This window comes from Oncorhynchus kisutch, linkage group LG22 (genome assembly GCF_002021735.2).
Source record: "Oncorhynchus kisutch isolate 150728-3 linkage group LG22, Okis_V2, whole genome shotgun sequence".
In the NCBI taxonomy this organism is placed as follows: domain Eukaryota; kingdom Metazoa; phylum Chordata; class Actinopteri; order Salmoniformes; family Salmonidae; genus Oncorhynchus; species Oncorhynchus kisutch.
The window spans coordinates 10,687,684-10,759,114 of NC_034195.2; the positions used below are offsets into that span (position 1 = coordinate 10,687,684).

General features: G+C 44.8%; 2 protein-coding genes and 1 pseudogene across 2 annotated transcripts; 2 read left to right on the forward strand and 1 right to left on the reverse strand.

The window, feature by feature from the left end:
• Positions 1 to 2,994: 2,994 nt before the first annotated feature.
• On the reverse strand, positions 2,995 to 29,349 carry LOC109867297 (nuclear cap-binding protein subunit 3-like; annotated as a pseudogene).
• A 1,631-nt stretch (positions 29,350 to 30,980) lies between these two features.
• On the forward strand, positions 30,981 to 45,852 carry LOC109867666 (histone H4 transcription factor-like). The gene is given in 10 exon segments (XM_031802182.1): positions 30,981 to 30,984; positions 43,171 to 43,397; positions 43,655 to 43,766; positions 44,002 to 44,074; positions 44,076 to 44,149; positions 44,276 to 44,353; positions 44,460 to 44,580; positions 44,799 to 44,937; positions 45,165 to 45,289; positions 45,516 to 45,852. Coding segments are annotated over 10 exon segments (1,290 nt in total).
• Positions 45,853 to 52,919: 7,067 nt separating this feature from the next.
• Positions 52,920 to 59,607, forward strand: LOC109867492 (ATP synthase subunit g, mitochondrial). The gene is made up of 3 exons (XM_020456678.2): positions 52,920 to 53,423; positions 57,328 to 57,488; positions 59,432 to 59,607. The coding sequence occupies exons 1-3, from the start codon at positions 53,372 to 53,374 to the stop codon at positions 59,528 to 59,530; spliced, it is 312 nt and encodes a 103-aa protein (XP_020312267.1). The 5' UTR covers positions 52,920 to 53,371; the 3' UTR covers positions 59,531 to 59,607.
• Positions 59,608 to 71,431: the final 11,824 nt, after the last annotated feature.

A 71,431-nucleotide genomic window follows, 5' to 3' on the forward strand; every position in this document is an offset into this window, starting at 1 on the left:
ATCGGTCGACCTCTAGTGAGGGCTAGGGCCATTCCCCCCCAGAAATGTCCGGGAACTTGCAGGTGCTTTGGTGGAAGAGTGGTGTAACATCTCACAGCAAGAACTGGCAAATCTGGTGCAGTCCTTGAGGAGGAGATGCACTGCAGTACTTAATGAAGCTGGTGGCCACACCAGATACTGACTGTTACTTTTGATTTTGACCCCCTCCTTTGTTCAGGGACACATTATTCCATTTCTGTTAGTCACATGTCTGTGGAACTTGTTCATTTTATGTCTCAGTTGTTAAATCTTATGTTCATACAAATATTTACACGTTAAGTTTGCTGAAAATAAACGCAGTTGACAGTGAGAGGACGTTTCTATTTTTAATTAGTTTATTTATACACTTTTTGAACTATAACCATTTTACATTTGCATAAATTAACATGGTTTGAATGAGAACCACAGGAATACAAAGGTAGCTGTTCAAAATTGTCCTGCTCCTTGGCCAATTAAGCTACAAGACCAACTTTAAAACATTCAGGCTATCTATAAACTATAACTACATTGAACAAAAATAAACAACATGCAACAATTTCAAAGATTTGACTGAGTTACAGTTCATATAAGGAAATCAATCTATTGAAAAATTAATGAGGCTCTGATCTATGCATTTCACATGAATGGGAATGCAATTTGAATCTGTTGGTCACAGATATCGTTAAAAAAAAGGTAGGGGCGTGGATTTGAAAACCAGTCAGTATCTGGTGTGACCACCATTTGCCTCATTTAGCATGACAGAGTTGATCAGGCTGTTGATTGTGGGATGTGGAATGTTGTCCGACTCCTCTTCAATGGCTGTGAAAAGTTGCTGGATATTGGCGGGTCCTGGAACACTCTGGCAAACACGTTGATCCAGAGCATCTCACACGTGCTCAATGAGTGTCATGTCTGGTGAGTATGCAGGCCATGGAAGAACTGGGACACTTTAAGCTTCCAGGAATTGTGTACATATCCTTGCGACATGGGGCCATGCATTATAATGCCGAAACATGAGGTGATGGCAGCAGATGAATGGGCCTCAGGATCTCATCACGGTATCACTGCATTCAAATTGCCATTGATATAATGCAATTGTGTTTGTTGTCTGTAGCTTATGCCTGCCTATACCATAACCCCACCGCCACCATGGAGCACTCTGTTCACATCAGTAAACAGCTGGTCTCCACAACGCCATACGTCTGTCATCTGCCCGGTACAGTTGAATCTGGGATTCATCTGTGAAGAGTACACTTCTCCAGCGTGCCAGTGGCCATCGTTGGTGAGCATTTGCCCACTGAAGTCAGTTACGACACCGAACAGCAGTCAGGTTAAGACCCTGCTGAGGACGACGAGCACGCAGATGAGCTTCCCTGAGACTGAAGAATTTCTGCATAAACTGTCAGAAACAGTTGTGCAAACCCAGTTTCATCAGATGTCCTGGTGGCTGGTCTCAGACAATCTTGCAGGTGAAGAAGCCAGATGTGGTTGTCCTGGGCTGGCATGGTTACTGGCATGGTTACACAGTCTGCGGTTTTGAGGCCAGTTGGACGTACTGCTAAATGCTTGAAAACAACCTTGGAGGTGGCTTATCGTAGAGAAATGAACATTCAATTATCTGCAATCAGTATGCCTCGTGCATGCTCCCTCAAAACTTGAGACATCTGTGGCATTGTGCTGTGACAAAACTGCACATTTTAGAGTTGCATTTTATTGTCCCCAGCATGAGGTGCACCTGCGTAATGACCATTCTGTTTAATCAGCTTCTTGATATGCCAAACCTGTCAGGTGGATGGATTATCTTGGCAAAGGATAAACTGCTCACTAACTGGGATGTAAAGAACATTTCTGGGATCTTTTATTTCATCTCATGAATCATGGGACCAACACGTTGCATTTATATTTCTGTTCAGCGTATATATATATATATATATATATATAGTCCAACAGAACTGTTGCCAGGTAATTGAATGTTAATTTCTCTACGACAAGTCTCACAAAGACAAAGTGGTTGGAAACAAAAATCTCAAACTTGGACTCAGCAGACCAAAGGACAGATTTCTACTGGTCTAAAGTCCATTGCTTGTGTTTCTTGGCCCAAACAAGTCTCCTCTTTTTATTGGTGTCCTTTAGTAGTGGTTTCTTTGTAGCAATTCGACCATGGAAGCCCGATTCACGTGGTCTCCGTTTGAACAGTTGATGTTGAGATGTGTCTGTTACTTGAACTATGTGAAGCATTTATTTGGGATGCAATTTCTGAGGCTGGTAACTCTCAGCAGAGGTAACTCTGGGTCTTCCTTTACTGTGGCGGTCCTCATGAGAGCCAGTTTTATCATAGCGCTTGATGGTTTGTGTGACAGCACTTGAAGAAACTTTCAAAGTTCTTGACATTTCCCAGATGACTGATCTTCATGTCTTAAAGTAACGGACTGTCGTTTCGCTTTGCTTATTTGAGCTGTTCTTGCCATTATATGGACTTGGTCTTTTACCAAATGGGGCCATCTTCTGTATACCACCCTTACCTTGTCACAACACAACTGATTGGCTCCAACACATTAAGAAGTAAAGAAATTCCACAAATTATCTTTTAACAAGGCAAACCTGTTAATTGCAATGCATTCTAGGTGACTACCTCATGAAGCTGGTTGAGAGATTGCCAAATGTGCAAAGTTGTCAAGGGGAAGGGTGGCTACTATGAAGAATCTCAAACCTATTTTGATTTGTTTAACACTTTTGGCTACTATATGATTCCATGTGTTATTTCATCATTTTGATGTCTTCACTATTATTCTATAATGTAGAAAATGTACAAATAAAACCAAACTTGACTGTGTGCACACACACAATAACTTCCCAACCTTAACTCTTGAACTGTTAAAGACACCAAACCAACATGTTTAAGGCTATCCCATCAATGTTTCTTCTTGGAAAATGACCTAGTTGATTGTATTCGCAGTCAAATTACCAGGTCAAATAAAGAGTTGTCACCATTGCCAAGACAAGCAGACAGTTGTTGACATGTTTTATTTCTGCTTAGGCCTTAATGAAATCAATTCCTTTTCTGTCTGGGAATGTAAGGTTGTCCTCAAACCGGCACACTATTCCCTACATAGGGCTCTGGTCAAAAGTAGTGTACTATGGGGCTTTGAAGGATGGCACAGCCATTGAAGAATCTTCCGCCTTGAAAAACATAACATTAGACAATCGATTCATCTGGCTTAGTTGTCTCTATGGGCCAAGCCTGTGGAAGGAAATAAAATGCCACAAACTCAATATTTGTGGTTCAAAGTCACTCACACATAGATGCCATAGACTGTATGATCCAGTGTCTGGGTCCACACACAGAGAGACAGGGAGAGCGCTCAGTATCTGGATCTTATCCTTGTCCCAGTTCTTCTGTAGTTGACATCACAGGGGCCAACAGAGACATTTATATTGCCCTTTAAATATTTGACATGACTTGAAGTGTAGGTAGGCCATCAGTAAAATGTCACAGGAACCCATTTGATCAGAACACCAGTCCTGACAAACATAACTTCTCTCCACATCAGACAATTCTGTCCAGTTCTTTTGTGTTGGTCCGATGGACCAGGTCACAGCGACGGGGGCCCATAAGGATCTAAACAGAGACGAGTAACTCAAGAGGAGAGCAGGGGTGGGGGTGGTCACCTTTCTGCTCTAGATGAAGGCATGACCCTATCCACACAGATCTAAACCTTCCCCCACCATTTGTATTTATTCTGCATTTCACTCACACCTCTCTTCCCGACTCAGTTTCTATCAACACGTCTCGCTCCCCTACTCATTCTCTGCCCACTCCCTACCCCTCCTCTTCCTCAGTCTCTCAGGAGTCTGAGTCGGACCCGTTGCTGCTCTCCCGGCTGATCTCTATCTGTAGCGAGGGCAGGTTGTCAAGCCGACTCCTCTTCATCTTGTGGGTCTGCTGTTCCTTCTGTTTGATCAAGGCCCCCCACACCTTCTGCAATGCAGAGTCGTTCTCCTTCTCAACGTCTTCTCCCCGCCCCCCCAACCTGGAGCTGGTTGATCCCGAACCCGCTCTGTGACTGGGAGGCTTCCGCTCGGGAACTTCACCCTTATAGGAGGAGGGGCCGAGCCTATTCCACAGACGACCTGGAGAGGGAGGGGGTTCAATATTAATTTCTTGGTGACTGGGGGGCAGTATTGGGTAGCATATAATATGCATATAATTAGTATATTTGGATTGAAAACACACTGAAGTTTCTAAAACTGTTTGAATGTCTGAGTGTAACAGAACTCATATGGCAGGCGAAAACCTGAGAAAAAAAACAGGAAGTGAGAAATCTGAGGTTGGTCGTTTTTCAACTCATTCCCAATTGAAGACAGTAGGATATTGGTCATGTTGCACTTCCTAAGGCTTCCACTAGATGTCAACAGTCTCTAGAACCTTGTTTTATGCTTCTACTGTGAAGGAGGACCAAATGAGAGGGGAATGAGTAAGGTGTCTGGCAGAGAGCCCCGGGCTCATGATGCACGTTAATGTGAAAGTTGCCTCGCGTTCCATTGCTTTTTTACAGACAAAAGGAATTCTCTGGTTGGAATATTATTGAAAATATGTTAAAAACATCCTAAAGATTGATTCTATACTTAGTTTGACATATTTCTATGACCTGTAATATAACTTTTTGGACTTTTCTTCCAACCTTTCGGCTGGACTTGCACGCGCGTTTGGATTCGTTCAAACATTTATTGTGGAACTGGGATTCCTGGGAGTGCATTCTGATGAAGATCATCAAAGGTAAGTGAATATTTATGCTAATTCTGACTGTTGACTGCACAACATGGCGGATATCTCTTTGGCTGTTTTGGTCTCGGAGCGCTGTACTCAGATTATTGCATGGTGTGCTTTTTCCGTAAAGCTTTTTTGAAATCTGACACAGCGGTTGCATTAAGGAGAAGTGGATATATAATACCATGCATAACAGTTTAATCTTTTAGCAATGGTTATTATGAGTATATCTGTGAATTGATGTGGCTCTCTGCAAAATCACCAGATGTTTTGGAAATACTGAACATAACACGCCAATGTAAACTGAGATTTTTGGATATAAATAGGCACTTTATCGAACAAAACATACATGTATTGTGTAACAATAAGTCCTATAAGTGTCATCTGATCAAGATCATCACTGGTTAGTGATTAATTTGATGTCTATTTCTGCATTTTGTGACTTTGGCTGGATAAATGGCTGTTTTTTTCTGTGGCTTGGTGGTGACTTAATCGTTTGTGGTGCTTTCGCTGTAAAGTCTTTTTGAAATCAGACACTCTGGCTGGATTAACAAGAATTATATCTTTAAAATGGTGTAAAATACTTGTATGCTTGAGGAATTTTAATTGTGAGATTTTTGTTGTTTTGAATTTGGCACCCTGCACTTTCACTGGCTGTTGACGGGGTGGGACGCTACCATCCCAAATATCCCAGAGAGGTTAAAGCACTTTCTATCAGTGTCTTTTCAACAAACCTACTGCATTATTGACTAATAGCAGTATATGGACATGTGCGTTTTTTTCCCTTATTTACTTGATTTCCTGTCTTTGGACGAATCAGGGTGGAGGCCGCGGGTGTCTTGTATTACCACGCCCAGTCGCCTGTGCACATCTGTGATCGGCTCTCGGGGAGGGGATGAGTCTCGGGAGGCGACGGGAGAGGTGGAGTGTCGTCTCTCAGAAGAGTACGGCCTCTTCCCTAACCGCTGCCTCACATCTACACACACACACAACCCAGAACATGGTTAAATACAGCACTCAACATACACAGTGTCCGGGAACAATATTCCATTGATAATGTTATTTATATTTATGTATTACTTCAGTTTATTTTTGTAAATAATTGAACACTTTTCTTATTAAAACTGCATTGTTGGTTAAGGGCTTGTAATTCAGCATTTCACTGTAAGGTCTACACCTGTTGTATTCGCCACGTGACAACAAAAAAAAAAAGAGTTGATTGACTTTGGAGAATGGTGGACAACTGACCCGTACTTCCAATGCTGGCCACAGGGTGGCAATGTTTATGCTGGGATAGGCCACGTCTCTTCTCCTCCAATAGCTGCCTCACGTCAATCACTTTCTCCACCGCACTGCTTTTGGTCTCGCCCACCGATCCTCCACCAATCCTGTTCCGGATGCCACTACCCCCCGAGCCGCTGTCACGCCGAACAGCAGAGTGTCTGTAAAACACAGACAGCAAATGTTTTCACTATGTTTACCTATATTAAAAGGGTCCACATTCTACACACTCACAGAAAAAGACTGAAAGCTCCTGAGGTTGGTCATGGCCTTGTCGGGATACATGGTCACCCACCACCCACTGACCGTATAGCCCTGAGGTTGGTCATGGCCTTGTCAGGATACATGGTCACCCACCACCCACTGACCGTATAGTCCTGAGGTTGGTCTCGACCTCGTCTGCGTACATGGTCATCTTCATGCTCTTCTTGGGAGAGGGGGTGGAGATCATCTTGAGCTCCAAGTCATAGTCCATCTCGTCTGAGTCCGACAAGACCGAGGGGGAAGAGGGTCTTCCCAAACGACTCCACAGGGCCACCACTGGGCCCCTCACCCTCCCTCTTTCCCCCTTCTCCTTGTACTCCACCACCCTGTCGTCTGAGTCCATGTCCTCTTCCCCCTCTTCGTCATCCTCTTCTTCCTCTATTGGTTCTTCTGGCAGGTTGATCAGGTCAGCTGGAGAGGGGGGGGGGGGGGGTGAAGGAGAGAGAAGGGGAGGAAGTCAGATTAACACAGGGGATCTGTAAATTAACATTTGCACATGACAGTTGGGCCTCGTCTGTAAATGTTTGTGTGCGCGTGTTGTCACCCAAGTATATTTAGGGTGGCGTGTGTGTGTGGGGCAGTGTGTGTGTGTGTGTGTGTGTGTGTAGGGCAGTGTGTGTGTGTGTGTGTGTGTGTAGGGCAGTGTGTGTGTGTGTGTGTGTGTGTGTAGGGCAGTGTGTGTGTGTGTGTGTGTGTGTGTAGGGCAGTGTGTGTGTGTGTGTGTGTGTGTGTGTAGGGCAGTGTGTGTGTGTGTGTGTGTGTGTGTGTAGGGCAGTGTGTGTGTGTGTGTGTGTGTGTGTGTGTGTGTGTGTGTGTGTAGGGCAGTGTGTGTGTGTGTGTGTAGGGCAGTGTGTGGTGTGTGTGTGTGTAGGGCAGTGTGTGTGTGTGTGTGTGTAGGGCAGTGTGTGTGTGTGTGTGTGTAGGGCAGTGTGTGTGTGTGTGTGTGTAGGGCAGTGTGTTGTGTGTGTGTGTGTAGGGCAGTGTGTGTGTGTGTGTGTAGGGCAGTGTGTGTGTGTGTAGGGCAGTGTGTGTGTGTGTGTAGGGCAGTGTGTGTGTGTGTGTGTAGGGCAGTGTGTGTGTGTGTGTGTAGGGCAGTGTGTGTGTGTGTGTGTAGGGCAGTGTGTGTGTGTGTGTGTAGGGCAGTGTGTGTGTGTGTGTGTGTGTGTGTGTAGGGCAGTGTGTGTGTGTGTGTGTGTGTAGGGCAGTGTGTGTGTGTGTGTGTGTAGGGCAAGTGTGTGTGTGTGTGTGTGTGTGTGTGTGTGTGTAGGGCAGTGTGTGTGTGTGTGTGTGTGTAGGGCAGTGTGTGTGTGTGTGTAGTGCAGTGGTGTGTGTGTTGTGTGTGTGTAGGGCAGTAGGGCAGTGTGTGTGTGTGTGTGGGCAGTGTTGGTGTGTGTGTAGGGCAGTGTGTGTGTGTGTGTGTGTAGGGCAAAGTGTGGTGGTGTGTGTGTGTGTGTGTAGGGCAGTGTGTGTGTGTGTGTGTGTGTAGGGCAGTGTGTGTGGTGTGTAGGGCAGTGTGTGTGTGTCAGGGCAGTGGTGTGTGTGTGTAGGGCAGTGTGTGGTGTGTTGTGTGTGTGTAGGGGCAGTGTGTGTGTGTGTGGTGTAGGGCAGTTGTGTGTGTGTGTGTGTGTGTGTGTAGGCAGTGTTGTGTGTGGTGTGTGTGTGTGTAGGGCAGTGTGTGTGGGTGTGTGTTGTAGGCAGTGTGTTGTGTGTTGTGTAAGGGCAGGTGGTGTGTGTGTGTGTGGGTTGTAGGCAGTGTGTGTGTGTGTGTGTGTGTAGGGCAGTGTGTGTGTGTGTGTGTGTGTAGGGCAGTGTGTTGTGTGTAGTGTGTGTGGGTGTGTGTGTTGGGCAGTGTGGTGTGTGTGTGTAGGGCAGTGTGTGGTGTGTTAGGGCCAGTGTGTGTGTGTGTGTGTGTAGGAGGAGTAGTGTGTGGTGTGTGTAGGGCAGTGTGTGTGTGTGTAGGGCAGTGTGTGTGTGTGTGTGTTGTAGGGCAGTGTGTGTGTGTGTGGTGTGGTAGGGCAGTGGTGTGTGTGTTGGTGTGTAGGGCAGTGTGTGTGTGTGTGTGTGTAGGGCATTGTGTGTGTGTGTGTGTGTAGGGCAGTGTGTGTGTGTGTGTGTAGGGCAGTGTGTGTGTGTGTGGTGTGTGTGTGTGGTAGGGCAGTGTGTGTGTGTGTGTAGGGCAGTGTGTGTTGTGTGTAGGGCAGTGTGTGTGTGTGTGTAGTGTGTGTGTGTGTGTAGGGCAGTGTGTGTGTGTGTGTGTGTAGGGCAGTGTGTGTGTGTGTGTGTGTGTGTGTGTGTGTGTGTGTGTGTGTGTGGTGGGGCAGTGGGTGTGTGTGTGTGTGTGTGTGTAGGGCAGTGTTGTGTGTGTGTTGTGTGTAGGGCAGTGTGTGTGTGTGGTTGTGTGTGTTGTGTGTAGGGCAGTGTGTGTTGTGTGTAGGGCAGTGTGTGTGTGTGGTGTGTAGGGCAGTGTGTGTGTTGTGTGTGTGGTGTAGGGCAGTGGTGTGGTGTGTGTGTAGGGCAGTGTGTGTGTGTGTGTGTGTAGGGCAGTGTGTGGTGTGTGTGTGTGTGTGTGTGTGTAGGGCAGTGTGTGTGTGTGTGTGTGTAGGGCAGTGTGTGTGTGTGTGTAGGGCAGTGTGTGTGTGTGTGTGTGTGTGTGTAGGGCAGTGTGTGTGTGTGTGTGTGTGTGTGTGTGTAGGGCAGTGTGTGTGTGGTGTGTAGGGCAGTGTGTGTGTGTGTGTGGTGTGTTGTGTAGGGCAGTGTGTGTGTGTGTGTGTGTGTGGTAGGGCAGTGTGTGTGTGTGTGTGTGTAGGGCAGTGTGTGTGTGTGTGTGTGTGTGTGTGTAGGGCAGTGTGTGTGTGTGGTGGTGTGTGTGTGTAGTGGTGTGTGTGTAGGGCAGTGTGTGTGTGTGTGTGGTGTGTAGGGCATGTGTGTTGTGTGTGTGTGTAGGGCAGTGTGTTGTGTGTAGGGCAGTGGTGTGTGTGTGTGTGTGTGTGTGTAGGGCAGTGTGTGTGTGTGTGTGTGTGTAGGTGCCAGTGTGTGTGTGTGTGTGTGTAGGGCAGTGTGTGTGTGTGTGTGTGTGTGTGTAGGGCAGTGTGTGTGTGTGTGTTGTAGGGCAGTGTGTGTGTGTGTGTGTGTGTAGGGCAGTGTGTGTGTGTGTGTGTGTGGTAGGGCATGTGTGTGTGTGTGCTGTGTGTGTGTGTGTGTAGGGCAGTGTGTGTGTGTGTGTGTGTGTGTGTAGGGCAGTGTGTGTGTGTTGTGTGTGTGTAGGGCAGTGTGTGTGTGTGTGTGGTGTTGTGTAGGGCAGTGTGTGTGTGTGTGTGTGTGTGTAGGGCAGTGTGTGTGTGTGTGTGTGTAGGGCAGTGTGTGTGTGTGTGTGTGTGTAGGGCAGTGTGTGTGTGTGTGTGTGTAGGGGAGTGTGTGTGTGTGTGTGTTGTGTTGTGTGTGTAGGGCAGTGGTGTGTGTGTGTGTGTGTGTGTAGGGCAGTGTGTGTGTGTGTGTGTGTGTGTGTGTGTGTAGGGCAGTGTGTGTGTGTGTGTGTTGTAGGGCAGTGTGTGTGGTGTGTAGGGCAGTGTGTGTGTGTGTGGTGTGTGTGTGTAGGGCAGTGTGTGTGTGTGTGTGGTGTAGTGTGTGTGGGCAGTGTGTGTGTGTGTGTGTAGGGCAGTGTGTGTGTGTGTGTGTGTGGTGTGTGTAGGGGCAGTGTGTGTGTGTGTGTGTAGGGCAGTGTGTGTGTGTGTGTGTAGGGCAGTGTGTGTGTGTGTGTGTAGGGCAGTGTGTGTGTGTGTGTGTGTGTGTAGGGCAGTGTGGTGTGTGTGTGTGTGTAGGGCAGTGTGTGTTGTGTGTGTAGGGCAGTGTGTGTGTGTGTGTGTGTAGGGCAGTGTGTGTGTGTGTGTGTGTGTGTGTGTGTAGGGCAGTGTGTGTGTGTTGTGTGTGTGTGTAGGGCAGTGTGGTGTGTGTGTTGTGTGTGGTGTAGGGCAGTGTGTGTGTGTGTGTGTGTGTAGGGCAGTGTGTGTGTGTGTGTGTAGGGCAGTGTGTGTGTGTGTGTGTAGGGCAGTGTGTTGTGTAGGGCAGTGTGTGTGTGTGTGTGTGGTGTAGGGCAGTGTGTGTGTGTGTTGTGTGTGTGTAGGGCAGTGTGTGTGTGTGTGTGTGTTAGGGCAGTGTGTGTGTGTGTGTGTGTAGGGCAGTGTGTGTGTGTGTGTGTGTAGGGCAGTGTGTGTGTGTGTGTGTGTGTAGGGCAGTGTGTGTGTGTGTGTGTGTGTGTAGGGCAGTGTGTGTGTGTGTGTGTGTGTAGGGCAGTGTGTGTGTGTGTGTGTGTAGGGCAGTGGTGTGTGTGTGTGTGTGTGTGTGTAGGGCAGTGTGTGTGTGTGTGTGTAGGGGGCAGTGTGGTGTGTGTGTGTGTGTGTGTGTAGGGCAGTGTGTGTGTGTGTGTGTGTGTGTGTTGTGGGGCAGTGTGTGTGTGTGTGTGTGTGTGTAGGGCAGTGTGTGTGTGTGTGTGTGTGTAGGGCAGTGTGTGTGTGTGTGTGGTGTGTGTAGGGCAGTGTGTGTGTGTTGTGTGTGTTGTGTAGGGCAGTGTGTGTGTGTGTGTGTGTGTAGGGCAGTGTGTGTGTTGTGTGTGTGTGTGTAGGGCAGTGGTGTGTGTGTGTGTGTGTGTGTGTAGGGCAGTGTGTGTGTGTGTGTGTGTGTGTGTGTGTGTGTAGGGCAGTGTGTGTGTGTGTGTGTGTTGTGTAGGCAGTGTGTGTTGTGTGTGTGTGTGTGTGTGTGTGTGTAGGGCATGTGTGTGTGTGTGTGTAGGGCAGTGTGTGTGTGTGTGTGTGTTGTGTGTGTGTGTGTGTAGGGCAGTGTGTGTGTGTGTGTGGGTGTAGGGCAGTGTGTGTGTGTGTGTGTGTGTGTGTAGGGAGAGTGTGTGTGTGTGTGTGGTAGGGCAGTGTGTGTGTGTGTGTGTTGGTGGCAGTGTGTGTGTGTGTGTGTAGGGCAGTGGTGTGTGTGTGTGTGTGTAGGGCAGTGTGTGTTGTGTGTGTGTGTGTAGGGCAGTGTGTGTGTGTGTGTGTGTGTGTGTGTAGGGCAGTGTGTGTGTGTGTTGTGTGTGTGTGGTGTGTGTTGTGGGCAGTGTGGTGTGTGTGTGTGTGTGTTGTGTGTGTAGGGCAGTGTGTGTGTGTGTGTGTGTAGGGCAGTGTGTGTGTGTGTGTGTGTTAGGGCAGTGTGGTGTGTGTGTGGTTAGGGCAGTGTGTGTGTGTGTGTGTTGTTGTAGGCAGTGTGTGTGTGGTGTGTGTGTAGGGCAGTGTGTGGGTGTGTGTGGGGGCAGTGTGTGTGTGTGTGTGGTGTGTGTGTGTGTAGGGCAGTGTGTGTGTGTGTGTGTAGGGCAGTGGTGTGTGTGTGTGTGTGTAGGGCAGTGTGTGTGTGTGTGTGTGTGTAGGGCAGTGTGTGTGTGTGTGTGTGTGTGTGTGTGTAGGGCAGTGTGTGTGTGTGTGTGTGTGTAGGGCAGTGTGGTGTGTGTGTGTGTGTTAGGGCAGTGTGTGTGTGTGTGTGTGTGTGTGTGTAGGGCAGTGTGTGTGTGTGTGTGTGTAGGGCAGTGTGTGTGTGTGTGTGTAGGGCAGTGTGTGTGTGTGTGTGTGTGTGTGTGTAGGGCAGTGTGTGTGTGTGTGTGTAGGGCAGTGTGTGTGTGTGTGTGTGTGTGTGTGTGGTGTGGTAGGCAGTGTGTGTGTGTGTGTGTGTGTAGGGCAGTGTGTGGGTGTGTGTGTGTGTAGGGCAGTGTGTGTGTGTGTGTGTGTAGGGCAGTGTGTGTGTGTGTGTGTGGGTGTAGGGCAGTGTGTGTGTGTGTTGTGTGTGTGTGTGTAGGGCAGTGTGTGTGTGTGTGTGTGTAGGGCAGTGTGTGTGTGTGTGTGTGTTGTAGGGCAGTGTGTGTGTGTGTGTGTAGGGCAGTGGTGTGTGTGTGTGTGTAGGGCAGGTGTGTGTGTGGTGTGTGTGTAGGCAGTGTGTGTGTGTGTGTGTTGTGTGTAGGGCAGTGTGTGTGTGTGTGTGTGTGTAGGGCAGTGTGTGTGTTGTGTGTGTGTAGGGCAGGTGTGTGTGTGTGTGTGTGTGTAGGGCAGTGTGTGTGTGTGTGTGTGTGTGTAGGGCAGTGGTGTGTGGTGTGTGTGTAGGGCAGTGTGTGTGTGTGTGTGTAGGGCAGTGTGTGTGTGTGTGTGTGTGTGGGCAGTGTGTGTGTGTTGTGTGTGTGTGTGTGTGTGTAGGGCAGTGTGTGTGTGTGTGTGTAGGGCAGTGTGTGTGTGTTGTGTGTGTGTGTGTGTGTGTGTGTAGGGCAGTGTGTGTGTGTGTGTGTGTGTGTGTGTGTGTGTGTAGGGCAGTGTGTGTGTGTGTGTGTGTGTGTGTAGGGCAGTGTGTGTGTGTGTGTGTGTGTGTGTTGTGTAGGCAGTGTGTGGTGTGGTGTGTGTGTAGGGCAGTGTGTGTGTGTGTGTAGGGCAGTGTGTGTGTGTGTGAGGGCAGTGTGTGTGTGTGTGTGGTAGGGCAGTGTGTGTGTGTGTGTGTGTAGGGCAGTGTGTGTGTGTGTGTAGGGCAGTGTGTGTGTGTGTGTGTAGGGCAGTGTGTGTTGTGTGTNGTGTGTGTGTAGGGCAGTGTGTGTGTGTGTGTGTGTGTGTGTAGGGCAGTGTGTGTGTGTGTGTGTAGGGCAGTTGTGTGGTGTGTGTGTAGGGCAGTGTGTGTGTGTGTGTGTAGGCAGTGTGGTGTGTGTGTGTGTAGGGCAGTGTGTGTGTGTGTGTAGGGCAGTGTGTGTGTGTGTGTGTGTAGGGCAGTGTGTGTGTGGTGTGTGTGTAGGGCAGTGTGTGTGTGTGGTGTGTGTAGGGCAGTGTGTTGTGTGTGTGTGTAGGGCAGTGTGTGTGTAGGGCAGTGTGGTGTGTGTGTGTGTGTTGGTGTGTGTAGGGCAGTGTGTGTGTGTGGTGTGTGTAGGGCAGTGTGTGTGTGTGTGTGTGTGTGTAGGGCATGTGTGTGTGTGTGTGTGTGTAGGGCAGTGTGTGTGTGTGTGTGTGGTGTAGGGCAGTGTGTGTGTGGTGTGTGTGTGTAGGGCATGTGTGTGTGTGTGTGGTGTGTGTGTGTAGGGCAGTGTGTGTGTAGGGCAGTGTGTGTGTGTGTGTGGTGTGTGTGTGTAGGGCAGTGTGTGTGTGTGTGTGTGTGTAGGGCAGTGTGTGTGTGTGTGTGTGTGTAGGGCAGTGGTGTGTGTGTGTGTGTGTGTAGGGCAGTGTGTGTGTGTTGTGTGTGTAGGGCAGTGTGTGTGGTTGTGTGTGTGTGGTGTGTAGGGCATGTGTGTGTGTGTGGTGTGTGTAGGGCAGTGTGTGTGTGGTGTGTGTGTAGGGCAGTGTGTGGTGTGTGTGTGTGTGTAGGGCAGGTGTGTGTGTGTGTGTAGGGCAGTGTGTGTGTGTGTGTGTAGGGCAGTGTGTGTTGTGGTGTGTGTAGGGCAGTGTGTTGTGTGTGTAGGGCGTGTGTGTGTGTGTGTGTGTGTGTAGGGCAGTGTGTGTGTGTGTGTAGGGGGGCAGTGTGTGTGTGTGTGTGTGTAGGGCAGTGTGTGTGTGTGTGTGGTGTGTAGGGCAGTGTGGTGTGTGTGTGTGTGTAGGGCAGTGTGTGTGTGTGTGTGTAGGGCAGTGTGTGTGTGGTGGTTGTGTGTGTAGGGCAGTGTGTGTTGTGTGTGTGTGTGTGTAGGGCAGTGTGTGTGTGTAGGGCAGTGTGTGTGTGTGTGTGTGTAGGGCAGTGTGTGTGTGTGTGGTGTGTGTGTGTGTAGGGCAGTGTGTGTGTGTAGGGCAGTGTGTGTGTGTGTGTAGGGCAGTGTGTGTGTGTGGTGTGTGTGTGGTGTGTGTGTGTGTTGTGTGTGTGTGTAGGGCAGTGTGTGTGTGTGTGTGTGTGTGTGTGTGTGTGGTGTGTGTAGGGCAGTGTGGTGTGTGTTGTGTGTGTGTGTGTGTGTGTGTGTGTAGGGCATGTGTGTGTGTGTGTGGGTGTGTGTGTGTAGGGCAGTGTGGTGTGGTGTGTGTGTGTGTGTGTAGGGCAGTGTGTGTGTGTTGTGTGGTGTGTAGGGCAGTGTGTGTGTGGGTGTGTGTGTGTGTAGGGCAGTGTGTGTGTGTGTGTGGTTGTGTTTGTGTGTGTGTGTGTGTGTGTGTGTGTGTGTAGGGCAGTGGTGGTGTGTGTGTGTGTAGGGCAGTGTGTGTGTGTGTAGGGCAGTGTGTGGTGTGTAGGGCAGTGTGTGTGGTGTGTGTGTGTAGGGCAGTGTGTGTGTGTGTGTGTGTGGTGTGTGTGTGTGTGTGTGTGTGTGTGTGTGTGTAGGGCAGTGTGTGTGTGTGTGTGGTGTGTAGGGGCAGTGTGTGTGGTGTGTGTGTAGGGCAGTGTGTGTGTGTGTGTAGGGCAGTGTGTGTGTGTAGGGCAGTGTGTGTGTGTGTAGGGCAGTGTGTGTGTGTGTAGGGCAGTGTGTGTGTGTAGGGCAGTGTGTGTGTGTGTGTGTGTGTGTGGTGTGTGTGTGTGTAGGGCAGTGTGTGTGGTGTGTGTGTGTGTGTGTGTGTGTAGGGCAGTGTGTGTGTGTGTGTGTGTGTGTGTGTGTAGGGCAGTGTGTGTGTGTGTGTGTAGGGCAGTGTGTGTGTGGTGTGTGTGTAGGGCAGTGTGTGTGTGTGTAGGGCAGTTGTGTGTGTGTGTGTGTGTGTAGGCAGTGTGTGTGTGTGTGTGTGTGTGTAGGGCAGTGTGTGTGTGTGTGTAGGGCAGTGTGTGTGTGTGTGTGTGTAGGGCAGTGTGTGTGTGTGTAGGGCAGTGTGTGTGTGTGTGTAGGGCAGTGTGTGTGTGTGTGTGTGTAGGGCAGTGTGTTGGTGTGTGTGTGTGTAGGGCAGTGTGTGTTGTGTGTGTGGTGTAGGGCAGTGTGTGTGTGTGTAGGGCAGTGTGTGTGTGTGTAGGGCAGTGTGTGTGTGTGTAGGGCAGGTTGTGTGTGTGTAGGGCAGTGTGTGTGTGTGTAGGGCAGTGGTGTGTGTGTGTGTGTAGGGCAGTGTGTGTGTGTGGTGTGTGTAGGGCAGTTGTGTGTGTGTGTGTGTAGGGCAGTGTGGTGTGTGTAGGGCAGTGTGTGGTGTGTGTGTGTGTGTGTGTAGGGCAGTGTGTGTGTGTGTGGGTGTGTGTGTGTGTAGGGCAGTGTGTGTGTGTGTGTGTGTGTGTGTGTGTGTGGGCAGTGTGTGTGTGTGTGGTGTGTGTGTGTGTGGTGTGTGTGTAGGGCAGTGTGTGGTGTGTGTGTGTGTGTGTGTAGGGCAGTGTGTGTGTGTGTTGTGTGTGTGTAGGGCAGTGTGTGTGTGTGTGTGTGTGTGTGTGTAGGGCAGTGTGTGGTGTGTGTGTGGTGTGTGTAGGGCAGTGTGTGTGTGTGTGTGTGTGTGTGTAGGGCAGTGGGTGTGGTTGTGTGTGTGTGTGTGTGTAGGGCAGTGTGTGTGTGTAGGGCAGTGTGTGTGTGTGTGTGTAGGGCAGTGTGTGTGTGTGTGTGTGTAGGGCAGTGTGTGTGTGTGTGTAGGGCAGTGTGTGTGTGTAGGGCAGTGTGTGTGTAGGGGCAGTGTGTGTGTGTAGGGGGGGCAGTGTGTGTGTAGGGCAGTGGTGTTGTGTGTGTGTGTTAGGGCAGTGTGTGTGTGTGTGTGTGTGGTGTGTAGGGCAGTGTGTGTGTGTGTGTGTGTGTAGGGCAGTGTGTGTGTGTGTGTGTGTGTGTGGGTGTAGGGCAGTGTGTGTGTGTGTGTGTGTGTAGGCATGTGTGTGTGTGGGTGTGTGTAGGGCAGTGTGTGGGGGTGTGTGTGTGTGTGTGTGTAGGGCAGTGGTGTGTGTGTGGGCATGTGGTGTGTGTGTAGGGCAGTGTGTGTGGTGTGTGTGTGTGGGTGTAGGGCAGTGTGTGTGTGTGTGTGTTGTGTAGGGCAGTGTGTGTGTGTGTGTAGGGCAGTGTGTGTGTGGGTGTAGGGCAGTGTGTGTGGTGTGTGTAGGGCAGTGTGTGTGGGTGTGTAGGGCAGTGTGTGTTTGTGTGTAGGGCAGTGTGTGTGGTGTGGTAGGGCAGTGTGTGTGTGTGTGTAGGGCAGTGTGTGGTGTGTAGGGCAGTGTGTGTGTGTGTAGGGCAGTGTGTGTGTGTGTAGGGCAGTGTGTGTGTGTGTGTGTGTGTGTAGGGCAGTGTGTGTGTGTGTGTGTGTGTGTAGGGCAGTGTGTGTGTGTGTGTGTGTGTGTAGGGCAGTGTGTGTGTGTGTGTGTGTGGTGTGGTGTGTAGGGCAGTGGTGTGTGTGTGTTGTGTGTGTGTGTGTAGGGCAGTGTGTGTGTGGTGTGTAGGGCAGTGTGTTGTGTGTGTGTAGGGCAGTGTGTGGTGTGTGTGTAGGGCAGTGTGTGTGTGGTGTGTGTAGGGCATGTGTGTGTGTGTGTGTGTAGGGCAGCATGTGTTGTGTGTGTGTGGTAGGGCAGTGTGTTGGTGTGTGTGTTGTAGGGCAGTGTGTTGTGTGTGTGTGTAGGCAAGTGTGTGTGTGTGTGTGTGTAGGCAGTGTGTGTGTGTAGGGCAGTGTGTGTGTGTGTGTGTGGTGTGTGTGTGTGTAGGGCAGTGTGTGTGTGTGTGTGTGTGTGTAGGGCAGTGTGTGTGTGTGTGTGTGTGTGTAGGCAGTGTGTGTGTGTGTGTGGTGTGTAGGGCAGTGTGTGTGTGTGTGTAGGGCAGTGGTGTGTGTGTGTGTGTGTTGTGTGTGTGTGTGTGTAGGGCAGTGTGTGTGTGTGTGTGTGTGTAGGGCAGTGTGTGTGTGTGTGTGTGTAGGGCAGTGTGTGTGTGTGTGTGTAGGGCAGTGTGTGTGTGTGTGTGTAGGGCAGTGTGTGTGTGTGTGTGTGTAGGGCAGTGTGTGTGTGTGTGTGTGTAGGGCAGTGTGTGTGTGTGTGTGTGTAGGGCAGTGTGTGTGTGTGTGTGTGTGGGGCAGGTGTGTGTGTGTGTGTGTAGGGCAGTGTGTGGTGTGTGTAGGGCAGTGTGTGTGTGTGTGTGTGTGTGTGTGTGTGTAGGGCAGTGTGTGTGTGTGTGTGTGTGTGTGTGTGTAGGGCAGTGTGGTGTGTGTGTGTGTGTGTTGGTGTAGGGCAGTGTGTGTGTGTGTGTGTGTGTAGGGCAGTGTGTGTGTGGTGTGTGTGTAGGGCATGGTGTGTGTGTGTGTGGTGTGTGTGTGTGTGTGTGTAGGGCAGTGTGTGTGTGTGTGTGTGTGTAGGGCAGGGTTGTGTGTGTGTGTGTGTGTAGGGCAGTGTGTGTGTGTGTGTGTAGGGCAGTGTGTGTGTGTGTGTGTGTGTGTGTAGGGCAGTGTGTGTGTGTAGGGCAGTGTGTGTGTGTTGTGTAGGGCAGTGTGTGTGTGTGTAGGGCAGTGTGTGTGTGTGTGTGTGGTGTGTAGGGCAGTGTGTGTGTGGTGTGTGTGTGTGTAGGGCAGTGTGTGTGTGTGTGTGTGTGTAGGGCAGTGTGTGTGTGTGTGTGTGTGTGTAGGGCAGTGTGTGTGTGTGTGTGTGTGTAGGGCAGTGTGTGTGTGTGTGTGTGTGTGTAGGGCAGTGTGTGTGTGTGTGTGTGTGTGTAGGGCAGTGTGTGTGTGTGTGTGTAGGGCAGTGTGTGTGTGTGTAGGGCAGTGTGTGTTGGTGTGTGTGTGTGTGTAGGGCAGTGTGTGTGTGTGTGTGTGTGTGTAGGGCAGTGTGGTGTGTGTGTGTGTGTGTGTGTAGGGCAGTGTGTGTGTGTGTGTGTAGGGCAGTGTGTGTGTGTGTGTGTGTGTGTGTAGGGCAGTGTGTGTGTGTGTGTGTAGGGCAGTGTGTGTGTGTAGGGCAGTGTGTGTGTGTGTGTGTGTAGGGCAGTGTGTGTGTGTAGGGCAGTGTTGTGTGGTGTGTGTGTGTGTTGTAGTGGCAGTGTGTGTGTGTGTGTGTGTGTGTGTGTGTAGGGCAGTGTGTGTGTGTGTGTGTGTGTGTGTGTGTAGGGCAGTGTGTGGTGTGTGTGTGTGTGTGTAGGGCAGTGTGTGTGTGGTGTGTGTGTAGGGCAGTGTGTGTGTGTGTGTGTGTAGGGCAGTGTGTGTGTGTGTGTGTGTGTGTGTGTGTGTAGGGCAGTGTGTGTTTGTGTGTGTGTAGGCAGTGTGGGTGTGTGTGGTGTGTGTAGGGCAGTGTGTGTGTGTGTGTGTAGGGCAGTGTGTGTGTGTGTGTGTGTGTGTGTGTAGGGCAGTGTGTGTGTGTGTGTGTGTGTGTAGGGCAGTGTGTGTGTGTGTGTGTAGGGCAGTGTGTGTGTGTGTGTGTGTGTGTGTGTGTGTGTGTGTTGTGTAGGGCAGTGTGTGTGTGTGTGTGTGTGTGTAGGGCAGTGTGTGTGTGTGTGTGTGTGTGTGTAGGGCAGTGTGTGTGTGTGTGTAGGGCAGTGTGTGTGTGTGTGTGTGTGTAGGGCAGTGTGTGTGTGTGTGTGTGTGGTGTAGGGCAGTGTGTGTGTGTGTGTGTGTGTAGGGCAGTGTGTGTGTGTGTGTGTGTGTAGGGCAGTGTGTGTGTGTTGTGTAGGGCAGTGTGTGTGTGTGTGTGTGTAGGGCAGTGTGTGTGTGTGTGTGTGTAGGGCAGTGTGTGTGTGTGTGTAGGGCAGTGTGTGTGTGTGTGTGTGTAGGGCAGTGTGTGTGTGTGTGTGGTGTGTGTGTGTAGGGCAGTGTGTGGTGTGTGTGGTGTGTGTGTGTGTGTGTGTGTAGGGCAGTGTGTGTGTGTGTGTGTGTGTGTGTGTGTGTGTGTAGGGCAGTGTGTGTGTGTGTGTGTGTGTGTGTGTGTGTGTGTAGGGCAGTGTGTGTGTTGTGTGTGTGTTGTGTAGGGCAGTGTGTGTGGTGTGTGTGTGTGTGTAGGGCAGTGTGTGTGTGTGTGTAGGGCAGTGTGTGTGTGTGTGTGTAGGGCAGTGTGTGTGTGTGTGTGTGTGTGTGTGTGTGTGTAGGGCAGTGTGTGTGTGTGTGTGTGTAGGGCAGTGTGTGTGTGTGTGTGTGTGGTAGGGCAGTGTGTGTGTGGTGTGTGTGTGTGTGTGGTGTGTGTGTGTGTGTGTAGGGCAGTGTGTGTGTGTAGGGCAGTGTGTGTGTGTGTGTGTAGGGCAGTGTGTGTGTGTGTGTGTGTAGGGCAGTGTGTGTGTGTGTGTGTGGGGGGGCAGTGTGTGTGTGTGTGTAGGGCAGTGTGTGTGTGTGTGTGTGTAGGGCAGTGTGTGTGTGTGTGTGTGTAGGGCAGTGTGTGTGTGTGTGTGTGTGTAGGGCAGTGTGTGTGTGTGTGTGTGTAGGGCAGTGTGTGTGTGTGTGTAGGGCATGTGTGTGTGTGTGTGTGTGTGTGTAGGGCAGTGTGTGTGTGTGTGTGTAGGGCAGTGTGTGTGTAGGGCAGTGTGTGTGTGTGTGTGTGTAGGGCAGTGTGTGTGTAGGGCAGTGTGTGTGTGTGTGTGTGTGTAGGGCAGTGTGTGTGTGTGTGGTGTGTGTGTGTGTGTGTAGGGCAGTGTGTGTGTGTGTGTGTGTGTGTGTAGGGCAGTGTGTGTGTGTGTGTGTGGTGTGTAGGGCAGTGTGTGTGTGTGTGTGTGTAGGGCAGTGTGTGTGTGTGTGTGTGTGTAGGGCAGTGTGTGTGTGTGTGTAGGGCAGTGTGTGTAGGGTTGGTGTGTGGTGGTGTGTGTAGGGCATTGGTGTGGTGTGTGGTGTGATAGGGCAGTGTGTGTGTGTTGTGTGTTGTAGGGCAGTGTGTGTGTGTGTGTGTGTAGGCAGTGTGTGCTGTGTGTTGTAGGGCAGTGTGTGTGGTGTGTGTGTTGTGGTGTGTGTGTGTGTTGTGTAGGGCAGTGTGTGTGTGTGTGTGTGTAGGGCATTGTGTGTGTTGTTGTGTGTGTGTAGGGCAGTCAGTGTTGTGTGGTGTGTGTGTGTGTGTGTAGGGCGTGTGGTGTGTGTGTGTGTGTGTGTGTGTGTGTGTGTTTGTAGGGCAGTGTGTGTGTGTGTGTGTGTGTAGGGCAGTGTGTGTGTGTGTGTGTGGTGTGTAGGCAGTGTGTGTGTGTGTGTGTGTGGGTGTAGGGCGTGTGTGGTGTGTGTGTAGGCAGTGTGTGTGTGTGTGTAGGCAGTGTGTGGGTGTGTGGGTGTGTAGGGCAGTGTGTGTGGTGTGTGTAGGGCAGTGTGTGTGTGTGTGTGTAGGGCAGTGTGTGTGGTGGGTGTATGGTGGGGGGTGGTGTGTGTGTGTGTGTAGGGCAGTGTGTGTTTATGATGTACTTACCAGGTGGCTGTGTTTGTAGGTGGTGTGATCCCCCATTCCTGTCCTTGAGGGGTTTTCTTGCTCTTGCTCACATTCTGCGTGTGTGATACCGTCTCTTCTGCAGAAGGTGAAGACAGTAGCAACAAACATACCCACTCATATACTTCACACAGCAGTCTATACCTCACCTAGTACCCACCCTATTCCTACACAGTACAGTCTATACCTCACCTAGTACCCACCCTATACCTTCTATACCTTACACAGTACAGTCTATACCTCACCTAGCACCCTATACCTTCTATACCTTACACAGTACAGTCTATACCTCACCTAGTACCCACCCTATACCTTCAACTTCTAACCTAACCACATCCCCTTAACCTTCTAGTCCAGGGATATTCAAATCTTTCCCTACAGGGTCCAGAGTACTGCTGGTTTTCTGTTCTACCTGGTGTCCCAGGTTTAAATCAGTCTCTGATTAGAGTGAAGAATTCATTAAAGCACTGGAACTGGCTACCAAGTCCAGTTATACATTTGGAGATTCTAGACTAACCAGCATGTCCAGCATTGTGATAGAAGTGGAAATAAACTTTTAAAAAAGACAGAAAAATAGATAAGTAGAGAAAGTGAGTGATGGGAGAATAAAAGGGAAAGAGAATGATTTCTGTTGTGTTCAAGACACGGATGACAAACAAATGCTCAGGGATGCAAACCTGTGAGGTCCCAAAAAGTTGACACCTCTTTCTTCTTCACTGAAAACATCCCTGCTCAGGGGAAATTCAGGTTAACTAATTAAACAACATGATCTCCATGATCAGTCTGGGTGTAAAATAAAAAGTGGTTCATGTGAACCTAACTCACAGCTAAAACAATGTAAAGAAAGAAATCCAATGGTATTTGTTGCCTAGATTTTACTGCAAATGACACTCAAGTCTTGAGAAAAAAACAATGCACTAATATTACAGTTACCATGCCAGCCTTTATAATAGAACACTTCTGACCACACACACATCTAAATATTGCACTTGGGGAAAAAAACATGTTAAAGTAGATAGTAAATAGAATGAAACAAACAGGCATTCTCTTGCTGCGGTATTATAGTGACCACTATAGTAGACATTGATCAAGTGCATAAGGCTACATGTGTGCAAAAATAACATTCTCTGAGTAAAATATTTAATAATCCCCCCTCACTCATACAAAAGTTTTACTGTCAAGTTAAACACAACAAAAGCCATATCTTTGGGCTACACTGCACGGTATATCATTGAACACTTTGCCTGTGGACACTTGATCCCTGAATCCACTTGTTTAACAAGCAACACCTCATTTTTCACCTAATTCTCTCATTCTGAAAATTAACCAGATACTGTAGAGGGAAAACAGTTTGTTAGCTAGTCAACATTTCACACATATTGCCAGGGTCCAGTAAGCAACTAACGCGTTATAACTTGAGGAACGGCAAGGAGTAGTATACCAGTTAATACTATAGCGAATTGGTTAGGTTTAATTAGATTTTTTAACAACGTTTTCTCCCCAATTTTGTGGTATCCAATTGGTAGTTAGTCGTCTCATCACTTCAACTCCAGTACGGCCTCGGGAGAGGCAAATGTCGAGAGCCGTGCGCCCTCCGAAACACAACCCAGCCAAGCTGCACCAATGTGTCGGAGCAAACACAGTACACCTGGCGACTGGTTGTCTCTTCTCTCTTCAGTCGCGCACTGATTCTGTAACTAGCAAACTGGTTCTCTTCAGTCGCGCACTGATTCTGTAACTAGCAAACTGGTTCTCTTCAGTCGCGCACTGATTCTGTAACTAGCAAACTGGTTGTCTCTTCTCTCTTCAGTCGCGCACTGATTCTGTAATTAGCAAACTGGTTGTCTCTTCTCTCGCACGCTGATGCTGTAACTAGCAAATTGGTCGTCTCTTTCTTCAGTCGCGCACTGATTCTGTAACTAGCAAACTGGTCGTCTCTTCTCTCTTCAGTCGCGCGCTGATTCTGTAACTAGCAAGCTGGTCGTCTCTTTCTTCAGACGCGCGCTGATTCTGTAACTAGGGAACTGGTCGTCTCTTCTCTCTTCAGTCACGTGCTTCCTTCTGTTACGTGAATGATTGGCTGAGCCTTGGATAGAGCCATCACTCGTTCGTGTGGCAGCATATCAGTGTAGCAGCATATCAGTTCCAGTCAGCCATGGTGGTGATGAGGGTCTGACTGTCTGGTGGCGGCTGCCATGATGGCTTAGCACACCACTGTATCGCCATGGAGACGCACCACAAGTTCATCTGGTGTGCCTATCCAGCATGTATGAATGAATGTTGAAGTAAGGTAGTAGGTGTGTGTGTGGTTACCAGGAGTTGCTGAGGATGCCCCTCATGCCTCCGTAGTTGGGGTTGCCGTACTTCATGTAATATCTGCTCTTCCTCGCAGCACCCAGCTCCTTCTTATCATCTGAACACACAGTGAGAGAAACATTGTACCAGAATCCTAATCTTACCACTCCTTCAGACATCAAATACATCTTCAAATTCTTAAGAAACTAATACTTGTGACTTATAAATGTTGCTAGCTTGGTGTCCGAAGCCTTTGTTTGTAGTGTGTATACGTCTTGTGAGCGTGTCTGTACAGTACCAGTCAAAAGTTGACACACCTACTCATTCAAGGATTTTTATTTGACCATCCTACTCCTCTGTAGCAGAGGTAACTCTTTCTCTTCCTTTCCTGTGGCAGTTTCATCATGGTGCTTGATGGATTTTGCGACTGTACTTGAAGAAACTTTCCGGATTGACTGACCTTCATGTCTTAGAGTAATGATAGACTGTAATTTATCTTTACTTATATGAGCTGTTCTTGCCATAATATGGACCTGGTATTTTACCAAATAGGGCTATCTTCTATATACCACCCCAACTGATTGGCTCAAACTCATTAAAGAAAGAAATGACACAATTTAACTTTAAACAAGGCACATCTGTTAATTGAAATGCATTCCAGGTGACCTCATGAAGCTGGTTGAGAGAATGCCAAGATTTTACAAAGCTGTCATCGAGGCAAAGGATGGCTACTTTGAAGAATAGAAGAAAAGAGTGTCCAAACATTTGACTGGTACTGTATGTATGCATGTTATGTATGTTAGCATGTATGTATGCATGTATGTATGCATGTAAGCAAACTCACCGTGAGTGGCCAACCTCAGGAAGAGTCTGTTGCCCTTGAAGGGTTTGGTGGCTGGACGTAGGTCATTCCGGAGCAGTGACTCAATCTCTGCCTGGGACAGCAGGTCCACCTGAAACACACAGGTAAACAACATGCAATCTTTTCCACACACACAGGTTACTAACATGCAATCTTTTCCACAGAAAACAGTCTGGCATACAGTTTTACCTGGGTGGTCTCAGGCTCTGTTTTCTCCTCAGTCTCTCCCTCGCTGGCTTTTCCCTCACTCTCCTCACGGTTCTCTTTCACCGGCTCTTTTTGCTCCTCCTCCACCTCTCCATCATCGGAATCGGATTGCCCCCGAGCTGAGAGAATGGCAGGCAAATTTCAGTGACAAAACCCATCAAGTACAAGTTCATATGACTGACCACACAAGCACCACATCACAGTTCTGACCATTAACACAGAATTACCCACTATATCTGATCATAAAACATAGACACTGTACATTGGAACAAGGACACACACACACTGGACAGTACATGAACAAGCGCCGAACAGTACCCTTGCTCTCCTGGGTGGGATCACAAAGTTCTTTGGTGTCGTCTGTCTCTTTGGTAACCACCTCTGGGTCAGGCACGTGGCTGATGTTGATCAGAGCCCGAGTGGAAGTGACATCATCCAGCCACACCACATTACCTAGGAAACCATATTTAATGACATGTTAAAACAGCCCATTTGTTGTCAGTTGCCGCTGTGTGTTACTCACAGGAGGTGTCGTCGATCCACTCGATGTGTGCTGGAGGGTATTCCTTAAAGTAGCCAAACACATCCTGGGTGCTCATATCATCCACACCCGCCACGTGCAACGCCTCCAGGCGCAAGTTAGGGATGGCTGAGAAAGAGAGAGTGTATTCAGTATGTGAATAAGTGTGAAAGTGATAAAAAAAAAGCCAGCTAAGTCTATTTGCGTGTACTTTTCTTCATTTTGTCTCTATCCAGCGCAGTGTGTGTATGTACCTTTCTTCATGGTGTCTCTGTCTAGTACCACAATCTGGGCTGGGTTGGCCTGTGCACAGAAGTGGAAACTTTCTGTGCTCTTCTCCGTCCTCTCAATCGCCTCCTAGAAACACAAAGTCAAAGACAAGACGCGTTATGGCAGTTAAAGTTTGACTGTTGGTTTAGCCTCATCATTCAATGATGGAACTAGTATTCATGCAAATGTTTGCCAGATCACTTTCAGGTGTGGTCAAGTACTGAAATTCATGTTGCATAATTACACAATCTGAATAGTTCCATGCCTGATATCGGTGTACATTCCTTTTGTTGTTGTACGTGCCCTTTTAATGTTGCACACTTCCTTCTGCATTCCCCCATATAAACGTTACCTGCCCCCATTACCTCATCCCTGTCTACTGTACCCATGTGGAAGAGGTAGGTTACTGTCAAATTGTCCCATAAGTCATAATCAATCCTATGTTAAGACACTTATAAAATGAATTTATATGGTCACTGACAGGGCATTATAAAATAGTCTCCCACCATTGTGATATGTATGTATTTGTTATTTATTCACTTTATCTTGTAAAGTGTCTGTCCCTACTGTACATGTTAGCTAGCTACTGTAGGTTACATGTCATCATTGGGCTTGCTTGCCTATTCATGTCCCCCTTCCGTGTGAATTTGTACTTTGCAGAGGTCAGCATAGGCCTATACTGTACATTCACATTTCATACTGTACATTGAGTTTGCATTATACTGTACTGTTATGTGAAATGAGATTGTTATATTGGGCCCAGACTACTGTACCCATGTGGAAGAGAGGTGTTGGCATATAAGGGCATACAGCATTTGTTTGTGGAAGTTTTTCCTGTAATTATCAGAAAATAAAACCGATCCAAATGCAATGTAGAGGCAATCTACACCGGTCACACTTGGTGCAGTGTCCATTCAGATCTGCATGATCGCCACTGGACTCATTGTGCAAATCTATGCACCAGAGGAACAGCGCACTTAGGCACGAAGCAGAGACATTCAATACTTGTGTTCACTAACACAAAAAAGGGTTGAGCTACTGTGTCAAGAGATATTTTATCACTGCAGACATTCTCAGTTTCATTTAGAATGTTTATGCATACTGAACATGGATTTCCACATGTGGAGGAGGAATAACATGCTGCTAGCTAACATGGATTTCCACGTGCGGAGGAGGAATAACATGCCGCTAGCTAGCCAACATGGATTTCCACGTGCGGAGGAGGAATAACATGCCGCTAGCTAGCCAACATGGATTTCCACGTGCGGAGGAGGAATAACATGCCGCTAGCTAGCCAACATGGATTTCCACGTGCGGTGGAGGAATAACTTGCCGCTAGCTAGCCAACATGGATTTCCACGTGCGGTGGAGGAATAACTTGCCGCTAGCTAGCCAGCATGGATTTCCACGTGCGGTGGAGGAATAACTTGCCGCTAGCTAGCCAACATGGATTTCCACGTGCGGTGGAGGAATAACTTGCCGCTAGCTAGCCAACATGGATTTCCACGTGCGGTGGAGGAATAACTTGCTGCTAGCTAGCTAACATGGATTTCCACGTCTGGTGGAGGAATAACTTGCTGCTGGCTAGCTAGCGGCAAGTTATTCCTCCACCGCACGTGGAAATCCTCACAGCATCAATCTAACAGTTTTGCTTCCGTCCCTCTCCTCACCCCTACCTGGGCTCGAACCAGAGACCCGGTGCACACAAACAACAGCCACATTCGAAGCCACATTACCCATCGATCCACAAAAGCTGAAGCAGAGCAAGGGGAAGCACTACTTCAAGGTCTCGGAGCGAGTGACGTCACCGATTGAAACGCTATTAGCGCACACCCCGCTAACTAGCTAGCCATTTCACATCAGTTACATATACTAGGGTTGAGGTTAGCACATCTGACTAGTAACTCTTTGGCCAGGGTTCAATACCTGCTATAGTTATCTTTTTGCTCTCCCAAAAGCAACACAGGCCTAATACGAGATTATACACACAAAGTAATGAGTGACCATTTACAAAATCATGGAACATTGGTTGCATGCTGTTTTATGTCAATCATATTGCTGCTTGTACCCTTAACCGATGCTTCAGGGTCTTTTATTTAACTAGGCAATTTAACGAACAAATTGTTATTTTCAATGACAGTCTAGCCTGGCCAAACCATAACGCAGACAATGCTGTGCCAATTGTAGGCTGCCCTATGGGACTCCCGACCATGGCCAATTGTGATACAGCCTGGAATTGAACCAGGGTCTGTAGTGATGCCTCAAGCACTGAGAAGAAGTGCCTTAGACCACAATGCCACTCGGGAGCTTCCATCTATTGGAAATAGTTAGCAATTAAAAGTTATTAATTCACAAAGACATTGGTGAGGCAGCTAAAATATGAAGTGTATTTTTCTTATTCATTCCTGAGATCAGTCGATCTAACCTGCCCCACACCAATTAATGGACTTTCACATAGAGGTTACTAGATCACATTTGAAAAATGTCAAATAGAATGTGGTTTGTTAATCAAGTGTTCTGCCTTGCAATAATAAATATCATAAAATAACTAAACAGCAAAATGCTTACCTTGGATTTAAAAAATGTTTTTATTTAAATGCTATTTAGTAATATAAATGGTATTAACAACTTCTAAAAGTGTTCTAGGCTACCCTAGAATTAGGGTTAAGGCTAAAATAGGTTATACCTAAGGTTATGTTTAGGGTTTTTAAGGCAAAAAAAACAATGGGTTTATAGCTCAAACCAAATGGATAGGTCTAGCTAGCTCATAGTTGCTACCTCAGATTGAGCCTAGCAAGTGTTGTTTAATGAGGTACCTGCAGAAGGCTTATCAAAGTAATGAAGTGGGTTACCTGACACATATCAAATTACCCTGCAGCCATTTAGGAACAACAAATAGTTTTTAAAAAATAATAAAAAAAGCGAATTCTTAATTTAAAAATATATTCTGGCTGTTTAAAATCAGCCACATCTTGAAAAATAGGACAGGGACATGCGTTTTGTTCAGATTTTTCCACCCTTTTCTGAGAATTAAAAAAAATATATATATATATATATATATTTGGTTACCCATGACCAGAAAATGTTCAACATTTGATGCATCCCTAGCATCGTGAGTCACCGCAACATGTAACCAGGCGAATGGTGAGCTCACTCATTAAGTAGCCGTAACCTTGTTAATAATAAGTTACCATGGTTCAGCCGTCAAGGTTATCTCTGGCAGTTTACATTGCTCACAATGGCAATGCTGGTATTGTGACGTAAAACAATGGGCTGGGAATAGAATGTTCAGAAGGCCAGTTGGTGACACAGTGCTAATAAGAGCTGGCAGGGTGAAAAATGCCCTAAAATAAGACCCGTTTTTTTCACGATTACTTCAAAACTACCAATCAACTAAGATGTGTTTTCGAATACCCATACTTGCATAATGTATACTACATACTTAATTGAGTATATACTTCTAGTTCATTTTCGTACACTAAACGAATGGTATCGTTTCAGTTGAGTATACTAGAAGTTGATGTTACTATGCAACCTATTGCTAGCATAACAAATGACTAGCTAAACATTTTACGGTTTCGGGTGTGTTCATAAATTCAATCTGGAGTGCCAGAGAGCGCTCTGGGTGTTCGGAAATCCAGAGCGTTGCCAGATTATACACTGGCAGGGTGAGGGATGAAGGAATCATTTTTAAATGGACCGCCCTTGGCCGGAAATTCACTTGTTCATCCCGCAACGATTATGTTGTTTTCAGCCACCGGTAGCTTGTGGGTGCTTTATATGCGCCACAGTCAATTATGATTACTTATATTAATAATTATATAGTTAATGTACGCCTACTGTATGATAGCTAGCAAATGAATTAGCTAACTAAACGTTAGCCTGCCTAGCTACTTCTGAAGAAGGAAAATTGACATTTTTACTTACACTTGTATGTTGACTCCATATTGACGTTCAAATTAAGTTTTGGCGGACATCTCTTAGCAGATGTACAAACATTGCGAATTGAATTATGGGGCGTTCAATGCCCCGAAGTGAAAATAATTGTGCACTTGCAAACTACACTGAAAACGAGGGCTGAAGGTTTAAATTGCAAACTTCCCTTGCTTGGCTAATCATTTGGACCGACTACAAATATAATAATATATAATATTATTATTATAATAAAATATAATAATCAGAAAATGTGTCCAGCCCAGTTCGTCATAAAATATGTAAAGTTAACGTTAGTTTGCTACCGCTAAAAATCAACAAGTATACTGTAGCTTGCTAGTTGGCTGCTAGCTAAAAACATGGGTACTGAAAGCGAGGATATTGACTAGTTACAGTGGCTAGCGTTACCTACTTGGCCGTCTTGCTACAGTAGCTCATTGAGCTCCCCAATAACCAGACACTATCCGCAGGCCCAGAAGGTACGCGAGCCCGCGGTCTCGTAAAACTTTACTCACCGGCAGCACTTCATTCAAGGACCGGTTAACGGTGATGTCCTCTGCCTCGAGTTCGCCCTCCTCCACCTCCATCGGTTCAAATTCGCGGGCATCTCGGTCTGAATCCGACTCTGAGCAGTCTGACTTCACCGAAACCCGTAGGCTGCGTACTGCGGCCATGATGCGAGCGACCGGTTTCGAAACAGGAACTAATGCCCCCGTTTACGTCGTGACGTACTTCATTTCGCCGTACGTCGTCTTCACGGAGTCTCGTAGCAAAGCTTTGCTTAATTAACCCTGTGAGCGTAGCGTTATTAACGCAAGATTGAGTTCTTCTTCGGTGAAGTTTATCAGCGGTTGGCATCCAACGTTATGGTGCAATACTTGCCTAGTTAAATAAATCAAAATACCGCCAACCACTGTACTCAGTGTGAGGAGACCGTCCCTCCTCAGATATCACATTTATTTTGGGAGATTGTAAAATATATTTTAATTCAAGACAGGATAAATATATTGTTTCAGGTGATAATAAACATGTTTAATTTAGTTACTTTTTCCTCAACTTTATATCAACTCAAGCTAGATTGCACTGCAGAGCAACTAGCTCTTTAGAAGCAAATATTTTTTTTAACTACCCAAGATAGACCATATCCTGTCGTTTCCAATGGGAGGCAAGTGAGCTGAGTAGATGGGATCAAGTGCGGAGATGTGTTTTTCAAAGTCGCATTTATTGGTCTATCAGATATCAGTCAGATGGCTTAGTTACTTAAATTAAATAAACCGTCATCATATTCAAATGAAGCTCAAATGAGATGCAGATGTTGGACTGGACTGAGATTTGGAGAAGAGGGAAGAGAAGAGGGTATGCAATGCTTTTCCAACAATCTGGAAGGAGTTCCCACATATGCTTAGCACTTTTTGGCTGCTTTTCCTTCACTCTGCGGTCCAACTCAACCCAAACCATCTCAATTGGGTTGAGGTCGAGTGATTGTGTAGGCCAGATCATCTGATGCTGCACTCCATCACTCTTCTTCTTGGTCAAATTGCCCTTACACAGCCGGGAGGTGTCCTGTCCTATTGAAAAACAAATAATAGTGGGACTAAGTGCATACCAGATGTGATGGCGTATCGCTGCAGAATGCTGTGGTAGCCATGCTTGTTAAGTGTGCCTTGAATTGTAAATAAATCACTGACAGTGTCACCAGCAAAGCACCCCCACACCATCACACCTCCTCCAGTGCTTCATGGTGGGAACCACACATGCGGAGGTCATCCGTTCACCTACTCTGCGTCTCACAAAGACAAGGCTGTTGGATCCAAAAATCTCAAATTTGGACTCATCAGACCAAAGGACAATTTTCCACTGGTCTAATTTCCATTGCTCGTGTTTCTTGGCCAGAGCAAGTAATCTTCTTATTGGTGTCCTTTTGCCTTTAGTAGTGGAATCTTTGCAGCAATTCGACCATGAAGGCCTGATTCATGCAGTCTCCACTGAACAGTTGATTTTGAGATATGTCTGTTACTTGAACTCTGTGAAGCATTTATTTGGGCTGCAATTTCGGAGGCTGGTAACTCTAATGAACTTATCCTCTGCAGCAGAGGCAGTGGCGATTTTAGCATGTAAATCTTGGTGGGGCAACAAACAAAAAAAAGGCTAAATTAATAGGTGAAAATAAACCAAATTATTAGGGTGAGGCACATTGAATGCCGTTTGGGTCTTTGTGTGTCAAAAAAAAGATACACATCATAACACTATTTGACGCGCTAAATAAGCTTTTAATTTGAAACGTCAAATAACACAATTCTATTATAGAATGTTGTGTGTGCTGAATTTGCACGTGCAAGCCAAGCACCCACATGGGTAGGCAGAGCCTTCCATAAAAATGAAGCTCTATAGGAGAAAGCCCTGACTCCAGCTGTTTGCTTAGAAATTCTAGGGACAATTTGGCATTTCTAGGGAGTTTTTCCTAGCCACCGTGCTTCTACACCTGCATTGCTTGCTATTTGGGGTTTTAGGCTGGGTTTCTGTACAGCACTTTGAGATATCAGCTGATGTAAGAAGGGCTATATAAATACATTTGATTTGATTTGATTACTACTATCAGTAGCACTGTCAAAGCTGTACAAAAAAGTTAGTAAACAAGCACACACTGACCAGGAACGATATGTTTACAATACCTCCGTTGGTGAAAATAGACCAAATTATAATAGTGAGGCACATGGGCTACTAACAGCTTACTACACAACATACACTTAGTATTACTTTCTTAGCTACTGTGGGAGCAAAACTCATGACTATGATTACATTTCCATTATTAGCAGCATATAGGCTGTCCACTTTGAAGAGCTGACACTGAATGGCTATATAAGGAATGGAATATATATGACCAGGGCCTGCTACCATTATAACCTAAACGTGGGTGTTAACAAGCAAGAACTGAGATGGAAAGATAATGGTGGAGGAAGGTCAAGGGAAGCTATTTTCATATAGAGGGAGGGGACTCTATACGTTATGCAGAGACAGAATACTATAAAGGCAGGGCTCTGTGATATGAGAACACTACATGACACATACAGTGGGGCAAAAAAGTATTTAGTCAGCCACCAATTGTGCAAGTTCTCCCACTTAAAAAGATGAGAGAGGCCTGTAATTTTCATCATAGGTACACTTCAACTATGACAGACAAAATGAGGGGAAAAAATCCAGAAAATCACATTGTAGGATTTTTTATGAATTTATTTTCAAATTATGGTGGAAAATAAGTATTTGGTCAATAACAAAGGTTTATCTCAATACTTTGTTATATACTGTATATACTGTACTCTATATCATCTACTGCATCTTTATGTAATACATGTATCACTAGCCACTTTAACTATGCCACTTTGTTTACATACCCTACATTACTCGTCTCATATGTATATACTGTAATCGATACCATCTACTGCATCTTGCCTATGCCGCTCTGTAGCATCACTTATTCATATATTTATGTACATATTCTTTATCCCTTTACACTTGTGTGTATAAGGTAGTAGTTTTGGAATTGTTAGGTTAGATTACTCATTGGTTATTACTGCATTGTCTGAACTAGAAGCACAAGCATTTCGCTACACTCACATTAACATCTGCTGACCATGTGTATGTGACAAATACATTTGATTTGATTTGATTTACCAAATGCCAATGACCAAAAGCCTACTTCCAAAGTTGTGGCAAAATGGCTTAAGGACAACAAAGTCAAGGTACTGGAGTGGACATCACAAAGCCCTGACCTCCATCCTATAGAATATTTGTGGGCAGAACTGAAAAAGCATGTGCGAGCAAGGAGGCCTACAAACCTGACTCAGTTACACCAGCTCTGACAGGAGGAATAGGCCAAAATTCACCCAACTTATTGTGGGAAGCTTGTGGAAGGCTACCCAAAATGTTTGACTCAAGTTAAACAATTTAAAGGCACTGCTACAAAATACTAATTGAGTGTATGTAAACTTCTGACCCACTGGGAATGTGATGAAAGAAATAAAAGCTGAAATAAATCATTCTCTCTGCTATTATTCTGACATTTCACGTTCTTAAAATAAAAGTGATGATCATAACTGACCGAAGACAGGGAATTTCTACCTGGATTAAATGTCAGGAATTGTGAAAAACTGAGTTTTTAAATGTATTTGGCTAAGGTGTATGTAAACTTCTGACTTCAGGTTAGTCGAGCTAATTGGAGGTAATATGTACATGTAGGTATAGTTAATGTCACTATGCATAGATGATAAACAGAGAGTAGCAGCAGCGTAAAAGAGGGGTGGGGGGTGTGGGACACACACACACAATGCAAATAGTCTGGGTAGCCATTTGATTACCTGTTCAGGAGTCTTATGGCTTAGGGGTGGTTAAAACTGTTGAAAAGCCTTTTGGTCCTAGACTTGGTGCTCCAGTACCTCTTGCCATGCGGTAGCAGACAGAACAGTCTATGACTGGGGTGGCTGGGGTCTTAGGGACCTTTCTCTGACACCTCCTGGTTTAGAGGTCCTGGATGGGAGGCAGCTTGGCCCCGGTGATGTACTGGGCCACACGCACTACCCTCTGTAGTGCCTTGCGGTCGGAGGCCGAGCAGTTGCCGTACAAGGCAGTGATTGCTCTCGATGTTGCAGCTGTAGAACCTTTTGAGGATATGAGGACCCATGCCAAATCTTTTTAGTTTCCTGAGGGGGAATAGGCCCTCTTCATGACTGTCTTTGTGTGTTTGGACCATTCTAGTTTGTTGGGGATGCGGACACCAAGCAACTTGAAGCTCTCAACCTGCTCCACCACAGCCCTGTCGATGAGAATGGGGGAGTGCTCGGTCCTCCTTTTTCTGTAGTCCACAATCATCTTGTTCTGATTACGTTGAGGGATAGGTTGTTATTCTGGCACCACCCGGCCAGGTCTCTGACCTCCACCCTATAGGCTGTCTCGTCATTGTCGGTGATCAGTGTTTAGTCCCAGGATCCTTAGCATAGTGATGAGCTTGAGGGCACTTTGGTGTTGAACACTGAGCTGTAGTCAATGAATAGTATTCTCACGTAAGTGTTCCTACTGTCCAGGTGGGAAAGGGCAGTGTGGAGTGCAATAGAGATTGCATCATCTGTGGATCTGTTTCGGCGGTATACAAATTGGAGTGGGTCTAGGGTTTCTGGGATAATGGTGTTAATGTGAGCAATGACCAGCTTTTCAAAGCACGTCATGGCTACGGACGTGAGTGCTATGGGTCTATAGTAATTTAGGCAGGATACCTTAGTGTTCTTGGGCACAGGGACTATGGTGGTTTGCTTGAAACTTGTTGGTATTACAGACTCAATCAAGGACATGTTGAAAATGTCAGTGAAGACACCTGCCAGTTGGTCAGCGCATGCCCAGAGCACATGTCCTGGTAATCCGTTATGGCCCCGCGGCCTTGTGAATGTTGACCTGTTTAAAGGTCTTACTCACGTAGGCTATGTAGAGCGTGATCACACAGTCGTCCGGGAACAGCTGATGCTCTCATGCATGCCTCAGTGTTGCTTGCCTCGAAGCGAGCATAGAAGTGATTTAGCTCAACTGCCAGGCTCATGTCACTGGGCAGCTCGCGGCCTTCGTATAGTCTGTACAGTTTGCAGGCCCTGCCACATAAGACAAGCGTCGGAGCCGGTGTAATACGATACCATCTTAGTCCTGTACTGGCGCTATGCCTGTTTGATGGTTCCTCAGAGGGCATTGCGGGACTTCTTAAAAGCTTCCGGGTTAGAGTCCCACACCTTGAAAGCTGTGGCACTACCCTTTAGCTCAGTGCGAATGTTTCCTGTAATCCATGGCTTCTGGTTGGGGTATGTACGTACAGTCACTGTGGGGATGACGTCCTCGATGCACTTAGTGATAAAGCCAGTGACTGATGTGGTGTACTCCTCAATGCCTTCGGAAGAATCCCGGAACATAACCCAGTTTGTGCTAGCAAAACAGTCCTGTAGTTTAGCATCTGCTTCATCTGTCAACTTTTTTATAAACCGAGTCACTGGTGCTTCCTGCTTTAATTTTTGCTTGTAAGCAGGAATCAGAAGGATAGACTTGTGGTCAAATTTGCCAAATGGAGGGCGAGGGAGACCTTTGTACGCTCTCTTTATTCAGTCTACAGTGGTCTACAGCTCTGTAGACAAGAGCAAAATCACACAATTCTCCCCAAAGCTAAACAACAAAAAAAATCACACAACCCTCCCCTTTTTTGGACCACCCCATTAAATGTATAACTGTCCCTTACTCCTCTCTAACTGGGGGAGATATCAGTGGGTCACAGGTCAGCAAACATGTAGAGCCAGGTCACTCTCAGATTCCTTGATTATTGCTTCACCTCTCCCTTTTTGCGTTAAAATGGGTCTGTTTACTAGACTGTGAGCTGAGAATAACTTCAGTTCTTCAAAGAAAAAGGGATGGTGAAAAATCATGCCCCTCTAGAACATTGCAATTAATTGATAGAATCCAGAATCTCAACTTGGTCTCAGAGCATTTTGTATTATTCTGTATGTAAATCCGGTCAAACACTTTTAGTATGATATCTTACGTTTAGTATGCTTACATAAGATATATGGTTACTGTATATATAAGGTACTGGTTGGGGTAGATGGGTGGGCGAGTTTGAATCTCGTCACAGACAACTTTAGCATTTTAGCTAATTAGCAGCTTTTTAAATACTACATTTTAGCTACTTTGCACCTACTTAGCATGTTAGCTAACCCTTCCCCTAACCTTAACTATTTTAGCTAACACTTCACCTAACCCTAACCTTAACCCTTTTAGCTAACTCCTAAACTTTTGCAGATTCGTATTGTAAAATAAAATATTGTGAGTTTTGAAAATTTATAACTTAATACATTTAGAAATTCGTAACATATCATATGAAATGGGTAATGGACATCCACAAATGAATACATACCATACGAAACGTAACATATCATATTAAATGGGGTGTCTCAGATTTACATTCAGAATAATATGAAATGCTCTGAGACCAGGTTGAGAATCTGCATTTAGTATGGGAAATTTACTTAGTTCTGGATGAACGATGAAGCACTAAATCACAATCATACAGTGCTGAAAAGAAACACAGCAGGGCCATGTCAAGGTCCAAACCAAGAATATATCGAGGATTTCTTCTCTTTGTGACACAGACATATTGAGGATATCTGTAGTTATTCTCTGAGGAGTTTAAAGCCTTACTTTAATTCTAGAGGAGTTGAGGGTGGAGAGAACTCAGGAGTAATAGGGGTGCGATTACAAGAGCTCAGTGGTGGAAAAAGTACCCAATTGTCATACTTGAGTAAAAGTAACAATACCTTAATAGAAAGTTACTCAATTAAAAAGGAAGTCTAAAAGTCTAAAAGTATTTGGTTTTAAATATACTTAAGTATCAAAAGTAAATGTAATCGCTAAAATATACTTAAATATCAAAAGTAAAAAGTATTTATCATTTCAAATTCCTTATATTAAGCAAAGCTGACGCTAAAATATACTTAAATATCAAAAGTAAAAAGTATATATCATTTCAAATTCCTTATATTAAGAAAAGCTGACAGCACCATTTTTTTGTTTTAAAAATGTACGGCTTGCCAGGGGCACACTCCAACACTTAGACATTATTTTAAAAAGATGCATTTGTGTCAAGTGAGTCCGTCAGACCGTCAAGTGAGTCCGCCTGAAGTAGGTGAATTTCACAATTTTCCTGTCCTGCTAAGCATTCAAAATGTAAAGAGTACTTTGGGTTGTCGGGGGAAAATGTATGGAGTAAAAAGTACAATATTTTCTTTAGTAATGTAGTGAAGTAAAAGTTGTCAAAAATATAAATAGTAAAGCCAAGTACAGATACCCCCCAAAAACTACTTAAGTAGTACTTTAAAGTAGTTTTACTTTACACCACTGCAAGAGCTAGATGAATATACCAAAACTTTTCCTTGTATTATTGGTTAGGAGGTGTATTTTTACAAACTTAAAACGTTTTTTCTCAATCCATAATGTATTTGTAAGCTTTGCCTTCATAATGTTAGGATCATTTGACACTGGGTTAATTCTGCTGGTTGTAAGAATGTAAATACAAGTGTACAATACTTGATGATGTGTTTTACGTTTGTAATGGAATGTTTAAACCAGGAAATAAATAAGTGCTCAGAACAAATCACTTCCTTAATGAAATTGTTATTTCATAATTTTGAGTCTAATGCCGAATATAGGCACTACTGTTTTCAGAGGTCAATTTTCCAGTCGTACCCATCTCGCCCATGGAACCGCCTTACGTGATTGGCCAAGACATAATTGGGCTGACTTTTAGTGAAAGTCCAGTGGACACTGACTATGAAGTGATTTCTGATTGGAGCTCAGAAACACACCAGGAAACGTTTGGCTAACAACATCCAGGTAGCTAGCGGTTTTGTAGATGTGTTTATTCTTAGTCTAAATAACTGAGCAATTGTGTTTTGGACTTTTCAACATGATCACATTCGTTGTAACGATATCAGAACACTGTTGTCACACGTTCCCTTGATCCTGACTAGTCTCCCAGTCCCTGCCGCTAAAAAACATCCCCACAGCATGATTCTGCAACCACCATGCTTCGCCGTAGGGATGGTGCCAGGTTTCCTCCAGATGTGATGCTTGGCATTCAGGCCAAAGAGTTAAATCTTGGTTTCATCAGATCAGATAATCTTGATTCTCATGGCCTGAGAGTCCTTTAGGTGCCTTTTGGCGAACTCCAAGCGGGCTGTCATGTGACTTTTACTAAGGAGTGATTTACGTCTGGCCAATTTACAATAAATACCTAATTGGTATAGTGCTGCAGAGATGCATGTCCTTCTAGAAGGTTCTCCCATCTCCACAGAGGAGCTCTGGAGCTCTGTCGGAGTGACCATCGGGTTCTTGGTCACCTCCCTTACCAAGGCCCTTTTACCCCGCTTGCTCAGCTTCCAGACTTCTTCCATTTGCAAACATTTCTAAAAACCTGTTTTCGCTTTGGCATTATAGTCACATTATGGTATTGTTTCTAGACTGATGAGGAAAAACAACAAAACAAAATGTAGAAAAGGGGAAGGTGTCTGAATACTTTCCGAATGCACTGTTATCCTGTTAGAGCTTTTGTGACGAATCCACTGCAGTTTTTCAGGTGCAACGTCTATGGTCATGTAGCAGCAGTATTTAGGAGGGAGATACCAAGATGTGGGAATTATACAGGAGGGCATGGGACAGAGGATTGTGTAGTTTCGGTAGATAAAGTTGTAGGGGTGACCATGTTGCTGGGGCAAGGAAGTGTCTGGTGCGAGAGAGGCAGGTGGAGGTATATTCTTGAACATTTTTACTTTACTGAGTACATTCCTAAATAAAACAATTATTTTTACTCCATACATTGTCCCTGACACCCAAAAGTACTTGTTCCATTTTGAATGCTTAGCAGGAGGAGGACTGTTACGGTGACCGAATTACTGCCACACCGATGATCACGAGTCATGAGGGCAGTCAAATTCCACGTGAATGTTTAATCACAATAATTAGGCTCCTTCAAGCTTTGCTGCTGCTGCTGGTCATTAGTAGCCTACTAAACATACTAATTGCCTGGTGCGCCGCACACTATTGTCCCACTAATCACTCTGACATCATTGCAAATGTGATCAAAAATCTAATCAAACACTTCATGACAGCTCATGTTGCGCAACATTTCTAAAGGCAATGCGTGATACTTTAATAGAGGCCATTCTCTATTACTCTAAGTATTTGATCACCTACCAACCAGTAAGAATTCTGGCTCTCACAGACCTGTTAGTTTTTCTTTAAGGAGGATGTTCTCCACTCCATTACCTGTATTAACTTCATATGGCTGCAGGGGCAGTATTGATTAGCTTGGATGAAAAGCTGTGCTAAGCTGTGTTTTCCTATATTGCGCTTGTGATTTCATGAATATAAATATTTGTAGTAATATTTATTAAAGGTAACGCTATGCTATTCAGCGGTTGTTGATGACACTTATCCCGATAGGGGGATTGCAGCCATAACAAGTTAACTGCACCTGTTTGAACTCATTACCTGTATAAATGACACCTGTCCACACACTCAATCAAACCGACTCCAACCTCTCCACAATGGCCAAGACCAGAGAGCTGTGTAAGGACATCAGGGATAAAATTGTAGACCTGCACAAGGCTGAAATGGGCTACAGGACAATAGGCAAGCAGCTTGGTGAGAAGGCAACTACTGTTGGCTCAATTATTATAAAATGGAAGAAGTTCAAGATGACGGTCAATCACCCTCGGTCTGGGGCTCCATGCAAGATCTCACCTCGTGGGGCATCAATGATCATGAGGAAGGTGAGGGATCAGCCCAGAACTACACGGCAGGACCTGGTCAGTGACCTGAAGAGAGCTGGGACCACAGTCTCAAAGAAAACCATTAGTAACACACCACATCCCACTGTGAAGCATAGAGGTGGAAACATCATTCTTTGGGGATGCTTTTGCGCAAGGGGACAAGATGACTGCACCGTATTGAGGGGAGGATGGATGGGGCCATGTATCGCAAGATCTTGGCCAACAACCTCCTTCCCTCAGTAAGAGCATTGAAGATGGGTCGTGGCTGGGTCTTCCAGCATGATAACGACCCGAAACACTCAGCCAGGGCATCTAAGGAGTGGCTCCGTAAAAAGCATCTCAAGGTCCTGGAGTGGACTAGCCAGTCTCCAGACCTGAACCCAATAGAAAATCTTTGGAGGGAGCTGAAAGTCCTTATTGCCCAGCGACAGCCCCGAAACCTGAAGGATCTGGAGGAGGTCTGTATGGAGGAGTGGGCCAAAATCCCTGCTGCAGTGTGTGCAAACCTGGTCAAGAACTACAGGAAACGTATGATCTCTGTAATTGCAAACACAGGTTTCTGTACCAAATATTAAGTTCTGCTTTTCTGATGTATCAGATACTTATGTCATGCAATAAAATGCAAATTAATTACTTAAAAATCATAGTGTGATTTTCTGGATTTTTGTTTTAGATTCCGTCTCTCACAGTTGAAGTGTACCTATGATAAAAAATTACAGACCTCTACATGCTTTGTCGGAAACACTGCTGATTTTGCAGTTTATCAAATACTTGTTCTCCCCACTGTATGTAAAGACCAGATTAGATCAAGAACAGTCTGATGGGTGACAATATTATCATATCATTTGTGAATGATTACATTATCACTTGTGAACGATGCCAGGCTTGTGTGTGAGAATCTGTGCATGCCTTTTTTGTTGTCTGAAAATGGAGAAAGTTCAGCACTGTTGCTACTCTCCCTAAGAGTGGCCATCCTGTAAAGATGACTGCAAGAGCACAGCGCAGATTGCTCAATGAGGTAAAGAAGAATCCTAGTGTCAGCTAAACACTTACAGAAATCTCTGGAACATGCTAACATCTCTGTTGATGAGTCTATGATACGTAAAACACTAAACAATAATTGTGTTCAGGGGAGGACACCACGGAAGAAGCCACTGCTGTCAAAAAAAAACATTTCCGCACGTCTGAAGTTCGCAAAAGAGCACCTGGATGTTCCATAGTGCTACTGGCAAAATATTCTGTGCAGGACAGATTAAACTAAAGTTTAGTTGTTTTGGAAGGAACACACAACACTGGAGAAAAAAAGGCACAGCACACCAACATCAAAACCTCATCTCAACTGTAAAGTATGGTGGAGGGAGCATCATGGTTTGGGCTGCTTTGCTATCTCAGGGCATGGACAGTTTGCTCTCATTGCGGAACAATTATTTCCTATGTTTATCAAGACATTTTGCAGGAGAATGTTAGGCTATATGTCCGCCAATTGAAGCTCAACAGAAGTTGGGTAATGCAACAGGACAACGACCCAAAACACAGTAGTAAATCAACAACCGAATGGCTTCAACAGAAGAAAATACGCCTTCTGGTGTGGCCCGCTCTATAGGTCATGCCACAGCATCTCAATCGGGATAGACCTCATCCCGATTTAAGATGCGGTGGCATGACCTATAGAGCGGTTCACACCAGACATCCCAAGAATATTGCTGAACTGAAACAGTTTTGTAAAGATGAATGGTCCAAAATTCCTCCTGTGCAAGTCTGATCCGCAACTACAGAAAACCGTTTGGTTTAGGTTATTCAATCAAATGTATTTATTAAGCCCTTTTTACATCCGTCGACGTCACAAAGTGCTATACAGAAACCTATCCTAAGAGAGGATTAATGAAATCCGGGGTTCACATACTTTTCCACCCTACAGCCGTGGCACAAATAAGGACACAAATATTAATTTTTACAAAGTCTAGTGCCTCAGTTTGTATGATGGCGATTTGCATATACTCCAGAATGTTATGAAGAGTGATCAGATGAATTGCAATTAATTGCAAACTCCCTCTTTGCCATGCAAATGAACTGAATCCCCCAAAAACTTTTCCACTGCATTTCAGCCCTGCCACAAAAGGACCAGCTGACATCATGTCAGTGATTCTCTTGTTAACACAGGTGTGAGTGTTGATGAGGACAAGGCTGGAGATCACTCTGTCATGCTGATTGAGTTCGAGTAACAGACTGGAAGCTTCAAAATGAGGGTGGTGCTTGGAATCATTGTTCTTCCTCTGTCAACCGTGGTTACCTGCATGGAAACGTGCCGTCATCATTGCTTTGCACAAAAAGGGCTTCACAGGAAAGGATATTGCTGCCAGTAAGATTGCACCTAAATCAACCATTTAAGAACTTCAAGGAGAGCGGTTCAATTGTTGTGAAGAAGGCTTCAGGGCGCCCAAGAAAGTTCAGCAAGCACCAGGACCGTCTCATAAAGTTGATTCAGCTGTGGGATCGGGGCACCACCAGTACAGCGCTTGCTCAGGAATGGCAGCAGGTGTGAGTGCAACTGCACGCACAGTGAGGTGAAGACTTTTGGAGGATGGCCTGGTGTCAAGAAGGTCAGCAAAGAAGCCACTTCTCTCCAGGAAAAACATCAGGGACAGACTGATATTCTGCAAAAGGTACAGGGATTGGACTGCTGAGGACTGGGGTAAAGTAATTTTCTCTGAATCCTCTTTCCGATTGTTTGGGGCATCCGGAAAAAAGCTTGTCCGGAGAAGACAAGGTGAGCGCTACCATCCAGTCCTGTGTCATGCCAACAGTAAAGCATCCTGAGACCATTCATGTGTGGGGTTGCTTCTCAGCCAAGGGATGGGCTCACTCACAAGTTTGCCTAAGAACACAGCCATGAATATAGAATGGTACCAACACATCCTCAGAGAGCAACTTCTCCCAACTATCCAGGAACAGTTTGGTGACGAACAATGCCTTTTCCATTATGATGGAGCACCTTGCCAAAAGGTGGCTCGGGGAACAATACTAAGTGGCTCGGGGTGGCTCAGGGAACAAAACATCGATATTTTGGGTCCATGGCCAGGAAACTCCCCAGACCCTAATCCAATTGAGAACTTGTGGTCAATCCCCAAGAGGCGGGTGGATAAACAAAAACCCACAAATTCTGACAAACTCCAAGCATTGATAATGCAAGAATGGGCTGCCATCAGTCAGGATGTGGCCAGAAGTTAATTGATAGCATGCCAGGGCAGATTGCAGAGGTCTTGAAAAAGAAGGGTCAACACTGCAAATATTGACTCTTTGCATCAACTCCATGTAATTGTCAATAAAAGCCTTTGACAGTTATGAAATGCTTGTAATTATACTTCAGTATTCCATGGTAACATCTGACAAAGATATCTAAAGACACTGAATTAGCAAACTTTGGAAATTAATATTTGTGTCGTTCTCAACTTTTGGCCACGAATGTACACTGAATATTTACACGGTGTGTTCAATAAAGACATGAACATGTATAATTGTGTGTTTATTAGATTAAGCAGACTGTTTTTGTCTGTTGTGAAAAGTTTCAGAAGAAAGTTCTTTGTTTCTGGCCAATCTGAGCCTGTAATCCAACCCACAAATGCTGATGCTCCAGATACTCAACTAGTCTAAAGAAGGCCCATTTTATTGCTGCTTTTTAGAACAGTTTTCAGCTGTGCTAACAACTGCAAAAGGGGTTTCTAATGATCAATAAGCCTTTTAAAATTATTAACTTGGATTAGCTAACACAATGTGCCATTGGAACACTGGAGTGATGGTTGCTGATAATGGGCCTATGTAGATATTACATAAAAAATCTGCTGTTTCCAGCTATAATAGTAATTTACAACATTAACAATGTCTACACTGTATTTATGATCAATTTGATGTTATTTTAATGGACAAAAAATGTGCTTTTCTTTCAAAAACAAGAATTTCTAAGTGACCCCACTTTGTAACGTAACAAAGTGGAAAAAGTCAAGGGTGTGAATACTTTCCGAATGCACTGTAAACAGTGTACATCATGACTGTCTTCCACAATTATGGGATAATAATGTTGACCGAACCCTGAGTTTATATTTTGAATTTCGTGGTCACAAATTTAAATTCATATTTCTTGTTTGTTTTTCTCTTGTTTTGTTTGTTTGTTTTCATGTCTCTTGTTTGTCACTAGAGGAGCACAGTTGCATATGGAAAGACTGTGGTTTCTGTTCTGTGGAGAGTGCTGAGGAGTTGAAGCGCCACGTCTATTTCCACTGTTACCACACCAAGCTGAAGCAGTGGGGCCGGGGGGTACTCAAGGCCCAGCCCAGCCTCGGCACCTGCACCATTGGCCTCCACAACCGCAACATCGTGCCTGACATCAGAGACAACTTCATCTGCCAGTGGGACCAATGTGAGGTGAGACGCTGTTAGTGTGGGTCATATCTAGCTTAGATGTGAAGCTTGTGGACAGTCATAGCATTAAGCCAGGCATAGACAAGGGACATGCACAGAACACACACAGCTCTTTTCTTTAGATGGGTTTAGGTTCTATTCAAGTGGATGAAGCACATCAGGTTAAGTGGGGAAGTTATCAGATCATGTACTTTTGTTGGTCTTACTCTCATAGTAACGGTCTTTGACAGTAACACGTCTTTTTGTATGTGTGTTTGCAGCAACCCTCTCTGGTCAACCCAGAGTGGTTCTACCGCCATGTGGAGATGCACAGCATGTGTATGGACGTACCCTCTGCTGAGAATGAGACATTGGTGTGCTGTGGCTGGAAGGGTGAGTCCTCTGACCCCTGTCAAGATGGTAGTATAGAATATAGCAGCTTACAACTATTCAGGAGAAACCAAGAGGTGACTGAGTCTTTCAGTTGGTGTGTAGTTTTTTTATTATCTTGGCATTGACTGTGGATAAAATAGGTAAGAGCAGGGTTGGCCTATAACCGGCTGTAATGATACCTGGAACCACAACTGAGAATATCAACTGTACTTACTTTCCCCTGACTTTTCTCCAGACTGCGAGGCCAGGTTTAAAGGGCGTTTTAAGCTGCGGGAGCACCTGCGGAGCCACACTGGGGAGAAGGTGGTGGCCAATCTGTGGAGGGATGTTTGCCAACAACACCAAGTTCTTTGACCACATCAGACGGCAGACCACCATCGAGGGTGAGAGGGGAAGGTCAGGGGTGGATTGAATTAATGGCTTTGCTAACATTGTGGAGTATAACCCAATAACATATTTACTACTTAATGACTGTCTTGTGTGTGTGTTCCTGCCCTTGCCTCTCGTAGGTCAGAGGTTCCAGTGCTCCCACTGCTCCAAGTGCTTTGCAACGGAGAGACCACTGAGGGACCACATGAGGAATCATGGTCAGTCCCTTGAACTCCCTTCTTTGGATTTACACGTTGATCTATCGTTTGCTGCCGAGTAGTGCTGTGTTCTGATCTGTTCCTTTCTATCCCTATCTGCTGTTAGTGAACCACTACAAGTGTCCATTGTGTGACATGACCTGCCCGTCCCCCTCATCGCTGCGGAACCACGTCAAGTTCCGCCACAGCAACGAGAAGCCTTACAGCTGTGAATACTGCGAGTACAGGTAGATTAGGTAGATACTAAAGTAATTCCCTGGACTCCCGGTCTATAGGATAAGCCGACACTATCCCTATTTGACAGAGATGATGTCTATACTTTATTATAAAAGGCAATTAATTATATTTAAGAAGTACCTGTTTAGTGTGGTCAAGTGTTAACAATTGCCTGAATGTTAGTAAAAGGTGACCCATCATAACCCATCTTTCCTGTGGTGTGTGTCAGCTGTAAAAACCTTATCGACCTTCGTAAACACCTGGACACCCACAGCACTGAGCCGGCCTACAGCTGTGACCTCACTAACTGTGACTACACCACACGCTCACTGCACTCCATCAAGAACCACTACAAGAAAGTACATGAGGTGAGAGACAGAGATGTCAACATTTTTATACTTTTCACTCTGCTGAGCCAAGGTAAGCTATACTGGACAGGCCTAGTTATGCATCCACCATAGTTTGCTGGAACTGTGCTGAAAATAACTATTTGAAGCCCTGTTGTGCAAGTCAGCCATGTAAAGACAACTCTAATGTATGCGCTCAAAGCCTAAACTCTATTTGAAGATGTTTACCTTTTGTGTTGACAACTCAGGGAGATTTTGTGGCTCGCTACAAGTGTCATGTCTGTGAGCAGTGCTTCACTAGGGGAAACAACCTCACTGCCCACCTCCGCAAGAAGCACCAGTTCAAATGGCCCTCCGGACACCCACGATTCAGGTACCAACTACTGAGCCATTCAACATGGCAAACAGAACATTTATAGCCAGTATACTAGGACAACCAATTTGAAAGTGCATGTGGTTGAGATCTCATTCTATATAAGTAGTTTGGCTCCAGAATCATTAGTGGGTGAATGGGAATGAATGAGAACGTCTGAGCCTATTTGGATCAGCATTTTGGTCTTGTGGCTAACTATTCTTTCTCCCTTCCCTCTCTCTCCCAGGTATAAGAAACACGAGGACGGCTTTATGCGTCTGCAGCTGATTCGCTATGAGAGCATGGAGCTGACAGAGCAACTGATGAGAGAGAGACCGGAGGGGGAGGAGGGAGAGGACGCTTCCCAGACAGATAGCTTGGGGCCTGGGGAGGACGAGGAGGATGCCAGAGCGGTAGCACACTCCACGGACGTACAGGTGGAGATGAGAGGGGTGCTGTTGGGTGGGGTGGGGGATCAGGGGGAGGGGGTGTTCTATGTTCTGACTAGTGGTGACCCGTCTCAGGCAGGGGAGGACACTGTGATGCTACAGGACACTGCTCAGCAGCTGGGCATGCAGGTATAACTATTACAACCCCTTACACATACTGCTTCTCTCATGGCTCTCGCATCTGGGCAGTGACGCAGCACAGAGAGGCACCAGGACGGGAGAGCTGCACCTGTCACTGGGCACACCTGTCTGAGTGTGAGGAGGAGGACCTCTTCTTCCTCTTCTTATCTGCCCTCAGTGCAGGACGCACTCATCACGGCACACATTTTAGAAGATGTGGAGTTGAACTGAAGAGGTGTTTTCCAACAACTGATCCATCATTTGTGGAGACCCAGACAGTTGCTATGTTGTGCATCATAAAATGTTTTGAGCTAAGCTGAAGGGACTAGATAGGGGTAGCCTATATTATAATGCAGGATAAATCAATGAACCAGCTAACTTGCCTAAATGTGACTATTTTCAGGAAACTAGCCCTATGTCAAGCGTCACTACTTCACAGGAGGCATTTGAACTAAACTTTGATTTTTGTTGGCAGAAATGTGTTCTGGAACATGTGAACTTTCATGTACCTTTTAATAACAAATGTGTATGCCATCTGTAAATAGGAATAAAATACGAGCCATGGAAAAAGACAGGAACCTTCCCTCTAGCCATGATTGGCTGGATATGCCCAGAGATGAGTTTGGATTGGTCTGCCATGTAGTCTGCTTCTGTCTATAACATGAGCTGCTCAGTATAGTATGTGTAGGTAATCCTTTCTAACATGTATTTTTGTTTTAAAGATATTACAAAGAACTGCAAAAGTGTTGCTAATGCTCTCCACTTTCTGGAGGACCGAGTTCAGTAGAATGTCCAGTGGAAGCAGAGTATGATAGCTAAGGAGATATGCAAATATACAGAGTGAGTCGAAAAGAAAAACTGTAAATTCTATATGCAGGAAATCCTATTTTAATAATGGACATGGTAAGAATTGACTACCAAAGTGCGAGTCAATTCCCATGACACCTTCTAGCAAAAAACAGAAAAGCGATTTCTTCATTCATTTATTCCATAGGATATTTTTTAGATTCACTTAAAATAAGGTCTGTGTTTCGTGTAGGCTTACACCGCCTTGCCAATTTTACTGTGATGAACTGTGTAGATATCCATAGGACAAGGTAACTCTGATCAATATTGGCTAAATATAAGCTAAGATCCTTTTTTATGTAGAGTGGATTTATGAAAATATTTTTGAAAAACATTACCTTATCCTAGTGAGATTTACACGGGTATCAAAACGCCGAGGCGGTTTAAGCCTGCACGAAACACAGACCTTATTTGAAGTAGATCAAGACATTCTCTATGGAAGACATGAACGGTAAAATAATGAAGGAACCCCTTTCAATTTCAGCCGCAAGTTATTACAGGAGTTATAACGCGTCGACTATTTCTCTCTAAACCATATACCTTTGACTATTACGAGCCTGCTGCTGCCTACCACCCCTCAGTCAGACTGCTCTATCAAATACGAGCCTTAGGTCAAATCCGGAAACTATCACCTCAAACAAACGTTTATTCCGTTCCGTATTTTATCTAACGGGTGGCATCCATGAGTCTAAATATTCCTGTTACATTGCACAACCTTCAATGTTATGTCATAATTACGTAAAATTCTGGCAAATTAGTTCGCAAAGAGCCAGGCAGCCCAAACTGTTGCATATACCCTGACTCTGCGTGCAATGAACGCAAGAGAAGTGACACAATTTCACCTGGTTAATATTGCCTGCTAACCTGGATTTCTTTTGGCTAAATATGCAGGTTTAAAAATATATACTTCTGTGTGTTGATTTTAAGAAAGGCATTGATGTTTATGGTTAAGTACACATTGGAGCAATTGACAGTCGTTGATTGTTTTTTATAAGATAAGTTTAATGCTGGCTAGCAACTTACCTTGGCTTACTGCATTCGCGTAACAGGCAGCCTGCTCGTGAGGCAGGTGATTTAGAGCGTTGGACTAGTTAACTGTACAGTTGCAAGATTGGATCCAACGAGCTGAAAAGGTAAAAATCTGTCGTTCTGCCTCGTTCCTAGGCCGTCAACGAAAATATGAATGTGTTCATAACTGACTTGCCTAGTTAAATAAAGATTAAATAAAGGTGTAAAAAAAAAAAAGGCAAAATCAGGCGCCCAAAAATACTGATTTCCGATTGTTAAGAAAACTTGAAATCGGCCCTAATTAATCGGCCATTCCGATTAATCGGTCAACCTCTACTCCGGATTACATCTTCAAACTAAGGGCAACCATATCATACATGACAAAGAGGGAGAAGCTTTTATCCATGTATACGGGTAAGGGAGTCTTGCTACATTTTCAGATATTATAAGTTTCTAATTTTGTCAGTTTTCATTGCAATTTAAAGCTTACTGTTAGCTAGCTAATGTTAGCTGGCTGGCTCACTAGCTAACCTATTGTGTATGGTCTGTGTAGTAATATTATTTGTATCTCTGAGCCATATGCATTGCTAGTTATAGCATACATTTAGCTAGCTAACATTGAACCTAGTTGGTAAGCTTTAGCTACCTGCAGATTCATGCAGGGTAGTAACGTTATGAGTTGGGATTATGGTAGCTAGCTACATGTCTAAACAAAAGACTCCACTATGCAAGTAACCATTTCACTTTTTTTTTTTACGAGAGTGTCCAAGTTATATATAGTAAATGTGTGTTTTAAACAGATGGGTTTATTGGTGTTAAAATATACCAGTTATGTTATTTTGGACCACCAGACTGCTGATGTCATGCAGCCTGTCATTTTTGTGTTTATACTTTTTCATAACAACAATGACAAGTTTGATGTCGGATGACAATAGAATGTTCATGATGTCACTGAGGCAACTGTTTACAGACCTAAAACCAGACTCCAGTAGAAACCATCCTTTAGTCTTAATCTTTGGTTGTTTAGTACACTAACGTACTTTGTTTAGCACAAGGCATGTGAGGCCTTAAAGAGATTGGTGGAGTTGAGGGTGTGAACGTTGCTGAATGGATGTAGACAAAGAAGGGCTCTCCAGTAGGTGTACCAAAACATTCAGGGGGAATTTTCGCAAAAGTGGGTTTATTAATTCTTATAGCTGCAATCCCGTTAACGGGATCGATATGACAACAGCCAGTGAAAGTGCAGGGTGCCAAATTCAAACAGAAATCTCATAATAAAAATTCCTCAAACATACATGTATCTTACACTGTTTTTAAAGGTCATCTTGTTTTTAATCCCACCAGTGTCCGATTTCAAATATGCTTTACAGCGGAAGCACCACAAACGACTGTTAGGTCACCACCAAGCCACAGAATAAACACAGCCATTTTTCCAGCCAATGATAGGAGTCACAAAAAGCACAAATAGTGATTAATTTTATCTCTAACCTTTGATCTTCATCAGATGACACTCATAGGACTTCATGTTACACAATACATGTATGTTTTGTTTGATAAAGTTCATATTTATATAAAGAAAAGGTTTACATTGGCGCGTTACGTTCCAAAAACATCCAGTGATTTTGCATAGCTACATCGATTCAACAGAAATACTCATCATAAATGTAGATGATAATACAAGTTATACACATGGAATTATAGATATACCTCAATGCAACCGCTGTGTCAGATTTCAATTTTTTTTTTACGGAAAAAGCAAACCATGTAATCTGAGACCGTGCTCAGAAAAATAATCAAATTAGCCTCCATGTCAACAGAAACCAGAAATCACATTTTAAATATTACCTTACCTTTGATCTTCATCAGAATGCACTCCCAGGAGTCCTAGTTCCACAAAAATGCTTGATTTTGTTCGATAATGTCCGTTATTTATGTCCAAGTAGCTACTTTTGTTAGCGCGTTAGGTATACAAATCCAAACGCTCGTGCAGGTCGAGCATTACTTCGGACAAAAACTACAAAAAGTATAGAATCAATCATTAGAATGTTTTTTATCATAAATCTTCGATAACGTTCCAACCGGAGAATTCCTTTGTGTCTCGAGAAGCAATGGATCGCAGGTCGATATCATGTGGAATGCGCGTGACTAGGAAATGGCTCTCTGCCAGTAACCTGACTCATTCAGCTCTTATTCAGTCCCACAACACAGTAGAAGCCTCATTCAAGTTTCTAAAGACGGTTGACATCTAGTGGAAGACCTAGGAAATGTAACTTAATTCATATCCCACTGTGAATTCAATAGGGCTTGGGTTGAAAATCGACCAACCTGTTTGGATTTCTTCTCAGGTTTTTGCCTGCCATATGAGTTCTTTGCTACTCACAGACATCATTCAAACAGTTTTAGAGACTTCAGAGTGTTTTCTATCCAATACTAATAATAATATACATATATTTGCAACTGAGACTGAGGAGCAGGCCGTTTTACTCTGGGCACCTTTCATCCAAGCTACTCAATACTGCCCCTGCAGCCATAAGAAGTTAACTTCCCAAAGCAGAAATACTTTCCCATTGTTCCTCAACTGTAGTGTATGTTATACAATTTTCTAGTTCTGAATCTATACTTTTATCCAATGTAAAAAAACACAATTTCAAATGTTACTTAAGACCGAATTGAGCAGGTTGTTCACAAATATTCTAATATAAACAATCAAGAAAATGCTCACCGAGGCGGCGCTACTAGTGGCCAGGGACTTTATTGCAGGGAAACTTAAATCAGTTTTACCTCATTTCTAACAGCATGTTAAATATGCAACCAGAGAGGGAAAAAAACTCTGGACCACCTTTACTCCACTCACAGAGACGCAAACAAAGCTCTCCCTCTACTTGGCAAATCTGACCATAATTCTATCCTCCTGATTCCTGCTGACAAGCAAAAATGGAGCAGGAAGCACCAGTGACTAGCTCAATAAAAATGTGGTCAGATGATGCAGATGCTAAGCTACAGGACTGTTTTGCTAGCACAGACTGGAATATGTTCCGGGATTCCTCCGATGGCATTGAGGATTACACCACATCAGTCATTGGTTTCATCAATAAGTGCATCAATGACGTAGTCCCCACAGTGACTGTACGTACATACCCCAACCAGAAGCCATGGATTACAGGAAACATCCGCACTGAGCTAAAGGCTGGAGCTGCCGCTTTCAAGGAGCGGGACTCTATCCCGGAAGCTTATAAGAAATCCTGCTATGCCCTCAGACGAACCATCAAACAGGCAAAGCGTCAATACAGGACTCAGATCGAATTGTACAACACCGGCTCTGATGCTCGTCGGATGTGGCAGAGCTTGCATTCCATTAGACTACAAAGGGAAGCACAGCCGAGAGCTGCCCAGTAACATGAGCCTACCAGACGAGCTAAACTACTTCAATGCTTGCTTCGAGGCAAATAACACTGAAACATGTATGAAAGCACCAGCTGTTCCGGACGACTGTGTGATCACTCTCTCCACAGCTGATGTGAGTAAGACCTTTAAACAGGTCAACATTCACAAGGCCGCAGGGCCAGACGGATTACCAGGACATGTAGTCCTGGTATGCGCTCACCAACTGGCAAGTGTCTTCACTGACATTTTCAACCTCTCCCTGTCCGAGTCTGTAATACCAACATGTTTTAAGCAGACCACCATAGTGCCTGTGCCCAAAAACACTAAGGTAACCTGCCTAAATGACTACAGACCCGTAACACTCACATCTGTAGCCATTAAGTGCTTTGAAAGGCTGGTCATGGCTCACATCAAAACCATTATCCCAGAAACCCTAGACCCACTCCGGTTTGCATACTGTCCCAACAGATCCACAGATGATGCAATCTCTATTGCACTCCACACTGCATTTTCCCACCTTGGACATGCCATTAATTGACTATAGCTCAGCATTCATCACCATAGTGCCCTCAAAGCTCATCAATAAGCAAAGGACCCTGGGACTAAACACCTCCCTCTGAAACTGAACCCTGGACTTCCTGGGCCGCCCCCCAGGTGGTAAGGGTAGGTAACAACACATCCGCCACGCTGATCCTCAACACAGGGGCCTCTCAGGGGTGCGTGCTCAGTCCCCTCCTGTACTCCCTGTTCACTCATGACTGCATGATCAGGCACGACTCCAACACCATCTTTAAGTTTGCAGACGACATAACAGTGGTAGGCCTGATCACCGACAACGACGAGACCGCCTATAGGGTGGAGGTCAGAGACCTGGCCGGGTGGTGCCAGAATAACAACCTATCCCTCAACGTAAGCAAGACTAAGGAGATGATTGTGGACTACAGGAAAAGGAGGACCGAGCACGCCCCCATTCTCATTGGCGGGGCTGTCGTGGAGCAGGTGGAGAGCTTCAAGTTCCTTGGTGTCCACATCACCAACAAACTAGAATGGTCCAAACACACCAAGACAGTCGTAAAGAGGGCACGACAAAGCCTACTCCCCCTCAGGAAACTAAAAAGAATTGGCATGGGTCCTCAGATCCTCAAAAGGTTCTACAGTTGCACCATCAAGAGCATGGTTGCATCACTGCCTGGTACGGCAACTGCTCTGCCTCCGACCGCATTGCACAAGAGGGTAGTGCATACGGCCCAATACATCACTGGGGCTAAGCTGCCTGCCATCCAGGACCTCTTCACCAGGCGGTGTCAGAGGAAGGTCCTAAAAATTTTCAAAGACCCCACCCACCCCAGTCATAGTTCTCTCTACGACCGCATGGCAAGCAGTAACGGAGTGCCAAGTCTAGAACCAAAAGGCTTCTCAACAGCTTTTACTCCTGAACAGGTAATCAAATGGCTACCCGTACTATTTGCATTGTGTGTGTGTGTCCCAACCCCTATTTCACACTGCTGCTACTCTGTTTATCATATATGCATAGTCACTTTAACCATACCTACATGTACATATTACCTCAATCTGCCCAACTAACCGGTGTCTGTATATAGCCTGGCTACTTTTATAACCTCGCTACTGTTATTATTAACTGTCTTTCTTTTCACTGTTTTTAATTTCCTTATCTATTGTTCACATAATACCTATTTTTTTACTTAAAAATTGCAGTTGGTTAGGGCCTGTAAGTAAGCATTTCACTAAGGTCCTGTTTTAAATCAACTTTGATTGTACAGGTGCTATCATACTGTAACGACCCTGAGTTTATAATCGCGGAAATCGACTCTGGCGCACGAGCATGCTTTTGCCTGCACAGTCGATAGCGCGCCGGACCTCAGGCTCGAAGGTCGAGGGTTCGAGATCTGCTCCCTGCTGTTTCATTACAATACTTTTCATTCTTGAACATTTACGGGACTATTTTATTTTCATACACTGGCCTCAATTTGCCAGTCTGTTATTGACATTGAAAACGATTTTTCACCTTTCTGAAAAGATTTCGACATCGAGATTAAGTGGGGAAAAAAAGAATAACAGAGTAGTTTATGATTCATGCCTAGTTAAATAAAGGTTTATAAATATATATAAATAATAATAATAATAATAATAATAATAAATTAGGCAGCTCTGCAGCTATTTCCGTCCAGGCAGATCATAGGGCAGCCGCACTTGAAGGGTCCTTCTTGCTGGAGGTGACATTCAGTTGCAGCAAATAGCCGATTGCGTATTTTTCACGACTCTAAAGCAAACCACCATGGCACAGGCAGTCCAGAAATTGGTGGCCAAAGTACCTACTTTGATCGGAGGTAAGTTAAATGATTGTATTTAGACATAAGCTTAACGTCGACGCTATTAAAACATGTTAGTGTATTCAAGTTGACAGTCACGCTGGCATCGGTGGCTATGCTAGTAGTTAGCTAAGTTACAGTTTAGCGCATCTTCCCGGCTGCAGCTAGCTAACTACTGAGTGTACAAAACAATAACACCTTCCTAATATTGAGTTGTAACCCCCCCCGTTAGCCCTCAAAACAGACTCAATTCGTCGCGGCATGGACTCCAAGGTCTCGAAAGTGTTCTACTGGGATGTTGGCCCATGTTGACGCCAATGCTTCCCACAGTAGGCTGACATTTAACACTTAAAAAAAAAATTCACTAGTTAATTGCATGGGGCCGGGTTTCATAAGACCGTATGTTCCAGAAGCTTCCCGTAGTTATGAAGTAATCGCGTTAACTCGGGCCTTATTTTAGGGCATCTTTCACCCCTGTCAGTTTCTATTAGTTGTATGGAGCACCGCTGCACCAACCCGCCTTCCGAACGGTTCTATTCCCAGCCCATTGGTTTGCGTCACAATGCCAGCCCACTGCACTGAGGCTAGGTAACACGGTCACCACTGATAAATCCATGATTATCGAAAACTTCAACAAGCATTTCTCAACGGCTGGCCATGCCTTCCTCCTGGCTACTCCAACCCCCCCCCCGCAGCTACTCGCCCAAGCCTCTCCAGGTTCTCCTTTACCCAAATCCAGATAGGAGATGTTCTGAAAGAGCTGCAAAACCTGGAGCCGTACAAATCATTTGGGCTTGACAATCTGGACCCTCTATTTCCGAAACTATCCGCCCCAATTGTCGCAACCCCTATTACCAGCCTGTTCAACCTCTTTCATATCATCTGAGATCCCCAAGGGTTGGAAGGCTGCTGCAGTCATCCCCCTCTTCAAAGGGGGAGACACCCTGGACCCAAACTGTTACAGACCTATATCCATCCTGCCCTGCCTATCTAAGGTCTTCGAAAGCCAAGTCAACAAACAGATCACTGACCATCTCGAATCCCACCGTACCTTCTCCGCTATGCAATTTGGTTTCCGAGCCGGTCACTGGTGCACCTCAGCCACGCTCAAGGTACTAAACGATATCATAACCGCCATCGATAAAAGACAGTACTGTGCAGCCGTCTTCATCGACCTGGCCAAGGCTTTCGACTCTGCCAATCACCTTATTCTTATCGGCAGACTCAGTAGCCTCGGTTTTTCTAATGACTGCCTTGCCTGGTTCACCAACTACTTTGTAGACAGAGTTCAGTGTGTCAAATCGGAGGGCATGTTGTCCGGTCCTCTGGCAGTCTCTATGGGGGTGCCACAGGGTTCAATTCTCGGGCCGACTCTTTTCTCTGTATATATCAATGATGTTGCTCTTGCTGCGTGCGATTCCCTGATCCACCTCTACGCAGACGACACCATTCTGTATACTTCTGGCCCTTCCTTGGACACTGTGCTAACTAACCTCCAAACGAGCGTCAATGCCATACAACACTCCTTCCGTGGCCTCCAACTGCTCTTAAACGCTAGTAAAACCAAATGCATGCTTTTCAACCGTTCGCTGCCTGCACCCGCACGCCCGACTAGCATCACCACCCTGGATGGTTCCGACCTAGAATATGTGGACATCTATAAGTACCTAGGTGTCTGGCTAGACTGTAAACTCTCCTTCTAGACTCGTATCAAACATCTCCAATCTAAAATCAAATCTAGAGTCGGCTTTCTATTCCGCAACAAAGCCTCCTTCACTCACACCGCCGAACTTACCCTAGTAAAACTGACTATCCTACCGATCCTCGACTTCGCCGATGTCATCTACAAAATAGCTTCCAACACTCTACTCAGCAAACTGGATGCAGTTTATCACAGTGCCATCCGTTTTGTTACTAAAGCACCTTATACCACCCACCACTGCGACCTGTATGCTCTAGTCGGCTGGCCCTCGCTACATATTCGTCGCCAGACCGACTGGCTCCAGGTCATCTACAAGTCCATGCTAGGTAAAGCTCCGCCTTATCTCAGTTCACTGGTCACGATGGCAACACCCACCCGTAGGACGCGCTCCAGCAGGTGTATCTCACTGATCATCCCTAAAGCCAACACCTAATTTGGCCGCCTTTCGTTCCAGTTCTCTGCTGCCTGTGACTGGAACGAATTGCAAAAATCGCTGAAGTTGGAAACTTATCTCCCTCACCAACTTCAAACATCTGCAATCTGAGCAATGCTAACCGATCGCTGCAGCTGTACATAGTCTATCGGTAAATAGCCCACCCAATTTACCTACCTCATCCCCATACTGTTTATATTTATTTACTTTTCTGCTCTTTTGCACACCAGTGTCTACCTGTACATGACCATCTGATCATTTATCACTCCAGTGTTAATCTGCCAAATTGTAATTATTCGCCTACCTCATGCCTTTTGCACACCATGTATATAGACTCTTTTTTTTTTCTACTGTGTTATTGACTTGTTAATTGTTTACTCCATGTGTAACTCTGTCTGTTCACACTGCTATGCTTTATCTTGGCCAGGTCGCAGTTGTAAATGAGAACTTGTTCTCAACTAGCCTACCTGGTAAAGGTGAAGGTGAAATAAAAAAATAAAACATTTAAGCTCCTATTAGTTGTATGGAGCACCGCTGCACCAACCCTCCTTCCGAACGGTTCTATTCCCAGCCCATTGGTTTGCGTCACAATGCCTCACTGTCTTTATGTGAATTAATAACTTTTAATTGCTAAATATTTCCAATAGATGGCAGCATAAGATCCCGACGCATCAGTTATAGGCTATAGCAGCAATATGAGTGACATAAAATAGCATGCAACCAAAGACTATATGTCCCATGATTTTCTAAAATGGTCACTCATTACAGTTAGCTATATATCTCGTATTAGGGCTGTGTTGCTTTTGGGAGAGCAAACAAATAGTGACTATAGCAGGTACTGAATCCCAGCCAAATAATCACTAGTCAGATGCGCTACTCTCAACCCTAGTAGAATTGCATTATAAAAAGACCATAACTTAATCATATTGGGAGTAAACTGCTTCGGGAATAGAGAGGACGAGTGCATCTTCCAGCTCGCCAATAAGTCACATCATGTAATCCTCGCAGTTAGCAAATTTACCTCAACATGTCCCTCGCTTGCGCGAGAAGGCAGAGCGGGGTCGATGCTGGTTGATGACTTTGACAATGAATGTACTAGGAAAATACGTTTTTGTCAACCAGAGGTGACTGAATTAATGTTCAGGATTATTGATAATCGTTATAGTAATGAAGTATAAACATGATATAAAAACTGGTAATAATAAACATGAAGCATCATTATATTACGCCACAGTAATCTGTTAAATGCTTTTTCAGTTCTTCCTTTTCGTTAGCAGTGTGGAAAGGAAGGGACAGAAAAAAGCACGAGCAGGAATTTTCCTGTGAGCGGAGCGGTGTATCCAGGGAGAAAGCAAAATATTATTCAGAAATGTCATTTGTGGTCTTATGCTGCCATCTATTGGAATTATTTACTAACTGCAGTAGTACTGAATAAAGTGTATATGCTTGTGGTGTTAATGTTTTGTACACTCAGTGTAGTTAGCTAATGGTAGACAAACGAACAAGCCATGTCACCATCAATCTCGAATAAAAACTTGTTTCCTACTGAGTGTTGGTTAGCTAGATGTGGTAACTAATTATAGTAGATAAGTGTTAGCTAGCTAGGTAACTTGGCTACCTAACTAGCTAATGTCAAGCTCAGGTAGGTCTTCTGATAAGCTCTTTGAGTCACCTAGCTGTCTCACCTGTAAACTATATCTAACGTTAGCTAATGTTTCTTATCTCGCTTGACCAAACAGCATGCAGCAGAGGACACATTTCATGACATGTTAATCTTGTTTTTTCAGCCGCTGCCACCTACTCCAAGCCCCGGCTAGCGACCTTCTGGCACTACGCTAAAGTCGAGCTTGTGCCACCTTCCCCTGCCGAGATTCCCCAGGCCATTGCAGGAATCAAGAACATCCTCACCGGTGTCAACAGTGGACGCCTTGGACAGACGACAGTGAAGGTGAGAACTGAGAAGATTGCTTGAGTGGGTATCAATGCAATACTGTATAAGTAGCTAGCAAGTTCTTTCTTTTGCCCATTGGCTCTCTGAATGTGGGTGTTGTGATCAATGTTCCCTCAAAAACAATTTGTCACTGAGAAAATTTCGGGTCTGCTGAGCGCAAACTTGAACGTTGTGTACTTCCAGCGTGCATTTGCTGTGAACACTGGGTCTGTACTGTGGCTATTTGATCATACTATAGGTCTACCATCAAAAACAATGGCGAAAATACATCCCATAACATTTAACATGGAAATAGCTGTTCTATCATTCAGCCTACAGTAGCAGCCAATGTGTGGTGTTCAATTTAGGCCTATGGGGGGGGGACATGCAGGGCTTGAAATTAATCTGTTTATCCACTTGTCCTTCAGACAAGGATGTGACTGAAAATGTTGTTTGATGTAAGAAACCATATTACAAAATAAAGGGCATTATTATTCCCATACCATTATTACAGAGAGTCAGACAAATTATGCTACCCTCTGCCTATTGGCTACTTAGCTTATTCAAGCCTGTCCAAAATACAACACTGTCCCTTTAAGACATAAAAAAAGCTCTTTACCTGACTCGCTTTTCAAAGATGTCTAGAAATTTACACGGTTTGTGCTGACTACAAATGATCACTGGGCTCACTAACTAGCAAAGGATATGAACAATATGCACACGTGGCTACATGCAGCTCTCGCTTTGATCTCTAAACAAGCGCGTCTACTCACGACTGCTAATGCTGCACCGGTCTGAGTAGTGCGTGTCAATGCAATATAATCCTACAGAAATGCATTCTGCCTACAACAAAATCTGTTGCATAGTTTGTGTCGGTATGTTGCATTGAAAGTGGCTAATATTGCGTGTCCCAATTGCCACAGTAAAGGGAAACGTTGAGTGTTAACAGGGGAAAACTGTAGAACAGTGGTCACCAACCTTTTCTGAGGTCAAAATACAAGCCGAGATCTACCGCTAATGACTTGTAATATGCAACATTAACCTGTTTAAAACAGTATTCTAGCAATGAGGTTTGTGCAGTAAGCTATAGGCCCAATATATTACCACCCCATACTGGCTTTGGTTGAATTGCCCTGCCAATGCATTGTTGTTCGGGACATTTTCTTTTGTACAAATTCTATTTTTAAAAAAGAGGTAGGCTATATGACCACACTGGTCATGGATCTGTTGTATTACTTGTGATACACAGTTGAGTCTACATTTCAATAATTTGCTTTTTATTTTACTGGAATGATGGCGTCTACAGCTGTAGTCAGCTTTAGTGGAGGGAGAGAGCAGCAGACTGAGCCTCTCATCCCTCCGCTCTCCCTTTCCTCCGCTGACACTGACCAAAAGGGGCAGTCTTCCATTATTTCCTCATGTACAAAATCACGTTACGCCTATGAACAGAGGAACTGAAATTTTCCTCGATATTAAAAAAAGACCCAGGCTACAAATAACCCAAGCCTATAGATACATTGCTACTCATTCATTACTATTGTAGTGCTGAGTGGAAATGGAAGGGACATGCATTTTGTGGTTTAAAAGGGTTGAATACAAAGTGTTGAGTCAACTGTCTAGGAATGACTTGGAGATTGACCTGGTTTGTGACCACTGCTCTAGAAAACTTTGTCAAGTTCAATCTCCTGCTTCTCTCTGTGGGCTGATATTTCTGAGCAGCAGCTCGTGGTAGTCTTGGGGCTGCTGCTTGCACAAGCTCACAGCTTAGCGGGAAGATTGGTTGTGACTTATCTCAACTTACAAGTAGTCCCGTCATTATCAAAATAAGTAGCTGCAATCCACTAGAGGAGACATTAGGCCTACATCCGAACCAATTGGGACATATGGAATTGTCTGCCATGTTGGTTTTTAGATATGACTGGTATTTGTTTGGGATTAATGCCAATATGCTTTTGTTACAGGATGCATTCAGAAATGGATTGGTCTGCACTGAAGTGCTGATGTGGTTCTACATTGGAGAGTGCATCGGAAAAGGAGGCATTGTTGGATACGCCGTTTAAACCCTGTTCTGTTGCTGTTGTACGCTCTTACCTTCCACCTGTGGAGATCAGTTAATAAATGTCCATTGTTTAAAGAACTGTTGTCCTCTTTTCTTCCACCTGTGGAGATCAGTTAATAAATGTCCATTGTTTAAAGAACTGTTGCACTGTAACTTGAACATTTACCTATCTTTTTTTAGACACTTTAGGACTTATTGAAGTTGGCAACTTTATTCTGAGACTTTTTAGTGTAAAGTGTTTAATAGTAGACATTTTATCTTTTTTTTTATATACACACAACACAATCAGTGAAGGCTGCTGAGGGGAGGACTGCTCATAATAATGCCCGGAACAGAGTAAATGGAATGGCATCAAACACATGGAAACTATGTATTTGTATTTAATACCATTCCACACGTCCTGTTCCAGCTATTACCATGAGCCCGTCCTCCCCAATTAAGGTGCCACCAACCTCCTGTGAACAAAACATCCAAGTGCAGTTGAAGGTTGACACAGATTCATTTTCTGGTTAAACTTTCTTTGTGCCACCTCAAATCTAGATAGCGGTGGAATTATGTTATGTAAAATGAGAGGTCGCTGACTGCGGATTGGTTAAAGTTGGAATAAATTCTGACGTCAGTGGCGGTCGGTGTTTTAAGATGAGGGAGGTTTGTTTTTGGTCTCATGCTCATGGCCTTATTTCTTATTTATTGGATGACTCATTCATATTCCATTCACCCAGTTCAATGTAGCAGTGATGGGTTTAGGCTACTACATGATACTGAACGTTTTTACAATGTAGGTGCACACAGATCCAGAGAAACATTTGATCTAGGGTGTAATCATTAGTCCAGCAGTTGAAAACGAGAGTTTCTATTGGGCAAATACATTTTTTTTTTTTTTTTATCCCCGCTCCTTTGCTTCTGTTTTAATAAACATTTTACAACAGAATCGGCTGAATGAATGCACCCCTGATCACACGTAAAGAGTTTACTTTCATAGCAACCACAGTGTAATCCTTCTCACAACTACGCGCTCTCCGCCTCTCATATTTTCCCTTTGCTTGTGTACTTCAATTCACACCAACTGTATGTGACCAGGTGAAAAAACCTTTCCAAACCATTTAAAAACCGCTACACACAGCCTACATCATTGTCACCATATTAGCTAAAGTAACATCATAGTCAACATAGCTAATATAACTAACACCTTAGTAAACCTGCTACAATCATGCAGTAACATTAGTGTGCAGTTTAGCAGTTCCACCGGTGGGCCCCGGTGACAATAAATTAGTCAAACCGAAAGCTTACCTTGAATTGGAAGGGTTCCAGTGTTGTTGGATAGTCAAAGCCAGCTAGCTACATAACGTCCCTCTGTTTGAGCTCTGTGTTTGAGTAGGCAAAAAATGTATTCAAAATTGTTCAACTATTGTATTTTAGTCAACTACTCACCACATTTTATGTACTGTAGTGCTAGTTAGCTGTAGGTTATGCTTTCAGTGCTAGATTCATTCTCAGATCTGTTGATTGGGTGGACAACATGTCAGTTCATGCTGCAAGAGCTCTGATAGGTTGGAGGATGTCCTCTGGAAGTTGTCATAATTACTGTGTAAATCTTGGGAGGAGGTGAGAACCATGAGCTTCCTAAGTTTGGTATTGAAGTCAATGTACCAAGAGGAGGAAAGAAGCTAGCTGTCCTCCAGCTAGACCATGGCGCTACCCTAAAGAGTGCTTTTGAGGCTACTGTAAACCTTCATTGCAAAACATTGTGTTTTAATCAATTATTTGGTGACGTGAATATATTTAATATAGTTTATCTAAAAAGGCAAACTGTTTTACTATTTTTATGAAATTCACTGAGGACGGTCCGCCCCTTCCTCTGAGGAGACTACTGTATAACATTCACAGAAATGTCTGAGGTGCGCTGTGGTGAAGTCACAAAGGGGTTGCAGATCCTTTGACTACAGAGTGTAAATCCAAACATCGGCGATGATCGATGAAGAACCCTGGGTTTCGGACAATATTAACTAATGATAGACATCTCTCGCTCCCGGTCCTCTGACAGTGCACGATGTTGACCAAGTACCTGCGGAACCCTTGGTGCACAACCTCAGGATCCTCCTCCAGGTTAGTTCAAATGTGAGGCTGCACACGCATGCAAGAACATGTCAAAGAAATCCAAATGACAATTGTGGCCTCTGGTATGAACCGAACAGCAGTGGCGTATGCCCTGTGTTTAAAGAGGTGGCACATCATATGTGACGCATGTACTCACAAAAGGTTCCCTTTAGCATCAGGAGCGTTGGAAATGTTCAAATGTCAATGGGAAAAAACAAATGTATTAGCAAATGATACATGATGTAACACACAAGGATGAGCTTGTTGATTTTTAGGCCTACCTAGGTTGTTTCCAGTGGAGGCTGGTGGGGTAGCTATAGGAGGACGGGCTCATTGTAATGGCTGCAAAGGAATTAATGGAACGGAGTCAAACAAGATTTCCAGATGTTTTTGATACTGTTCCATTTATTCCATTCCAGCCATTACAATGAGCTCATCCTCCTATAGCTCATCCTACCAGCCTCCACTGGTTGGGTCTTAGGTTATCTGCTCCACTGCCAGATTTGTGGTGGGCCATCAGCAGACACTGGGAAGAGATGAGCATGTAGTGCCATGTCTCTACTTCTGCCAGGCGGCGTGGTTGAACACTATCACTACACTGTTGGGAGTTTTTCATAGACGCTGGCCAGCATGACATGAAGAGGCAAGTTAGTAAAGTAGTAGCTTTGATAAGATGGACATAATGTAACTGCAATGCAGTATTCAGTTTTGCTGGGAATTGTGATGGACAGATTCATAATTAACATTGAAGTGAAAGAATTAACCTGTTAATTGACTAATTTCCAAAAGCTGTGAGTGAGTTTCTGTGTTAGGTGTACACTGTACAGTTCACAGGAAGTTGGTGGCACCTTAATTTGGGAGGACGGGCTCGTGGTAATGCCTGGAACGGGATGAGTGGAATGGTATCAAATATGTGTTTGATGCCATTCCAATTACCCAGTTCCGCAAATTATTATGAGCCGTCCTCCCCTCAGCAGCCTCCACTGGTACAGTTCAGATGTGAAATGGGTTTGAAATGGCATATTGGTCCTTACCTGAAATCTCCAGCACAGTCCCAAAGTTTCACTTCAAGACATGATTGTCACCACTTCCCTCATTCTGAGATTCAAACTCCAGTATCCTTTGAACACAACAATGGTTTAATGGTGCACATAGAGCTGTAGAAGTCATCTACCAAGCTTTTGGTGAATGATTGATTGACAAAGAATCTGATTATCGGACTGGGAAGTATGAATGAGTCTTATCTGAACTCCCCTCCGGGGCCAGTCCTTGCTGTTCTGCTGAGACCTGCAAAGCGAAGGTGACAAGACGTCTAAAAGGCATCTTTCCTGTACGTTGAAAAATAAGTATTTTCCGGGCGTTGAAATCACGTTCATTTTCAGTTCTGAATGAAAGTCCTGACCGGACCAAAAACCTATATCAATGGGTGGATGTGGAAATCAAGGCCGGTCCGGACTGCATCAAAAAAAGACGTCCAAAAGGCGCCGATGTGTCAGCGATGCGTCTCTCCAACAGCATCCTGGGGATGCGCTCTGGGAATGGCCAAGCAAAATATTTTGCACACCTGCCTTTAACAAAGTGGCCACAGGGCGGCATCAGTACTCACCTAAAAATACCATATACCACTGGTTTCTCCGGGATGCTGGCCTTCTAGGCAGAGTTGCAAGGAAAAAGCCATACCTCAGACTGGCCAATAAAAAGAAAAGATTAAGATGGGCAAAAGAACACAGACACTGGACAGAGAAACTCTGTCTAGAAGGCCAGCATCCCGGAGTCGCCTCTTCACTGTTGATGTTGAGATTGGTATTTTGCGGGTACTATTTAATGAAGCTGCCAGTTGAGGACTTGTGAGGCGTCTTTCTCAAACTAGACACTCTAATGTACTAGTCCTCTTGCTCAGTTGTGCATCAGGGCCTTCCATCTTCTCTTTCTATTCTGGTTAGAGCCAGAATTGCACTGTTCTGTGAAGGGAGTAGTACACAGCGTTGAACCAGATCTTCAGTTTCTTGGCAATTTCTCGCATGGAATAGCCTTTATTTCTCAGAACAAGTATAGACTGATGAGTTTCAGAAGAAAGTTATTTGTTTCTGGCCATTTTGAACCTGTAATCGAACCCACAAATGCTGATGCTCCAGATACTCAACCAGTCTAAAGAAGGCCAGTTTTCAGCTGTGCTAACATCATTTTAGGGTTTTCTAATGATCAATTAGCCTTTTAAAATGATACATTTAGATTTAGCTAACACAACGTGCCATTGGAACACAGTAGTGATGGTTGCTGATAATGAGCCTATGTAGATATTACATACAAAATCAGCCGTTTCCAGCTACAATAGTCATTTACAACATTAACAATGTCTACACTGTATTTCTGATCAATTTTATGTTATTTGAATGGCCAAAAATGTGCTTTTCTTTCAAAAACAAGGACATTTCTAAGTGACCCCAAACTTTTGAAAGGTGGTGTATGTATGTGTGTGTGTGTCTGTACAGTACCAGTCAAATGTTTGGACACACCTACTCATTCCAGGGTTTGTCTTTATTCTTTACTATTTTCTACATTATAAAATAGTGAAGACATCAAAACTATGAAATAACACATATGAAATCATGTAGTAACCAAAAAAGTGTTAAACAAATCAAAATGTATTTTATATTTGAGATTCCCACCCTTTATTTCCTAGCAGGGTAGCCTAGTGGTTAGAGCGTTGGACTAGTAACCGGAAGGTTGCAAGTTTAAACCCCCGAGCTGACAAGGTACAAATTTGTCGTTCTGCCCCTGAACAGGCAGTTAACCTACTGTTCCTAGGCCGTCATTGAAAATAAGAATTTGTTCTTAACTGACTTGCCTGGTTAAATAAAGGTAAAAAAAATTACAAAATTATGCATTTGAGCATTAAGTTTGAGCATTTCCTCACATTAAGAGGAAAGACATTTCACAAATTAACTTTAAACAAGGCACATCTGGTAATTGAAATGCATTCCAGGTGACTACCTCATGAAGCTGGTTGAGAGAATGCCAATAGTGCGCAAATCTGTCATCAAGGCAAAGGGTGGCTATTTGAAGAATCTCAAATATAAAATATTGATTACTACATGATTACATATGTTTTTTTAATAGTTTTGATGTATTCACTATTATTTTACAATGTAGAGAATAGGAAAATAAAGAAAAACCCTTGAATGAGTAGGTGTTCTAAAACCTTTCATCAGCCCAGCCAGGCAATTTATAAACTTGATCTCCACTATAATAAGCATCTAGACATTATCTCACATTTATTTCAGACTAACATTTAGTTTTCAACAGCAGAGATTTGTATAAACCTTGCTATCTGTCTCTATGACATTTGCAACATTGTTTCAATATTCAAATTCGATCTCCAGCTGTCCCATAGTAGTGAACGTGTCTGCACTCAGGACGAGACAGATATGAAGGCAGCGTTTCTCAGCAATCAAAATCATGAATCAACTGGCATCAGCTGACAAACGACTATCAATACTTAAAATGTATGTTCTGTTCCAAATCTGTGAGTACTCACTTTTCAGATTTATACTGACATTTATAAATTATGACGTGTTTTACTGGAGTTAGACAGCTTATCACAGCATAGCCAGCGACAAAGAAAAATCACAGCACCCCCTACCCCCAAACTACTTCCTGTGTCTATGGCTTAAAGCATTACTTAGGACATGTGGCGAAAGTTTTGTATTCAAGGATTTAGGTCACTAATGTCTGTAATTATTCTTAAAGTTGCACTATGTAAGTTTGTGTGTACAGGTGTTTTTAGAGACCCCTCCGGCTAGAATGCTGTATTTTCTTCTAGATTAGAACTCAATTTCCCAGAAACCCCAACTCTCCCAGCTAGAAGGAAAATGTCGGAAGCGGATGTTCTGTTTGAATCAGATGGATTGTCAAGTGGAGATGAGAGTGAGAAGAATTGTATTACAGTGGCGAATGCAAAAGGAAATAAGAGAAGTAAAGTGGTAGTGTAAATCCAAACCCAGTTGTGGGTCTTTTTTGGTTGGAATAAGAGTTTTGGATCGATGTTGTTAGCTGGGAGATCTGTTTGAAGTCTCTTAAAATTGTGGATGCGTTGGATGAGGTGGCTTCAATGAGAATAACGATAAGTGGGCTTATTTAGTTTTTGTGTTTCTATGGAATAGAAGGAGCGAGCTTTGCGCCTTAAGAGGATGTTGGATTGGAATGTGTGTGGATCTTTGAAGCAGGGAGCCTATTAAGTGTGTGTGGTCAAGTGGTTGGTGCACAATGACTGATCCGCATGGTAGATGGAGTGCTGAAGCCCACTCCATCCATTCTATTGTTTTTTGATGAAAATTCTGTCAATTCCCTCATGTATTTGGGTTATATAAGATTCCCTGTGAAAGCCTTCGCGCCCAAACCCATGCAGTGTGATAAATGTTCATTATTCCCTAATGTGTCAAGTGTATGTAGACGGGAGGAGTATTATATGCCAGCTGAACCTAAATTCTGCAATTGTGGTGGTGAACATGCACCCACATTTCTGAAGTGTCCTGTTAGGATGAAGGAGACGGATATGGCAAGAATAAGGGCTGTCCAGAACGTTTCCTATCTGGAGGGGTTGAGAAGAGTGGAAGAAAGGAGTGAAGTTGAAGAAGTAATGGTAGTAGGAGCAGAGACACCAGATGATGTTCCTTGTCAGCAGAGGGATCCTGACATGTTGCATGTTAACAAGGTGGACTTTGTTGTGTTTATTACTTACTAATTTATTTTTGTATTTTGTATTATCTCAGCCCCCTCTTTCCCGCAATGGAATATATTATTATTTGAATTGGTTTTGGTTAGGTACCTGCAAGTGTGCGCTCTGAATGCTCCGAGAGAGAAACACTCTGAATTTACGAACGGCCAATCTGACAATGATTTTACTAACGCTCAGAGCAAACTCTGGCACTCCAGAAAACATTTTCAAACACACCCGTAGTATCCCCGGATTTTGTGTTAAATGCTCTACAACAAAGCTTTCTTAGTGTCCAACAAGCTTTCTCTACCCTTAATCCTGTCTGAACACCTCCAAAACAAAGGTCATGTGGTTTGGTAAGAAGAATGCCCCTCTCCCCACATGTGTGATTACTACCTCTGAGGGTTTAGAGCTTGAGGTAGTCACCTCATACAAGTACTTGGAAGTATGACTAGATGGTACACTGTCCTTCTCTCAGCACATATCAAAACTGCAGGCTAAAGTTCAATCTAGATTTGGTTTCCTCTTCCTCTATAATCTCCTTCACACCAGCTGCCAAACAAACCCTGATTCAGATGACTATCCTACCCATGCTAGATTACGGAAACTTAATTTATAGGTCGGCAGGTAAGGGTGCTCTCGAGCGGCTAGATGTTCTTTACCATCACATTTTCCACCAATGCTCCTTATAGGACACATCACTGCACTCTATACTCCTCTGTAAACTGGTCATCTCTGTATACCCGTCGTAAGACCCACTGGTTGATGCTTATTTATAAAACCCTCTTAGGCCTCACTCCCCCTATCTGAGATATCTACTGCAGCCCTCATCCTCCACAAACAACACCTGGTCGTCCAGTCACATTCTGTTAAAGGTCCCCAAAGCACATACATCCCTGGGTCGCTCGTCTTTTCAGTTCGCTGCACCTAGCGACTGGAACGAGCTGCAACAAACACTCAAACTGGACAGCTTTATCTCAATCTCTTCAAAGACTCAGTCATGGACACACTTACTGAGCATTATGGCTGCTTTGTGTGATGTATTGTTGTCTCTACCTTCTTGCCCTTTGTGCTGTTGTCTGTGCCCAATAATGTTTGTACCATGTTTTGTTCTGCTACCATGTTGTGTTGCTACCATGCTGTTGTCATGTTGTGTTGCTACCATGCTGTGTTATGTGTTGCTGCCTTGCTATGTTGTTGTCTTAGGTCTCTCTATTTAGTGGTGTCTCTTGGGATGTGTGTTTTGTCTTATACATTGTATTTATTTTTTATCCCAGGCCCTCGGTCCCGCAGGAGGCCTTTTGGTAGGCCGTCATTGTAAATAAGAATTTGTTCTTAACTGACTTGCCTAGTTAAATAAAGGTTAAATAAAAAAATATAAGCCAGGCTATGTACTAAACAACTAGATCTTTAGTTGTTTAGTAGCTGGCCTCACATGTGAATCCCTAAAGAGATGGGTGGGGCTAAAGATTTTAAGAGGGTGTGAATGATGCTGAATGGTTGTAGAGAAAGAAGCACTCTCCAGTAGGTACCAAAACATTCAAGGGGCATTTTCTCATAACTGAGGTTACAAGTTGATCAACTTTCAAAGCAGAATTACTTTCCCATTGTTTCTCAACTGTAATGTATGATATACAATTTTATAGCTCTGAGTCTACTTTTATCCAATGTTAAAAAAAACACCCTTTCAAATTTTGCTAAATAAGACCGAATCGAGATGGTTGGCCACATATGCCTGGTTTAGATTGCCCAGTGCAGTAAAAACAAACAAAGCTTCCATTATTTGATGTAATAGATCCTAATGTGAACAAGACAAGTGGTGCTAAATGTGCACCAAATAAGATTTTTTTAGGCAACCCATTCAATTCCATCTTTAAAAAAAATCGATTAAATCTATTGCGGGCCTCACTGCATCGCAGTGCATGAGGTGTCACTACAGCCCCGGTTTGATCCCAGGCCACGTAACAGCCGGCCGTGACCGGGAAACCCATGCGGCGCGACAATTGGCCCAGCGTCATTAGGGGAGGGATTTCCTTGTCCCATCACGCTCTAGTGACTCCATGTGGTGGGTCGCGCGCCTGCAAGCTGACTACGGTCGCCAGTTGGATGGCGTTTCCTCCAAGATATTGATGTGGATGGGTTCCGGGTTAGGCTAGCAGTGTGACAAAAAGCAGTGTGGCTTGGCTGGGTTGTGTTTTTGAGGACGCATGGCTCTCGACCTTTGCCTCTCCCGAGTCCGTAGGGTTGCGATGATGGGACAAGACTAACTACCAATTGGATACCACGAAAAAAGGGGTACATTTAAAAATATATAATATATATATATATATATATATATAATTTGGTTTCTGTACAAGTGGTGATTTTATTAGCTACATTGCATATCAAGATGTGTATCATATTGATTCTAGAATTGTGCATGAGACCTTCTTACACTATATTTGACTTAATTCTGGCTCTCCTGGAGGAAGAGGTCCTGGAGCAAGTCGCTATCCATCTACCTGGAGGGATGTTTGACATTATGAAGTTTTGAAGGCCTATCCCAGGATCTCCAGACATCCTAGACAGAGGACAGACCCGCTGTTGCACCTGCCTGAATGTGCGGGCAATGCCCACTGACCTGGAGAGGATGTGCTGCGACCAGGGCCCCAACAGATGTGTGACCAGAACGGCACACATGGAATGAGGGGATTTTGCGGCTAATCCAAATTGTAAGAAATGACATGTTGGCATTGGGTGATCTGCAGGATCCAGGCACAGACCACAAGGCGTACCGAAATGCAGCATATAGACAATATGTTGTTTGGCAGTATGGAGCCCTGGGACAAGGGAACAGAATGGGTGATCCCTAGATGTTGTGTCTGGCGTGTTCGAAACAAGTATGTTGATCCCCTGGGGCAATACACTGGCTTCATTCCTAATAGGCTGTGAGGTCCTCACTCCAGAAGACAGCACAATAAATCAGCTACCGGCGCCATGACAACAAAGCCAATAACAATATGGACAAATGTTATTTCATATACAATCCAGCAGTACTACCAGAGACAGCACCAAATGTGAGAATGCTGTTCATCAACAGCTCAGCATTTAACACCATAGTACCCTCCAAACTCGTCATCAAGCTCGAGACCCTGGGTCTCGACCCCGCCCTGTGCAACTGGGTACTGGACTTCCTGACGGGCCGCCCCCAGGTGGTGAGGGTAGGTAACAACATCTCCACCCCGCTGATCCTCAACCCTGGGGCCCCACAGGGTGCGTTCTGAGCCCTCTCCTGTACTCCCTGTTCACCCACGACTGCGTGGCCATGCACGCCTACAACTCAATCATCAAGTTTGCGGACGACACTACAGTGGTAGGCTTGATTACCAACAACGACGAGTTGGCCTACAGGGAGGAGGTGAGGGCCCTCGGAGTGTGGTGTCAGGAAAATAACCTCACACTCAACGTCAACAAAACAAAGGAGATGATTGTGGACTTCAGGAAACAGCAGAGGGAGCACCCCCCTATCCACATCGACGGGACAGTAGTGGAGAGGGTAGTAAGTTTTAAGTTCCTCGGCGTACACATCACGGACAAACTGAATTGGTCCACCCACGCAGACAGCGTCGTGAAGAAGGCGCAGCAGCGCCTCTTCAACCTCAGGAGGCTGAAGAAATTCGGCTTGTCACCAAAAGCACTCACAAACTTCTACAGATGCACAATCGAGAGCATCCTGTCGGGCTGTATCACTGCCTGGTACGGCAACTGCTCCACCCACAACCGTAAGGCTCTCCAGAGGGTAGTGAGGTCTGCACAACGCATCACCGGGGGTAAACTACTACCTGCCCTCCAGGACACCTACACCACCCGATGTCACAGAAAGGCCATAAAGATCATCAACGACAACAGCCACTGCCCGTTCACCCCGCTATCATCCAGAAGGCGAGGTCAGTACAGGTGCATCAAAGCAGGGACCGAGAGACTGAAAAACAGCTTCTATCTCAAGGCCATCAGACTGTTAAACAGCCACCACTAACATTGAGTGGCTGCTGCCAACACACTGACAATGACACGGACTCAACTCCAGCCACTTTGTAAAAATATATCACTAGCCACTTTAAACAATGCTACTTAATATAATGTTTACATACCCGACATTACTCATCTCATATGTATATGTATATACTGTACTCTATATCATCTACTGCATCTTTATGTAATACATGTATCACTAGCCACTTTAAACTATGCCACTTTGTTTACATACCCTACATTACTCATCTCATATGTATATGTATATACTGTACTCGATACCATCTACTGCATCTTGCCTATGCCGTTCTGTACCATCACTCATTCATATATCTTTATGAACATATTCTTTATCCCTTTACACTTGTGTGTATACGGTAGTAGTTTTGGAATTGTTAGGTTAGTTTACTCGTTGGTTATTACTGCAGTGTCGGAACTAGAAGCACAAGCATTTCGCTACACTCGCATTAACATCTGCTAACCATGTCTATGTGACCAATAACATTTGATTTGATTTGATTTGGGGGTACCACAGGGTTCAATTCTCGGGCAGATTTTTTTCTCTGTATATACCAACGATGTCGCTCTTGCTGCCGGTTATTCCCTGATCCACCTCTACGCAAACAACACAATTCTGTATACATCTGGCCCTTCTTTGGACACTGTGTGAACAAACCTCCAAATGAGCTTCAATGCCATACAACACTCCTTCCGTGGCCTCCAACTACTCTTAAACGCTAGTAAAACTAAATGCATGCTTTTCAACCGATCGCTGCCCACACCTGACCCACCTGCCCGACTACCATCACTACTCTGGACGGTTCTGACCTAGAATATGTGGACAACTACATATACCTAGGTGTCTGGCTTAGACTGTAAACTCTCCTTCCAGACTCATATTAACCATCTCCAATCCAAAATTAAATCTAGAATGAAACAAATCCTCCTTTACTCACGCTGCGAAACATACCCTCGTAAAACTGGCTATCCTACCGATCCTCGACTTTGGCGATGTCATTTACAAAATAGCCTCCAACACTCTACTCAGCAAACTGGATGCAATCTATCACAGTGCCA

Bases quoted from the DNA above. Each gene is read 5' to 3' on its own strand.
- LOC109867492 (XM_020456678.2), top strand. From the start codon at position 53,372: ATGGCACAGGCAGTCCAGAAATTGGTGGCCAAAGTACCTACTTTGATC. The intron at 53,424-57,327 runs GTAAGTTAAATG...TTGTTTTTTCAG, and splicing joins AGTACCTACTTTGATCGGAG to CCGCTGCCACCTACTCCAAG. The intron at 57,489-59,431 runs GTGAGAACTGAG...CTTTTGTTACAG, and splicing joins TTGGACAGACGACAGTGAAG to GATGCATTCAGAAATGGATT.